Raw genomic sequence first — 72,089 nt, 5'->3', positions numbered from 1 at the left:
TATATATATATATATATATATATATATATATGTTCTTTTTGTAAGTTTGACTTTTCATAGCTAAGCATTATATATATAGACAAACTTGTTTAATATGTCTATTATAACGTAGGCTTTGTAGCATAACAAGTGTCAAGTGATGCACCTTCTTATATATATATATATATATATATATATATATATATATATATATATATATATATATATATATATATATATATATATATATATATATATATATATATAGGTGTAAGTGTGAATACCAGACTATCTAAATTATTTTGAAACCTTGTATTTCTTGTGTCATGAAAATGATATATTTTGTATTATTTTATGTAATTATTGCATATAAATCAACAAATGTCATTTGAAATCAAGAAAATAACGTGTGAAGTCGACACATATTTAATATTTTAGCATTCGAAACTTGAATTAAAAACCCTCAGTCCTTTAGCAAGCATAGATATGTCATTGTCATCAATTTTTGTAACAAAATATACGAGATACGTGGAATGTTTTGGGCAAGAAACAAAAAGAAGCTGAATAGATAAACTATTGAGAATGACATGAAAACTGTATACATATATGATGGCTTATTTGTCGACATCACAATTTATTTTCTTTATGTAGCATCTTTGTTCGGTTTTATGTTAACGCGTTTGTTATTTGAAATGAATGTTTTTTATTATAAAAGAAAGCATGTTCTTTTATTTATTTATTTATTTTTATTTTTTTTCCAAATTAAGAAGAATATATCTTAGAATTAGTGTTTTTTATTTATTATCATAAAAGGAAAATAAAAATAAAAATAAAAAAGTAAATAGTGAAACTTTTTAAAACATCTCCAATCCACTCTTATTTTTCATTCTCATTTTTCATTAGTTGTTTCATTTCTTCCTCTATTACTCTCAATTCTACTTCATTTATTCTTCAATTTTGGGGAAAATAAATACTATAACACCATATTTGATGTTATACTATTCATATTCTTCCAAATTTGGGATAAACTTTGGTTTGTCGGATTTAGTTCCTATTTTTATATATTTATATATTTCTAGATTATTTTTATCTACTAATAATAATTAAATGTAATATTTAATATTTAGAATATTGTGTTATATATTAAATAATATTAATTAATTATAAGTATAAAATTTGTTCTTTGTTTATCAAATTCATATAAAAATTTAAATACATATTGAAATTTTAAAACAGGATAACGTATTTTATAAAAGCATATAATTAAGTATTATAAATATAGTCTTATTTATTTAATACTATTGTAATGAAAAAAAATATAGATAATGTATTTGTTAAAACCAATTTAATATAAGGGGTATGTATGATAATTTATATAAGTTGGAAGATTGAAATATACTATGTATATACTTTTTGGAAGTAAAAATTGGGTAAAAATGAAATAGGGTTGGAGATGAAACACGATTTACTGTATTTTTTACTCTATTTTTTGGTAGAAAAATAAAAATAGGCTGGAAATAGTCTTTTATATATATATATATATATATATATATATATATATATATATATATATATATATATATATATATATATATATATATATATATATATATATGATTTTATAATGTTTATGTTGTATACAATGATAACCTTATGTAAAAAGAAACCTATGTTCTTTACATTTTTTTTTCAGTTCAAATATTTATTTTCTGCTCAACTATATATTGATATGGTCATAAATGATAATGAAAGTTTTTCCATTTTAAGAAGGTAAAGACAACATATCAAGGTTGAGAAAACAATATTATGTGGAGCAATGCAAAATTGACTAATTTATTTTAAAGATCACTTAGAATACCAATTTTGATGGGTTTCTCGCATGTGATTGGTTCATATAAATTCAAAGTAATGGTAAATATAAAGAGATTGACAAAACCACTTTGCATATAATGAGACGGGTATTGGTCGTGAACACGGTGGCTTCTAGATGATCTTTGGCGGCTGGCAACAATGGTGAACAGAAGACAACAACATCGTACAATGCTGGGTAAAAAATATAATGAGTGAAGCAGCCGAAATACTATAAGAAACCCTAAATGACCATGCTTATACCATGTTTGATATTGTGGAAAATCTTTTAAGGTTGGTATTATATTGATATACATAGATGCATAAATTGATCGTATACTATACTAAATAGACAAATTAAATATCCTCTTATCTTTCCTCCATATATATAAATATTATTAATTATATCAAAATATGAAAATTGTTATTATTTTATATGGACAGAAAAATAATAAGAAAGAAAATACTATATGGTAAAGTTGTTGGTTATCCTCACTAGTGGTTTATATGTGAAATGAAGGCCACACATTTTTTACCATTTCACAACCAGCCCACCAGGTTGTGGAAATGGTGTTCACCGATGGATTGGTGGTGAAGAGACGAAAAGAAGAGAGAGATAAAGAGAGACCGATGTTGCTCCTATTTTCCTATTGGGTGTCTTCCTCCGTCTCCATAGAGACGCCACAGCCAAACCACCAGGGCTGAGGCGGTTTTCACGCGTCCTTATCCCCTCCAACATAGTCTTTCACGCGTGGAATGCTATCCACCCGAATAGCCTAATAATATGTGTTGGAACTTTATATATAAAGGAATTGCAAGTTGGCAATTTTCTTTGTATCCCACATTGGTGGGGGGAAGAAACTTTTGTGGGTTTATAAGCCTATTCCCAGCTTTAGTGGATCAAAGGAATGTGCCAAGCCCACGCGCGCGCCTAGCCTAGCCAAGCACTAGCCGACGCCGCGAGTGCGCTATTTAGGTGCACTTCGCACGACGCATCGGTCGCTGGGAGCAGAGGAGCTTTTATTTTTGACGAGTTCGGGTCAAGCCGGTTTGTCCGATCCGGCCTATGGGGGGCCGTTTGATGCCTTCTAGGGTTACGATACCTATAAATACAGCTCCCTAGGAGCCATATGATTCTCACGAAAATCTGAAAGCTCTCCCTCTCTCTGCGGTTTTTTCTTCTAGTTTCCGAGTAGTCGCTTTGTGTTTGTCGATTTCCAGTGCTGTTGGAATATCGATCTAGCTACATTAAATCCTGGGGTTTTACTCTGTTGGTTACAATCAATACAAGCGAAGTAAAAACCTTTAAGGACATGAATCTGATCCGTGCAGTTGCTTCAAGATCAAGTCAACAATCAACAGGTCAGTTTTACTTTTCTGTCTTGTGTTTAATTCGTCCAATAACAGGACAGTCTTCTTCTACCTTTCTTATAATCAGATCTAATCGAGAATGATAGATCTGGTTTCGGACGAAACTTGGTAAATTTAATAATAATAATTGAATTTATTATTCGCAACTAATCGACATATAATTCACCATATTATTTGTTGATTTCATTGCGTGTCTTTTAGTTTGGTTAACAACAATCTTAAAGGTTTTTTTTTTTACTTTGTGATCAATCAACAGACTAATGGACTCTACTGCTAGCCTCCATTTCATGAACAAAGAGTTTGCCAAACTTGACCAATTCGATGGTCAGAACTACACTCGTTGGGCCGAAAAGGTCAAGTTCATGCTTCATGTCTTGAAGCTCTCCTTTTTGTTGGACCCAAAACTGGCACCAATTCCTGATGATCCAATTCCAAAGGAAGGGGAATCTGTGGACCCAGCGATCATTACAGAACTGGAAAAACAAAGGATTCTGCGTAGAGAATCCGAGGAATTGTGTGTGGGTCACATCAAGAATTCTCTATCTGATCGGCTCTATGATCTTTACTCGCCGGTCAAAGATCCTAAAGAGCTATGGAGTGCGTTGGAACTCAAGTATAAGGCACATGAAGAAGGTACTAATAAGTACCTTGTGTCCAAGTATCTTGAGATTCAAATGGTTGATGACAAACCAATTATGGAGCAAGTGCATGAACTCCAAGTCATGGTCAACAAGTTGAACGCACTCACCATCTCTCTTCCAGAACTCTTTCAGGTTGGTGCGATAATCGCAAAACTGCCACCCTCGTGGAAAGATTTCTCTAAGAGAATGATGCACAAATCTGAGGACTACTCCTTGGATGATCTGATTAGGGATGTCAACGGGACCAAACGGGAGCGGGAATAGCTGCCCCCGCTCCCGCCCCCGAAATCAATTGTTGCCCCCGCTCCCGGTCCCGCCCCGTCTCCCCCGTTTACATAGCCCCCGGTCCCGCTCCCGGTTACCTCCATCACCCCGATCCCGCCCCCGTTCCCCCGGTTCCCCCGCTTAAAATTCGTTTTTTTTGCTAAACGACTATTTTGTGTTAGGCTAAAAAGCTTGTTTTTAATAACTTTAAAAGTTTAAAACATAATCTTTTAGAAACTAAACAATTAAAAATTCAACATTACGAATTCAATATTACAAAATGACAATTCCATCAATCTTAAAAATATAAAATATGACAAATCCAATATTACAAATATAAAATACTTACATATCCAAAAGTATATGATCAATTCACTACCTCTTCAATATCTATTAATTGAAAACGGGAAAGTGAAACATAACCTACACTTAAAATTAGAAAATCTATTTTGTATATGTATTTTATATTAAATATATATTTTTTACATAAATGTACAACCGGGGCCCCGCGGGAGTACGAGACAGGAATACCAACTCCCGCTCCCGGTCCCGAAAATAAGCGGGGTTTAATTTTGCCCCCGCTCCCGCTCCCGCTCCCGGTTTTTTTAAAAATTTAGTCCCATACGGGATCGGGGTTCCACGGGGGGTTTTTGACATCCCTAGATCTTATGAAACACCTCCGCATTGAGGAGGAAACTCGCATCAGGGACAAGCGAGGTAAAGTTGGACAAAGTGTGCATCATGTGTCAGGTGGGAGTTCTAGCCACAAAGGCAAATTTGGGGGCCATAACAAGAAGAATTTTGGTCCCAAGAAACAAAGCTTCAAGAAACCGGGTCATCAAAATCCTAACTCAAAGCCAAAAAGGGACGGTTCTTGCCACGTCTGCGGAGAGATTGGGCATTATACGAGAGAATGCAAAGATCGCAAATCCATACCGGTTGCACATGCAATCGAGAAGGTAACTGACATGGTGGCTAGTGTGAACCTTGGAGAGATTTTCATGATCTCCTCTCTTACTCGAGCAATATGTGCTTGAGGTTGGTTCGTGGACACTGGAGCCACTGTGCATGTTTGTGGGCAACGAGAGAGCTTTCGCACCTACCAACCCATGCCTCATGGGACGGTTGTTGTCGGTGCTGATGGCCATAGAGCTGAAGTTCTAGGAAGGGGTGATGTTCGGTTGAAGTTCACACGTGGTGAATGGGTGACTCTTCGAGATGTTCTTCATGTTCCTACTATCTCGAAGGGTTTGGTTTCTACGGACAAGTTTGACAAGGGTGGGTTCAAGATGGTGCTTGAAAGAGGCAAAATTGTGATCACTAAAGGCAGAAGATATGTTGGGAGGGCTAACAACACTTCGGGAATGTATCGTTTATGTCTTAGTGATGAGGGTAATATGAGTGGTCCTAGTGTTGAGAGTGGTGTTTCTAGTGTGTCGAGTGTTGGAAATGATGTAATTGATGGATTGGTTGCTAATGTGAATGAAGTGAACTTTTCTTGTTATATTGTTTGTTCAATTTCTTTATGGCATAAACGTTTAGCTCACGCTAATGTTAAAAACATTGAAAAAATGCAAACTAAAGGTATGTTAAAATATGACTCAAAAGATTTTGAAAAATGTGAAACATGTGTAAAATCAAAGTTCACTAAGAAACCATTTCCATCAGTTAAGAGAAACACATCTTTACTTGAGTTGATTCATTCTGATATATGTGAGTTAAATGGAATCCTTACTTGAGGAGGAAAAAGGTATTTCATCACATTTTGTGATGACTTCAGTAGATATCTACATGTTTATTTGCTGAGATCAAACGATGAAGCTTTTGATGCATTTAAACGATATAAGGTTGAGGTCGAAAATCAACTTGAAAGACACATCAAAATTCTTCGCTCGGACAGAGGCGGAGAATATTTCAACCAAGAGTTTGACACATTCTGCGAAGAGAATGGAATCAAACATGAGAGAACATCACCATACACCCCTCAACAGAATGGTTTGGCTGAAAGGAAGAACCAAACTCTTTGTGAGATGGTCAACTGTATGTTGAACCAATCGGGTCAACCAAACAATCTGTGGGGGGAAGCACTATTAACTGCTTGTTATGTTCATAACAGGATCACTAGTTGTGTGATTCCTACAAGCCCTTATGAGTTGTGGAAAGGTAGAAAGCCTAACCTAGACTATTTGAAAGTGTGGGGGTGTGTTGCTTATTATCGGACTCCCGATCCTAAGTGAACCAAATTGGGAGCACGAGCTAATAAGAGTATATTTATTGGATATGCTCATAATAGCAAGGCTTACCGATTACTAGATATTGATTCTGGTGTTGTTGTGGATTCCAGAGATGTGGAATTCTTTGAGGACAAGTTTTCTAAGGATGAAGAAAACTCTAGTCAAACGACACCTACAAGTACCTCTCGAGAAATACTCCCACCTCCTCCCATTGTGGAGGAACCAAGGAGAAGTACTAGGGCTAGAATTGAGAAAACCTTTGGAGATGATTTCTATTCTTATTTGGTCGAAGGAACACAAAAGAAAGTGACGAGAGAGGTCATCTTTTCAATTAATTTGGATGATGATCCTAAGACCTTTACTGAAGCCATGACGTCTCGGGATGCTCCTCTGTGGAAGGAAGCAATCAATGACGAAATGGATTCAATTATGGGTAATGGAACTTGGGAGTTAGCTGATCTACCCAAGGGGAGAAGACCCATAGGATCCAAATGGATATTCAAGAAGAAATATCATCCTGATGGATCCATACCTGCTTATAAAGCAAGGTTGGTTACAAAGGGCTATAGGCAGCGAGAAGGGATCGATTATTTTGATACCTATGCCCCAGTTGCTAGAATTAGTTCAATTAGAACTCTCATAGCAATATCAGCTTTGAAGGGATTGTACATTCATCAAATGGATGTGAAGACAGCCTTTCTGAATGGTTATCTCAAAGAGGAGATTTATCTGGAGCAACCTGAAGGTTTCTTAATACCTGGACAAGAAAACAAAGTATGTAGACTTGTTAAGTCTTTGTACGGGTTGAAACAAGCTCCTAAACAGTGGCATGGGAGATTTGACACCACTGTGACTGCCTTTGGTTTTCAGCACAATAGTGCTGACAGATGTATTTACTCTAAACATACATCTGATTACATAGTAGTTATATGTCTTTATGTTGATGATATGTTGATCATTGGCACTCACCTAGAAGGTATTCTTGAGACGAAGAAATACCTATCCTCGAACTTTAAGATGAAAGATCTTGGAGAAGTAGATACTATTCTTGGTATCAAGGTGAAGAGGACAGGTGGTCAGATTTCTCTGAGTCAATCTCATTACATAGAGAAAATTCTAACAAAGTTTCAACATTTGAACATTAAGGAATTTAACACTCCTTTTAATTCAAGTGTGAAACTTAAGGTGAATTCTGGTCGAGCTGTGGCCCAACTAGAATATGCTAGTGCAGTTGGGAGCATGATGTATGCTACTCACTGCACGCGACCTGACATCGCATTCGCTGTAAGCAAGTTGAGTCAGTATACAGTTAATCCAAGGATGGAGCACTGGAAAGCAGTGGGTAGAGTACTAGGATACCTGAAAAGGACAAGTACTTTTGAATTGACATATTCATCATCTAATGGAATACTTGAAGGTTATTCTGATGCCAGTTGGATTGATCACACCAGTGATTCAAAATCCACAAGTGGTTGGATTTATACTCTAGCTGGTGGTGCTATTTCTTGGGCGAGCAAGAAACAGACATGCATAGCTCATTTAATGATGGAAGCTGAGCTAATTGCCTTAGCAGCAACAGGCAAAGAGGCAGAGTGGATTCGAGATCTACTTATGGATATACGTTTGTGGGATATTCCGATGCCTTCAATACCCATGTACTGTGACAGTGAGGCCACACTGTCTAAAGTATATAATGCGGTATATAATGGGAAGTCAAGACATGTAGGTCTGCGTCACAATTTTGTGAGACAACTAATTGAAAGTGGTACCGTCAAGGTTTTCTATGTCAAGACAAGTAGGAACTTGGCAGATCCGTTTACCAAACCTCTGACGAGAGATTTGGTTACATCTACCACGAGAGTCATAGGTCTAAAACCACAATAGAATCATTTAGTGATGGAAACCCAACTTGACATTAGTGCTCCTAATTTTCAAGTTTAAAGGGTAACAACGAAATCACTAACGATAGAAGGTACTATCATTCATGATAGATCCATGTGAGGTAGGATAGTGCGTCGTTGCCGAGAATGAGGTTGAGTTACGACTCTTAACGTAGTTTTGGAGACATCTAAGCAACGAAGATGTTGTAAAACTATGCATATATGATCTAGAGGTGGTGCCGCTTCAAGTGAAGATTAGTAGTTTATCTTCTAAAGGGTCATGAAAAGGATTTATAGCGCATGGCCATAATAGCGCTCAGGGAGAACACAAATATGACTTGTGGTGTGTGGGGATAAACTGGAGAGGTCATTGAGGTTCATGGTTTAAACCTATAAGGATATCATTGAATCGGTCTCTTCTTGTTTGTTCTCATTAATCTAGGGTTTAATCTTCGTGACACCCAAGTGACATCATCTGTCTGAGTGAAAGGAAACTTACCAACTTGGTGGGGGATTGTTGGAACTTTATATATAAAGGAATTGCAAGTTGGCAATTTCCTTTGTATCCCACATTGGTGGGGGGAAAAAACTTTTATGGGTTTATAAGCCTATTCCCTTGGTAAGCCTTCAAAAGCTTTAGTGGATCAAAGGAATGGGCCAAGCCCACGCGCGCGCCTAGCCTAGCCTAGCACTAGCCGACGCCGCGAGTTCGCGATTTAGGCGCACTTTGCACTTCGCACGACGCATCGGTCGTTGAGGAGCTTTTATTTTTGACCGATCCGGTCAAATGGTTGACTGCCGTTGACTTCGTGGAGGCCAAGTCAGGGTATTCTAGAAGGATCAGGAAACGGCTTGCTTGGAGAGCAAGCTGTCACCCTAGGAGCCATATGATTCTCACGAAAATCTGAAAGCTCTCCCTCTCTGCGGTTTTTTCTTCTAGTTTCCGAGTAGTCGCTTTGTGTTTGTCGATTTTCAGTGCTGTTGGAATATCGATCTAGCTGCATTAAATCCTGGGGTTTTACTCTGTTGTTTACAGCCAATACAAGCGAAGTAAAAACCTTTAAGGACAAGAATCTGATCCGTGCAGTTGCTTCAAGATCAAGTCAGCAATCAACAGGTCGGTTTTACTTTTCTGTCTTGTGTTTAATTCGTCCAATAACAGGATAGTCTTCTTCTACCTTTCTTATAATCAGATTTAATCGAGAAGGATAGATCTGGTTTCGAACGAAACTTGGTAAATTTAATAATAATAATTGAATTTATTATTCGCAACTAATCGACATATAATTCACAATATTATTTGTTGATTTCCTTGCGTGTCTTTTAGTTTGGTTAACAACAATATGTTCCTTAAAATCTCGTAAGAGTCGCATCCCCACTAATCTTACCTCAAAGACAAAATCTATATAGCATGTGGGGATTTCCACTAGCATGAATCATGACATACACAAAGTGAGCTACCTAACTGGATCGCTATGTTGGATTAGGCATGTTAAATAAATACACTAGCTTTCATCGTGCCCCCTAACCAAGACCATACATTGACGATGGACACTTTTCATGGTATGACTTTCTAGTATGTTCAATGACTTGAAGCCAATAAAATGTGGCCCAAATCTATCACCCATTATTTTCAAGGTGATTCACGAAATCCATAAAATTGTTAAGTATTTAAATCCGATGCACACTAAATCACGTAAGATCTTGCACATTAAATCACAAACAATTTACAAAACCTAAACTTGTTAAATGATTGATTAGCATATTAAAATATAAATTCATGATCTATACCATTTTCATGCTAAGTTATTTGTATTTAATTCCCATAAACACATTATCATAAAAACAAATAGTGACATGTATCTAACTATCATAAAAATACCTAAACTCACATCCTTGTAAATGGAAATTTATAAAGCTCCGATTTTACAATATTTACATTACACTAGTAAATATAAAATTCACGATATTCTTACATTTCTTTTGGAACCCTATATCAACCCATTTAGGTGTACAATATTTCAGCAAAAACATTTTCATGTTTTCTTCATGCAAATATTTTCCCAAAATATGTTTTTTTTTGGTTATTTTCACACACTTAATCTATCAATTATCAACTTATCACTATAGACAATCAAGAAAAAAGCACTGAATAACCTAACAACAACATTTTTTTTAAATGAGCTCCTAAACATATATGTAATTCAGATGCATTATTGTATCAAAATGTTAACAAAAACCTTAGAAACATTCCTAATAAATGCTTAACATATAAATTAAACATTATTCATTCAAACCTATACTGTTGTATTGCAAAATGTTTTAAGCCTATTTTCATCTATCATTGATTTAATTATCATTCCGTGACACCAAAATCATCAAATCTAAGTTTTTTCTTTCTATAATTGTTCATCTCTAAAATCGACATGTAAGAGAATAAATGATTGGAAAAAGAATCCAAAAGTTGGGTTTTTGATGAATTTAGTCATGTCTATGGTTCTTAAAATTAGAAGAAAATTAAACCAAATTGTATGAGTAGAAATTATACGTCAATAACTCATAAACAAGAATTTTCATGATGTAAAATACTGGTTTAAGTGTTTTCCAAGATTTTAATACAAGGTTACTCCGGATAATTCTATTCGAACTAAATTGAAATTGAAATCATGGGGGATATTGAGGAAGGGCAAAGTGCATGCCTGCATAAGATCCAATTTTTTTAATTATATATTTTTATTTAAAAATAAAAAAACTTATAATAACGAGAAGAACCTATTTTTTGTGGCTGGTGTTAAGTATTTGAAGATATTTAATTTTTTAGGACCGATCCTGATTGAAATGATCATTTACAAATTACTCCAAAATTGGATAACAATGTATATTTATACTAAGTGACATTTATATCCTTTTTCTTAACACTGATGATCAAACACACGTGGCCTTGTGGTATAAAGAGCTAAACATTCTACAATATCTTGAAACAAGGAAAAGAAACAAATGGAAGAAAGAGTATGAAGCAAATATTCTTTAGGGACTATTTTGTAACTATCACAAAACTTAGAGGAAATTACACGCATGGTTGGTTTGGGTAATTTATATGCTTGATCTCTAATTTATTTTTTTAATATGAAAGTCCCTAACATTTGTTTTTGTTATGCGTTTGATTCATACTGTTTGTTTTTGTTACGCACTTCATCAATGTTTTACCTAAAAAACTATTATTTAAATAGGAAAAAATGATGGGATAGGTAAGATAATGTGAAGATGTGAGGTTGGGTGTGTTTATTTATATAAATTAAAAAATCAATGGCAAAATAGTTTTTTTAGATAAGACAGAGACTAATCGCGTAACAAAAACAAACAGTAGAAACCTTCCGAGTTAAAAAAGTAAGTTAAAAACCAGACGCGCAAATTATCCTAAACCATAGAGACTAATCGAATAATTTACTCCAAAACTTAAAGAATAGTTTGTAAACGTCGCCAAATATACTAAACGACGCCGCTAACTCGAGGACAACAAATCATAGATTCGTTAAAGAATGCTATCATTCTTGGGAAGTCTTTAGCTCTTCGCCATTCGAATCAACCGGAATTTCTCCGAATCCTAGTACATTAATGCCTCAGAACTTCTGAAATTTCTATGTAATAATCAATTGAATGTGGACATTTAGATGTGCTACATAGATTAATGTTTGAAATTTGTGACATCTCTAGGTAAATCCTAATTATCTATATAAGTTATATTTGCCCAAATTCATCACGCCTGAAACTACATAGCAAATAAAAGCAACGAATGAATAAGCTAATATTTGTAGATGACAACGAGTTTAAAGATTTTGAACACGATCAAGGTGATATCTTATCTATGACTTAAACATAAATTTCGTCGCTCCTTTTGTGTTATAAAAATCCGTTAGTCGAATTCATCGTTCCAATGAAATTTTACTAATTCAATTTTGAACATTAATGGTATCAACATAAGTCCTACAAACTGGACAAACAGCAGTCTTAATGAGCCATGAATCAATACAATTAGCATGAAAAGTATGCCTACAATTTGGCAACAATCTACACTTATCACCTGGCTTAAAACCCTCCAAACATACAGCACACTCAACTCCTTTTTCCACATCTTCTTGATAATCATACCATGGCAAATTCTTTACATCATCTTCTGACATGTTACTACTTCTTTGTATCAAAGTAGTTCTTTCGGCGCTTTCTTGAGTGTTCCCTGATCCTCTCTCAACTAAACATACAAGAACTATGACCAAAAAAGCAATACCCACAAGCATTAAAATCACACAAGTCACGATTTCTGACACCATGTTGGATCTTAATTCTCAATTTAAATCAGAGAGAGCAATTGGAGTTGATTTTGAGATGTAGATCAATGAACACCAGTTTCTTGTCAAATAAAGAACATAACTATTGATAATTTAGGTCCACCTTTTTCTGTTTTTTTTAATATAATCATTATACTCGTGAAAGTATTAATAAATATTAAGAAGATTTTTTTTGTTATCTAAGTGAACTATAGAAATAGTCCCAGTGGTGTTAATTTTTCTTTGCTTTTGGCCAAATAGGAACTTTTTATTGGCTCTTATTTAGGGGTTTTAGTGTTGTTGGCCCATGAGGTTAAGTTTAAATACATTAGATCCTTGTCAAATGACTAATTATATTTATAGCCCTTAAGTTTGAATTTTGGTTGAGGAAAATTTGTGGGTTTAGTTCAAGTTTTCATTTTGTTACAAAATAGCCCTTAAGTTTGAATTTTGTTAAGATTTTTGTATGTAGTCATGCAAAATGACTAGAATGCCATTATCTTGTTATTTTAAACAACATGCCACCTAAAGTAACAACTTAATTTTGGAGTGGTTAATCCCTAGTGATCCAATCGCCACTTGTAAATAATTATAAGTAGTTGTAAAGAATTGAATATTGGTTTTTGTATATAAACTGTTAATAAAGACACATTCTCAGATTTATCATCTCTCATGCATGAGAAATAATTGATATAAGGAGGTGTTTGGTATAGAGAAATAAGAGAAGAGAAATGAAACTGATTCCATTTCACAAATAATTATAAGTAGTTGTAAAGAATTGAATATTGGTTTTCGTATATAAACTGTTAATAAAGACACATTCTCAGATTTATGGTCTCTCATGCATGAGAAATAATTGATATAAGGAGGTGTTTGGTACGGGGAAATAAGAGAAGAGAAATGAAACTGATTCCATTTCTTTTGTTTGTTTTGCACTAAAATATAGAGAAAAGAGAAAAAATTGAATTCCACTTCCATTCTATCATTTTTTTTATAAAGAAATGGGGAGAATAGCCTATTAGAGAAAAAAAAAACTGGAGAATTGATTCCCAGCTTCAAGTCATGACTTCGAACCTGACTAGGACGTGCTACTTAGATAATTGCTAGAAGTTTTGTTTTTAAGGTCAATATTTTTTGTTTATATTAAATAATATATAAAGCGTTAATTGACAAATGTAAACAATAATTAATAATAATTCATTAGGAAAATAAAATAATACAAATACAAAATTGGAATGTGATAAATTAATATACAAATTCTCAAAAATATATTTCTAGTGGATTCTCAGTTCTACCAACCAGTGTAATCAATTCTATTTCTCTGCATTTCCATTATGTGCTGCAATTGTATTTCTTTGTACCAAACGCACCCTAAAGATAAATATATAGGATGCGTATGCTTGCAAGGAAATGAATGGAATTCGAGGGAAAATGATTCCAATTCCTTTGAATTCATGCGTTTGGTTGGATTTAGAGAGGGGAAAAGGATTCTTAAATGAAATAAACTTCCCACCATAATGGATGAAAGTGAATTCCTTTCAAAATTGGATGAAAAACATTCATTCTCATCAAGGAAAGTAACAAATTACAAAAATATCCATTGTACTTATCAGAAAACACACCACCACTACCACCAACTATCACTGACCACTACCACCATCGCCGCTACCACCACCACCACTACCACCACCGCTACAACCGCTACCACTATCACCGCCGCCACTAGAGCTGACAATTCTTGACACGAACCGAGACACGATATGAAATAAATGGGTTTGGGTTGAGTTTTTTAACCCGCCAACCCATTTATTAAATGGGTCATATATGAGTTTCTCAAAAAATAAATGGGTTAGCCCGCCAATCCGTTTATATTCTTAATAAAAAAATTATTTTATTTTTAAATGTATTTATGTACCAAGTATTAATATTTAACAAGTATTATATAATATATATATACCATTGATTCATAGACCATTTGACTATTTTGATATTTTGACTCGTGGTGGATGGTCTAAGGTCGTAAGTCGTAACCTATAAGGCTAAGTCTGTAACATGTATCTATGAATGTTTTTAATTTTCATTTCTAAAATTCGGACCCACGAACCTGCTAACTTGTGAACTCGTATAAATAAATAGGTTGGCGGGTCATATATGGGTGTATATTCCAAATCCGTCAACCCGTGACCCGCCAAACCGTGACCTGTATATTTAAATTGGTCGTGTTTGGGTTGACATATTTTGACCTGCCAACCCGAATACGATACGATTGTCAAGCCTAGCAGCCACTACAACCGCCACCATCACCACCACCGCTGCCGCCCTACTGACCACCACCACCACCACCGCTACCGCTACAACCACTATCACCGTCGTTATTCTCGCCACCGCCATCGCCTCCCCTGCCACTGACCACCACTACCACCGCCATGACCACCACTCACCACCATCGTTGCCGTCACCACCACTATCGCCGCCACCCACTGTCAATGCTTGCGATGCCACTACCAACTACCATCATCGTTGTTACCATCGTTGTCGTCGCCACCACTATCGCCAACATTGCCGCCACCACCACCACGACCATTCCCCACCACCACCGCCACCATTGCCGCCACCACCACCATGACCATTACCCACCACCACTACCAATGCCATCACCACCACCGCTGCCACCACAACCACTACTAATAACACTACCCGCCACCACTATCGCTGTTACCACCATCCCCACCAGCTGCCGCTGCTACCACCAACACCATCACCACCGTCGTAGCCACCATCACCGTCATCCATCACTGTCGCTGCCACCACCGCTACTACCCACCACCACTGCCACCAACGCCGAAATTCTCCGAAATTCTAATGTTTTTATAATTTTCATAATATATTTTTATATATAAGTTAGAAAACAATGTAAAATCAAGCAAAATAGACAAAAAGAAATAAGTTATAATTGTCATTTTATCTGTCGATAATATTGCAAATATCGTGATGAAATCTCTCTCCGAGCTTGTACACAAAGGTTATGTGCGTAGCACAGGAATCAATTTTCTATTTGTGTGGGAGTAGTATAGTAGTAGGTTAATAATATACGAATTGTAACATGAACAATGTGAAACTTGTTTTGATTTTAAAGTGTTAAAAGCAAGTACAATCTTCATTCTAGTTAATATTCTCGTTTTTATGTCTAAGTATCTTTGAATGAATTGTGATCACTTTAATTGTTCATAGCAATTCTTTGTCATGAGAATGTTATTATGAAATATATGGTTGTTATACATTAAGTGTAGGACAAACCCTCTCAACGAAATTACTTTATTTATAAAATAATATGAAAAAGTTATTATCTACGAGTTATATCATATTTCGGCCATTGACAAGGTGAAATGTGACCATCATATAATAAGTACTTGGACATGATGCACATATATTAGTTGTGATGCTCACATTGATTTAACTATTTTTGAATTCTTTTCTTTCCAATTTTGGACACACAGATTTGTGTAATTGATACATGCGAGATCTTTTTCAAGCTTGAACTAGCTTCCTTTACAACCACATTAAACATATCATACTCAACATACTTTTAAAGGTAGCTCATGAACCATGATCATGTGACAAATAACCACTCTCAACGTAGTATTTTCGCTAAGGGGTTTGACCCACTTCATTTCTAAGTCAACTCTAAAGAAACATCACCAATAAATTTATTCAATTTTTTCCTCCACAATTTCCCCCCAAATCAACACAAGTCCTACAAACTGGACAAGCAGCAGTCTTAATGAGCCATGAATCAATACAATTTGCATGAAAAGTATGCCTACAATTTGGCAACAATCTACACTTATCACCACCCTTAAAACCCTCCAAACACACAACACACTCAACTCCTTTTTCTACATCTTCTTGACATTCATACCATGACAGATTCTTTATATCATCTTTTGACATGATACTACTCCTTTGCACCAAAGTAGTACTCCCAATGCTTTCTTGATTCATCCCTGATCTCCTCCCAGCTAAACATACATGAATTATGACCAAAACAGCAATACCCACAAACAATAACACCATAGAAGTCACAATTTCTAGCACCATATTGAATCTTGATTGTAGTTTATGAGGGAAAAAAAAGAGTTTGGGGGCATGGATGTGAAGAAGGGGAAGATCGACTGAAGAGAAGTTTGGTGAGCAATACAATTTTTTTTTGATAAATTTACATGTATTATATGAAAGCAATTATAGTTGATGTTGAGATGCTGACCAATGAACACCAATTTCTTGTTAAGTAAAGAAGATAATCATTGATAATTTAGATCTATTTTTTAAGTAATCAATGCACTCATGAAAGTATTAATAAGCTTTGATCATGGAGTGTTTTTTTTTTCGTTGTCTATTATTGGTGACTTAACAACTGATTAGTTAACTATAAACCAAATTTACTGAGTAATTTCTATAAATAGTATGATGTGGTACTTAATTTTAAATAAATTATTTTGGGAGAAAATGATGTGGAAGAGTGAAGTTTACTCAAGAATTGAAGTTAGATGGATCGGTATATAATTTCATATTTGAAGGTGACTTCTTGCCTAATTTTATTATCACATGTCACTTCGGTTAATTTAAATTTAATTACATTCAAATTTTGAAAATGGAAAACAAACACCACATTTTATTTAACATCATCTACCAATTACGTGCAATTATGTTTAAATGTTTTCATTCACCTAAGGATGTTGGTGTATAGTATTATATGTAGCCCAAGATAGGCCCATTTTATGTAGCCCACTGTGCTCTCTCTAATCAATAAGAATATTCATTGGGAGTTCTTTTAACAGATTTCGCATTCTAAACATCTAAACTTTCTTTCTTAGTTTAGCAACAACACAATTTAATCATATTCTTGTATCTTTTAATCCCATATTCCCGGATATATATCTTACTCTGTCAATTCAGAAATACGAGGTTGACCAAAATTGACATGCCAAAAATAGATACATTTATGGACAAAAATTGCATTCATCCCATCCATACAAACACACAACACATTCTTTTAAGTATCCCAATTTCAAGAATGCGCCTACACTAACACATAAGGGGATTCAAGACCCTGTAAATCGCCTCTTATTATATAGATTTCATCTCTTAAAGGCTCAATCCAATTTTTTCAATCCCAAAGCCTTCATCTCCATTTTAGTAATTTGTTTTGTTTGAAATTTATTTATGTATATATAAACATATAAAAAATATATATATACATTTATTTGATTTATCATCGCCACTTCTGGTTTTGCTACATCGATAACAACAAATGGACAACAAAACCATAAGATTCATCGTTGGGATCGTCGGTTTGTACATCTTCTCTCTCATGAAAATTACAATTTTTTTTTTATATATTTAATGCAAATCAAAACTTTTCTACTTTAGACGTTCGTATGATCTTTTTTATTGGCAAAAGTTTATGTTAGAATCTTCATAGTTTTTTATTTATTTATTTATTTATTTATTTATTTATTTCAATATCTTCTGATGTTAAACAATTTTATTCACCATACTTCGGAAATTTCAATAGTAGTATAAATGCTCAGAATCTAACAGAATAATTTATTGAGTACTCGTGTACATTTATCCTTTTATTGGCGTAACTTTAAAATACCATTTTTATTAAAAATGACGCGACACTAAATGAATAGATTCATCTTTCGAGAATAATAATAAAGATATACAATTTTAGAATTACGTCAAAAATGCACATGAATCTATTTAGTCAATGGTTCTGCTATATGAATAATATAATGTCATTTAAAAGAAACGGCGAAATAACTAAATCATTTAAGATTAAAAATAGTAAAGTTATTAAAATCACATAATGACAATGACATAAATACGACTTTTTTTCTTTATTCATTTTACATGCATCTCTAATTATTACTATTTTTTTTTAAAAAAAAAAAATTTATGCAGGAAATGTCATTTCACTATATCTATATCTTTCTCCAACGTAAGTACTTAAATTGAGTGAAAATTAAAGTATATTCTAGATTCAATCATGCACACGGCACACCATGGGTTTTCCATTTTTTCCCCCAAATTTCATAAATGCTCTACTTTAGTCCTTATACTTTAACACATCTAAAATTTTGCACAAAATAATTTCTTTTTTCATTGCAGACCAACGTTTGTAAAAATTGTGAAATTTAAATCTGTAAAAGCATTCAAGCCAGATCCATATCTTGCGACTCTTTTAAGTTGTGTAATGTGGATCTTCTATGGCCTCCCCGTTGTTCATCCACATAGTCTTCTCATTGTCACAGTTAACAGTGCTGGTGTATTAATTAACGTCACCTTCTGCTCCATCTTTTTCCGTTATTCAGCATGGCCTATTCGTGTATGTAAATGTAATTCTTTCTATTGGTGTATTTTCAATTTTCATAAAAGTCACAAAAAAAAAAAAAAAAAAAAAACATACTACTTCTGACGTTAAATTCGATCTGTGTAAATATAATGCAGAAAAAGATGATTATTGTTTTCATTTTGGAGGCGATTTTTATAGCAGGAATGGTAACTGTTGCTTTGACATTAGAACACACACACCCTGCGAGATCTATGCTTGTAGGCATATTGTGTGTCATCATGAATATTGTTATGTATGCATCTCCACTAACAGTTGTGGTAAGTAATTATGATTATAGTTAATGTAATATTCGTGTGATATGTTATTTATGTTTTGGGACTTTATGTATAGTTTACAATTATTTAATTTTGTATTAAACGAAATTTTCTTTTATTTTTTCCATAAGTGATAAAAACAAAAATTGGTTAAACAGAAAACCGTGATCAAGACAAAGAGTGTCAAGTACATGCCGATTTTTTTGTCGATTGGCAATCTTTTAAACGGGTCTATTTGGATCGTTTACGCTGCCCTTGATTTCGATCCTTACATCATGGTAAAAAATTATAACTAAACGTTACTTGTGAATATATTTTCACTTTTTACCCTTTTGATGATCTTGTTTTTCATTTTTGTACAAATTAATTATAGGTTCCTAATGTTTTGGGGGCAATTTCGGGAATGATTCAAGTTGGATTATATGTAAAGTACAACAAAACAACCAATTGGGATGAGGAAGAAGAACCACCTAATGAGGTTGAAATGCCTCCATCTGCTTCCAATGCATAATAGAAGAATTAGCAATCTTGTAATCAGACACCATTCTTTTAGTTGTTGCTATACCAGATAGTGTATATACACGTAAATGAGGTATTACAGTATCAGCCTCAGTATCAGATTCGGAACGAAAAAGTTGACATCGACATCATTGTTGTCGAGAGAAATATATCCAATGTTACCTTTCCATGAAAGAAAAGAAGAGTCATTGTACAAAATGTACATCTTTTATTTCTTTTTGTTAGAAAAAATTGTAAATAGATCGATTAGGTTACATGTAAATATGATTTGTAAGGATACTCATGTAAAAAGTTTTTTTAGGCATGGAAAAGGTTTTCTGTGTTGAAGACATTTGTTATTGAAAAATTATGTTTTTCCTTTTTTGTCGGTGTGTTTGCTGCACATATCAAGTTAAATGTCATATTTTTCTAAAAGCATAAAGTAAAGTATGTATGGCCTAAACTTAACAATCTTTCCAAATAATGTGCTTAAAAAAAACAAAATAAGAAATGCTTATACTTGTCAAATAGACTTGTTGGATAATAAGTTGCATGTGAGCTAGTCTCAGTTTAGGAAAAAAACGAGACTAGAGCATTTTAGGACAACAAATGCCTTCTACCTATCGGTATCCGTTGTTGCTCTCCCTCTTTGAGGTCAAGGGTTCATGTTTCATTGTGGACACATATGAATAGTTTAGGAGTAGTTTAATATTATAATTGTCTAGGACAATTCAATCTTAGTTTGATCTAGATCGGTCTCAGGTTGATTCCTATATTTTGGTATACGTCGGCCTTTTGTTGATCTTGAATGGTTCTTGTTTGAGTCTAGAATTGGTCTTAAAAAAGCAATTTGAACCGATCTTATAATAAAAACCTATTTTGTTTAAATATTTAATTTTTATAAAAAGTTTGAAACCCCTTTTTAAAAGTTTAAGAAAATATCACTTTTTGGTTTTTTAGTAAATCCCTTTAAGATGCTTTTCGTCCTTTTTACGTGGATGACATGATTTTCTTGGGCAAGTGAGATGGTAATAACGTAAAAGATCTAGTTCGGATTATTGGTTGTTTTGTATTGGGATTTTGTGTTGAAGATCAACATACAAAAGTTGAATTTATTTGGTGTTGTAGCTCTCATTCTTTTCTCTTTACATATCTTGGTCTTGAGGTTGGATCCGATATGTGTCGGGTGAAAAGTTGGAAGATGGCCATAGATCGTTTTAGAAAAGGATTCGCCAAATGGAAACTAAAAAAATATTTTCATTGGGGTCATCTTACGTTGTATAATATATTTTAGCTAGCTTAGGCATATATTTTATGTCAATTGTCTAAAATAGTTTATTGTAGTTTGGAAGCTATTAGATCTCATTTTTTTTAGCAACTGAGATAATAAAAAGAAAATTGAGTTCGGTTAACTAGGACGTATCACCTCCAAAGGAAAAGGGGTGGTCTAGGGGTGGGTGGTTTGTTCGCTTTTAACGATGTGCTATAGTAAAAATGACGATGACGTTTGATAATGACTTTAATTCATTATGGGTTCAAGTTATTAAAAATATTCATGGTTACGGAGAGACTGAGTTTTCTATACTATATGGCGAAAAGTTATTGGAGTGTGATTGTTTATTGTGAGGCTGTAACACTTCTTTTTCGTCTTATAGTATAAACGATTAGTCGCGTAAATAAACGTTTTTATAGAAGACTATGTAAGGATAAAGGGTCGTGATGAAAATCGTGGTAATCACAAAACCGAGAGCATGTATATAGGGAACGTCAAAATCAAACTTCATAAATGGAAATTATGATTTTTAGAAGTTGCAGTGTAGCAGTGTGTGACACATAAACTTAAATTAGGATCGGTCGATTGTTGAGAAAAACAATCTAAACGAGAATTGAATATCTCGTCAATACCTATCCATCAATATAAAGATAGTCGAGAACGGATATTGCATGAGAGAGTTATGATTTTTATACGAGCTTTAACAATTTAAGTCTAATAAATATAAAGCTTTAAAATAAAGTGAGAATTAGCCACCGGAGTCTAAACAAAAGTTAGAGATCTCGTCGATAGCTGCGTATAGATATAAAGAACGTTAAAATTGGAGCTCATATGATGAAGTTACGAAATTTTCAAAAATTAGAAAACCGCACGCTTACACAAGCACTGTGCCGCGCACAACGACAGCCCGACGCAACCCACCAAGTTTTTGTCACGTGTCACCCTCTGACTAAAGCCACGTCATCAGCCCCGAAAAGATGCACGATGTTCATCTGTGGTGCACGACATACACCCTTACTATAAATAGAAGTGTTCGGTCTCTTTCATTTCTCACACCACCCTCACTACAAACTCTCTCATCTCTCCCAAATCCGACCTTTGGGGTATTTTTGGGAGTTTGAGAAACTCCTCTTTAGCGAAGCTCTGAGGTAGTAAAGTCGGGCAAATAGAAGTGCTCGATATCGAAGATTTGCCTGCGATCTTCATAGTTTTCGTTAGGATCCCTATAAGTTAAGCTATACTTTAAGTGTAACTTATATTTATATTCATAGTCGTAGTTATGGATATATATAAATAGAATTTATCAGTAATTACAGTTGTAATACCAATTGATCTACTTATGTGAGAGGTGTTTAAAATGATAATGTTGGCTTGATTGTTGGATTTCAGAAAGATCTAGCTTTCATTACCAAATTGTCATAGGAATTACTAGTTCATAGTATTATAGGTTAATACTAGATAGACACATCACCTGCCAGTTAGATTGTCATTATGATCACCCAGATAGCTACCAATCGTCAGAGTAATTGTCCATATGAGTTATCTCACTATACCATATATGACAACATATATATATATATATATATATATATATATATATATATATATATATATATATATATGTATGTATGTATGTATGTATGTATGTATGTATGTGTATGTTTGTGTATGTATGTATGTATAGAGAACTAATAGAGTAGAGCTGGTAGTATAATCTCTATGTGCTTAAGTGTAAACTAGTAAGGTAGAAAATATAAATGTGCCTGTATAATTTAAAGTGCATTCTCTTTGTGCGTAATTGTTGTGATGTATGTGGGAGCTTATTTTAGGATAGATTCTCTTTGTGCGTAATTGTTGTGATGTATGTGGAAGCTTATGTTAGAATATAGAACTAATAGAATAGAGTTGGTAGTATAATCTCTATGTGCTTAAGTGTAAACTAGTAAGGTAGAAAATATAAATGTGCCTGTATAATTTAAAGTGCATTCTCTTTGTGCGTAATTGTTGTGATGTATGTGGGAGCTAGACGTTCGTAAGTCCGTTTTGTTAGCTCAACACAACCATCATATTAATGATGTTTTTCTTGATGTCGTTAATAGTCTTACACAGTGGAATAAATTTATGCCTAACAAGATTAAAATTATGGTGTGGAGGAATATGCTTTATAGAATTTATTATATTATAAAATCTAGTGAATACAGGTGAATATATAGACTTAAATTTATTGTAACATCATCTTATGGGGCCTAGAATTCTATCAATTTTAGTGAAAAATAAATTTTTAGAAAAATAATTAAAATAAATTAAAAGATTAAAATAATGATTTTGAATATATAATATTTATTTATTTAATTATTAAAAATAACTTATTATCTCGTTGAGTTAAAATATTAAACTAGGGCTAAACTGAAAATTTAGATAAAAATCTAGTGTTACCAAGATTTGATTTGATTAACTTGAAATATGACTTATTTATTATTGCTAAGGAAGGGCTTATATTGTAAATATACAAATTACTAGATAAATTTCTACTAAATGGTGGTCAGCAACGGAGAACTTTCCCCATTGCGATTTTTTCTCATCTCTTGGTAAATGAAGATGAAGATCTAAAGTATAATTGGCAAAGATCAAGTCAAGTTCTTTAGCCCCATATGGTATAATTCTTCTCTTATCTCTTCATTTCATAAGCTAGAATAAGGTCTGAGGTAATCCTCTAAGTCTAAAATTCTCCATGTTAACCATATAATTAGTTGAGTTTATAGCATTCATCACCTTCCTTGATCATTCTCCAAGCAACAATTTCCGTCATAGATGTTTGTTTGGAGTTTTGATGATGGTTTTGGGGGTTCAACCCTAATATTTCTCATATATGATTTTAAGTATCATAAGTATTTATTTATTTATTGGTTAATAACTTTAAAAGGTAATATATTTTTCGATTTGTACACATTTGGTAATGAGTTTTTTTTTCATCCACATTTACCCTTTCAACATTTTAAACTATACACATTCAATCCTTATGATTCGCTACTCCAGACTAGTCGGTAAAAATGACTTAACAGGGTAATATATTTCTCACTTTGTACACATTTAGTCCTTAATATTTTTATACACATTTAGTCCATAATATTTTTTTTGTTGCAAAATAAGTCATTTTTATTTTTGTACTGTACTTATAAATGATTCTTTTAGGTTTTTATCACGACATCTTACGTAAGACATTCATTAATGAGGTGTTTGGGTCTTTTCATGTTTATGTCCATCATGATCTCGACTATTTTGTTGTTTAGATCATGCATTTTGAACGTCATAACTTCTTCATACGATATCAGATTCTAACGATCTTTATATTCATGCGTTCGTATTTTAGTCTATTACAACATTCAATTAGATTACCCCCGTTAAAAAACAATATATTTTTACTTACGATTTTTATATCCATTCATTTTATGAATGCATGTATGCATGTTGTTTTTTTTTTATATAAAATTATAAGTAAAAATATATTACATTTTAACGAGAATGATCTTAACGAAAGTTGTAGTAGACTCAAAAAACGAACACATGAATATAAAGATCGTTAAAATATGATATCGTATGAAGAAGGTACGACATTCAGAACACAAGACCTACGCCAAACCACAAGGCCTATGCAACCAAGCAGTCGAGATCGCGATAGACATAAACATAAACAGCCTAAAGAAATCATTCATAAGTACTGAATGAGTACAAAAACAAAGAAGACTTGTTTTAAAACAAAAAAACAAAGTATTAAGGATTAACTGTATACAAAAAATATTAAAAACTAAATGTAACGACGAGATTTTCAAAATAAAATTTTCATTTTTCAACAACCATATTTTAAATATAAAACATTCTCAAAAGTATTTCACAATAGTTATTAAATCAAACATGTCCTAAGATCACAAATCAAATTTCCTCTCGGTGTGTACGGTTCATGCCGGCGCCTTCCCACGGTCCTCGCTAGTACCTGAAACACATAACACAACAACTGTAAGCATAAGTGCTTAGTGAGTTCCCCAAAATACCACATACAACACATATGCCACTCGAGGCTGCTGTACGACCCTCCGGCCGATGTGTCTCAGTGGGACCCTCTGGTCCCGTAGCTCGTTGGACCCTCTGGTCCGGTCATAGCTCGTTGGGCCCTCTGGCCCGGTCTGAATCGTTGGACCCTCCGTTCCGGTCTATACAATTATATATCCTACATACATCACATAACACATAATCTCATACATGGCACACAATCTCATACATAGCACATAAGACCTTCCGGTCAACTGATAATACCACTATAGGTAACATATAGTGAGAAGACTCACCTCGTGTAACTCAGTAACTCGGAAATCTCGGTCTCCGTGAAATAGGATCTAGCCTCTGCCTAATCATATGAAAATAAACACTCAACATCAACACATTTCCCAAGGCTAGATCATTCCCTCTCTTAGCACTCTCAGGAGGGTAAAAGACCATTTTACCCCTCTTAAGGCTCAAATACTCTAAAGTTAACCAAACCCTAAAAGTCAACGGTCAACCCTTTGACCAGACTCATCGAGTGCACTATTGTGGCTCGGCGAGTTAAGTCATGAACTCACGTCCTCAAAATCCCAAGTGACTCACTGAGTCACTTCCCCAACTCAGCGAGTTACCATCTGTGTGTTTTATGGGGAAAGCCCATCCTACTCGCCGAGTCTGTTCTTGGACTCGGTGAGTTCAAGCCATGCTCAAACTCAATTGACCTTCTGAGGTCAGATCTGCTCCTCTAATCCAAAGATCTAACCTCCCCAAGCTCAATAAACACGTAAAGGTTCGAACTTGATACTCATGCAACGTCCAACTGATACTACTTAATGAATTAGTCCCAAATACAAAACTTCTAAGTTCATTTCTTCCATAACCCAACATAAAGCAAGATGGATAACCTCCTCTGGACCACTATGGGTCCAGATCTGAAGTCTAAACATGATAAGGGACCTTATTCTCAACAGATCAACCCAATAAAGGGCATAGGAAACCCTAGATCCATGGATGCTTTAACAAAACAGAAAGAGGGTCGATATGCTACCTCAAAAATGATGCCCTCTGCTTGAAATCCACAAATATGCAACCTCATTGGCCTCCTCCAAGCTGGAATCAACTTCTTCTTGCAAAACAAACCCACAAAGGTCCAATAATGGCTTCTTCTCTCTCACAAACGCTCAAGCACTATAAGGGTTTCTCTCAAGGGTCTGGTAGCCGCAAATGGTGGCTACAAGCCCCTTTAAATAGGTCTCAAACCCCGAAGATTAGGGTTTCATTAAACAACGTGGACTTGCCGAGTCCACGAATGGACTCGCTGAGTCCGCCATTCAATCAGTCCGACCATCCGCGATCCTACTCGGCGAGTCTGAGCGCCTACTCACCGAGTCTCCCTCTAAAACTCAATATAAATGCATAACATAAGATACCTGGGAGTCCGTATGTTACACTAAATGTGTATAAAATGAAAAATATATTATCCAATTAAGTTATTTTTCCCGGCTAACCTGGAGTAACCAGTCATAATGACTGAATGTGTACAATTTAACAAGTTGAATGAGTAAGATGAACGGAAAAAACTCAATGACCAAATGTGTACAAATCCAAAAATATATTACATTTTTAAGTCACTATACTTTATTTATTCTTATGTTTCTAATGCTCTATAGTCCTTCTTGAACTTGTTATCTAATTAGTGGATGGTTAAATTCCATCTCTAATAATCATTTCAACAAACTAGTGGTAAAAGTATTGAATTAGTATAAATTCATAAAAGAAACAATACAAATGCATATGCAATTAACCCAAACCAAGTCCACTACTCTATAGAGAGTCCCTTACAATTTTGGGTTCAATGGTCTGGCAGATTTCAAATAAGCCACCCGCTTATACCGTTGTCGATGGCTACCCACTATCCTCTTTACAAAATTTAAGATAGACACATGACCACTAAACATGTCTTCTATGGAATGGGTTGTAAAGCCTATCACAAAGCTTTTGCTTCAAACCAGAATATTGGATCCGTATAACGGGAATTTCACCATTTACTTGTAATATAAGTCAGTCATGAGGACTTTCAACACCCATCCTATATGCAATACACTAGTAAAGATACTTCAAAATCATATTTCCAAATCATACAACATTTTTCATACTAAAATATATCCCAGACATCATTTTCATGCCATGAACATATATGCCATATAGTAGGGGTGGTAAATCGGATCATCGTGTCATGTTTTTGTCTGACACGACACGACACGATATCGTGTTTTTTTAACTAACACGAAAAAGAACCGATTAAAAAACGACAAACACGACATCACACGGCAAAAACAACATAATAAAAAAATAGTATATTTAATTAATATTTAAGAGAAATTAAATATCCCCCTACTTTTTTTTCTAATTATCTTCCTATCTAGTTGAAATGTTGACAAGTGTTCAAAAATATAATTAAGTTTATCAAAATATAACACATATCATCATTTCATATTGGTAGGAAGATATGTAGGAAGAAAATGTACGAGGATATTTAATTTCTCAATATTTAATTATACATAACAAGAAAAACACAATAAATACGAAAACACAACAAATAAATGTTAAATCGTGTAATTTCGTGTCAAAATTTAAACACGAACACGACACGGCACGACATCGTGTTTTTTACACTTAACATGAACACGAATTCGAATTTCAATTTCGTCTCAATTTCGTTTCTTGTCGTGCATTTTTATCGTATCGTATCAACAATTGTCACCCTTACCATAAAGCAAACAAACCATATAGCTAATACTTTCAAAACATTTCAAATAAGTGAGAGGGGACAAGTAACAAATCAACTAATTTGAAGCAAAGAAACATACATGATTTTTAGAGATATCAACACTTTAATTTGGGTCCCTATAATTAGTCCTATAAGTTTTATGTAAATCTCTATTCCACACCAATTGCATTTTCTTCCTACCTAATCCTAATAATTAATGAAAACAACTAAATTACATCAATCCTTCATTCCTGTGGACGCAAATGGAACATGGGGTACATATGAATGTGTTAAAATAAAGATCAAGTTTAGTGGATGAAAGTGGATACAATGTACCACTTGTTTAGCATGCGTGACCACAAAAGGACAACTCTAAATCATTTTTATCCTGCCGATGTATGCTTCTTTCCCAGCACGCAATCGCACCCATCATTTCATTTCTCATAGCTTCTAATGTCCTACTTCAAGCACGCATAAATGAGAATTGTAACAAAAGGTAGAATCAAAAAGCATACGACAGAAGGTAAGATTTTGGGACACTTTGTATACACATGTGAATCATAAAATCAAAGCAAAAAAGAGTTGGGCAAACAAAAAATCAAATGTAATTTATAAATAAATGTTGATTACTGATCAATTATATGTAAACATGCTAAAAATACCAAAATGAAAAAGCTAAAAAAATTAGGTAGAAATCTGAGAAGCGAGTTCTATAGGGCCACATAGATGAGATGGGATATAAAGGTAGCACCTGTTGAGAGTGATTATACTTCTATTCCTTCATCTTTCTTTCTACATCAAATTTTCCCCTCTTTCCACTCCATCTTCGGTCATCCTACAACTATACAAATGATTACTTTTATACATCGACATGTAAAAATTAAAATTGAATTGGATATTCTCAACTATGGGTCAAAACTCAAAAAGGAACAGATCTTATTTCTTTAATGAATTATATATTAAATTTAATTATAAGCGACTTTCAACTCATATCACTCGTTTTATTTAGCTTATTTTGTTTTATTTTATTTATTTTGTGTACTATCTATATAATATAATCTTAATTAACATATCCTCTATGACTTTAAAGTGTTCTCTCTATATTTTGATTTCATATCTATATTTTGATTTCATATCACGTGTTAGTCCATGTTATCAGTACATTTACATTTCATCACATTTGTTAGTCATTAAAATAAAATATTCTTTACAATAAAGTATGGGTGTTCATTATTTTATTTATGGACATCTATCTAACGAACAATATCTGTTTTATAAATATTTCAAAACCATTACAATAACACCAGGTTACACAACAATCAAAATTTCTAAAATCTCATGACAACAACATTACTATGACTTTATGAATGATAAAGCAAACACACGTGTTCATCTTCAATCCAATGTGGTCCACGTCATGTCATTCTCAAATATCCAATGGCAGACTTCAATGAGACCCGGACCCGACCCAAGTGCCACAAATGCTCCATGACCCGGGCTCCATGCTGACGTATCAATATGACATATTGCAACACCAGTATTAATTTTTACCTTATTGTACACGTCAAGTATATCAGCCACATAGACTCTCACTTTCGGGACAGAGTGACAATAATAGAGAAGGTATGGATACAAGCTTTGATGGCATGACACTGACTTAGTGAGCCTCCCACCGTTGACCCCTTTGACTTCTCCAATCATCACCTCTTTTTTTGACCCTCTAACATTCTCTGTCGTCCTTGCCACAACATCATGACCCAAAACCGAAACCGCGAAATCGATCATGTCTTCAATCGATCCAACACATTGTTTGGTCTCACCCTGGCTCGGGGCCCGCTCACATTCTGACAGCGTATTGGTTAAAACACGCTCCAGAATAGAACTGTCCCGAGCCTGGAAAACTTCCTTCACACCAGATAGTTTGTCAGTAGCAAACGGTAATTTCGACGTGATGGCACGGGGCAAAAACGACCGTTTAGGCATTTTGTCAACAATGTCGGGCATTGTCATAACAGTCCCTTTCTTTAACATTTTCTCCCGAAAGAATTTAACTGGCTCCGGCCATTTATTTACCGAACTGCCACTGACCTTGGTAGTACCCGTTTTCAACCCGGGTTTTGTGTATTGACCAAATGTGACACCAGTTTTGGTATAGTCTTTGAATGTGGTATTCAAAGCATAGATACTAAAACCCGTAGATTGACCCGTGGATCCTTTACCGTATTCTCTAAACGAATCGACACCCGGGTTGAATGATTTTCCATAATTTACAAAATTTGTTTTGCCCGAATTTGATTTTCTACTGTATGACAGAAATGTGTCTGTACCCGAGTTCGCTCCATCTCGGTAACTCACAAAAGAATCCGACCCGGCATTTCCACTATTACCACCATATGCTTTAAAATCGTTTTTTGGGTTATTTGCATTTGATGAATACGCCTTGAAAGTATCATTCGCACCGTTTGCCAGATCAGCATAGTGCGAAAAAGTGGACCCGATTACATTCGACGTGTCACCATATCCGGTGAACCCCACCGGAACTCCGTTCCCATTTTTACCGTAGTTCATGAACTGCTGGTTCCCGGAGTTTGTGTCGTCGACGTAGCTCTTGAACGACATAGCATGGTTGTTTCCGTTGGCTGAGTAGGATGCAAACCGGAGATCAGGCACATTGACACGTGGCATATAAGAGGTGAAATCGCCATTACCTCCGGTGGCATCGGTGGCGTAGCTGGTGAAGTTTGAGTTAGCGACGTTGGCGTCAGTCGCGTAGGAGGTGAATCCTTCATGGTGGCCGGTGGATATGCCGCTGTATCTGGCGAAACCACTGGATGCAAAATTAATGTTTTCCGAGTAGTTTTTGAAAGTGTCGGCGCCGCCAATTTGGGAGGAGCCGTAGGTGGAGAAACGTTTGGAGTTGTAAACAGCAAAGTTGGTGTCTTTTAGACGACTGGAATTAATGGAGGTGGGATCGGAGAAACAGAATAAGTCGGCGGAGGAGCAGAAGGAAGAAAGATGAGATGAAAGAGAGTGGTTGGAAGCTAATTTTGTGAATAATGAGAATTCGAAAGGTGAGAGTGGTGAAGCTTTGGAAAGGAGAAAAGAAGGGATCGGAAAACGATTGGAGATCTGGGTTTTCCAGTAACGAGTTATAGAAGATTTAGGGGAAAAAGGATTTGATTTACTCAAGTTCGCAACAGGAGGGGTTGCCTCGACTATGGAAACCTGCATGCATGAATTAAATGAGTAAGAGCAAACAAATTAAGGTAAAAGACAAGTTAATCGAAGAAGAAGTAGAAGAAGAAGAAGCCAAATGTGAAGAACTTACGAAGATGGATGATAGTAATACGAACAAGAAGCAGCAGATATTAAATTTGACTCTTTTGTCCATCTTCATTTGTCTGTGTGTGTGTAGAAGGTGGGTTACTGTGTGCGTGGGGTGGATGATGGTGAGATTTTATGGAGGGGAATGGGATTTTATAAATAAAAAATAACTTGTAATTTGTTTTTTCTTTCATTTTACCTTTTGTTTGAAGTAACTCAACGAACCATTTGGATTTATCTATAATCTTTTCAAATAAACTAAGATTGTATTGGTTTGTTTATAATTTACTTGATAAATAAATGTTTTACACATCTTGACTCTTTTATAAATTTGGTCTCGTTTATTTATACTACACTTATTTACTTTTAATTATTGTGAATTATTGTGAATTATTGTGATGGTACGATATGGGCATTAGGTGGTATGACGACTAGTGACTATTTGTCCGGACTTGACTATAAGATTTCGATATAAAAGCTTGAAATGAAAAGACAAGATCGGTGGCTTCTTTCGGACATTTTCACTTTCCTTTTTCTTTAGGGTGTTCTTTACAGAAATGTTGAAAAAGACACTCTCAAAGACCATGCTTTTAATTTTAGCAAAGGACCATAAAATTGGTTGAGAGGTTCGTATAATTATATAAAGTTGAGAGAAGTAGGGTTTGAATTGTATTTCGCATTCTTACACACACACACACATATATATATATATATATATATATATATATATATATATATATATATATATATATATATATATATATATATATATATATATATATATATATATATATATATATTAAAGGAGAACATTTTTTAGGAATAGTAAATTTACGTGATTTTTGGTAAAAATGATCATCTGTTTATGTGTTTGTGTTCAAATCCGTCTTTAGGTCGTTTTATGTCAGTACCCATATTTTTTGTGGATATGTGCTGAGAATAGTTTCAGTTTCCCGGTCATTTTGTGTTCAAATCCGTCTTAAAGTGCAATTTTTATTTTTTAAAACAAATATATATAAAAAAGAACAAACGTTTTACATTCTATAGTGAAAATGAATATGTAAAAAATAGGAATTTAATTTTTTTTAAAATTCATTCTTAAAATGTAAAGTTATTTTGTTCATATTTCAATTTTGCTGAAAGATCTGTCGCATCCAACCCCCGTAACGCGGGGGTTCCCCACCTAGTTTATAGTAAACAAAACACAAAAATGTCTAAAAGGAATCAAAATAATAGTTTTTTTTATCCATATTAAATGGTGACAAATGGATTAAAATATTATTAATTTCATTAAATGTGTCATTAAATATGATACAAGTCAACATTTGATAGGGTAGGAAGATAAATAGTAATAAAATGTAGGAGGATATTTAATTTCTCTTGTATTTTTAGACCTATATGTGCACGAATATACAATTTTGAAAAATAACATTTATTTTTAAAAGGCTGCATGAATATACCATTGTATTTCGCATTTATAGTAAACAAAACACGAAAGGAAAAATGTCCAAAGGAATCAAAATCATGGTTTCCTAATCATAGTAATTAGCATATTATGGGTTGACTAGTAATTAAATACTATGTAAGGTGGTGTTTGGTTTTGTAGACCTTTTGACCATTGTATCTGCATGAATATATAATTTTGAAAAATAACATTTATTTTTAAAAGACTGCACACATAAAAAAATTGTTTAACCTCTTTTTTCACACACACATAAGAAGAAGCTTTTATTTCTTTCCGACGTGAATATATAATTTTGAAAAATACCATTTTTAGATAGAAGGGTAAAATGGTCATTTAAGAATAAAGAGTAGCACCTGTACAAATTGGGAGCATCAAGTGAAGATGACTGCTCTCCAAAGATCCAAACATTGCCAACTACAAACCATACAACAAAGAATCAATCCACAGCCATCTTGAAATGGTCCACTAGCATATTAACCCTGCAAGGGGAAAATCATTTTAAAAGACAGACTAATAACCATATAGCAGTTGACAGAAAAGTTGTAAATTACCTGGCATTTGAACCCACAACATTTAAACAATTCCAAACATCTGAAGATGTTGTAGTAGTAGTAGTACTCTGACGAGTTTGCTCTTCTGAATAGGGAGCAAATGAGATTGTTATGTAAGAATTTGGTTCTGGTGGAGTGTTCCTTTCTAAATGTGGCTGCCCAACCTGAGGTTACTGCTGCCCAGAAGCTTGATTCCCATGAAGATACCGCCAGTATAGTAGGGGCAGACATGCAGCACACCCGGCGGCATAACCAATAACCCAAGCAAACAAAGGGTTTCATGGGTTTTCATGTTGTGAAATAGATAAGACAACAATGACAACAATAATTTGTCCTAATGTGAATAATAACTCAATTGAACTCCATAACAATGTGTTGAATGGATTCCACCTTTCGCCCCTCCTGTAAGAAGAGATCTATGGAAAAATAAAAATGAATATAATAAAGTTGAATTATTTTTTATAAAAAAAGAAAGAAGAAATTGAGTGGTTGTTTGTGTTTGCAAAAGGGGAAATCTGTAACATCCAAAATTTCAAACAAATTTAAACTTTTAAAAACATATCAAGTTCATCAAATATTACAACTTTGTTTTCAAAACATTGTTTATCAGAGTCTTGTCCCCAAAAATAACATAATAGGAGGAGCTGTACGATCACGCCTTGGCCTTCCCGCGATCCCCTGATTTACCTGAAACAATAAACTGAAACTGTAAGCCCGAAAGCTTAGTGAGTTACCCCAAAATACCGATACACATACAGTTCCCATAACGATATCAACATTAGCATATCATACCAATCAAAACAGAACAGCATGAACTGGGTCCACAGCTTTACAAGCTGGACTACCCCTAGGCCCTTAGTATGAGTCTGGAATGCCTACCGGGCCCTCAACTCGTATCTGGAATGCCATCGAGCCCTCAGTATGAGTCTGGAATGCCTACTGGGCCCTCAGCTCGTATTTAGAATGCTCTCGAGTCCTCAGTATGAGTATGGAATACCTATCGGGCCCTCAGCTCATATCTGGAATACTCTCGGGTTTGTTGGCTACCGCACGGAGCAACACAACCTCAACCCACCCCACATAACATGTCGAGATGTAACAGATAAATGCACATACAAGTAATCAATCAGTATCACATGCAGTCCTACAGATCTACACGACTAGCATATCAACTGGCATACATTACTAACTCAACTCAACATATCAATGGCTACTAGGATATCAAATCTGATGGGCCGACCTTGGTGCCTTCGACCCCTTAGTATAGTGAGGATAACTCACCTTGTAGATGTCAGCTCGGTAAGTAATCACAGCTCTCTGATCACTTGTCAAAGACTCCACCACTTATTACCATAATTCGATTATGCTCATAAGTCTTTGTTGTAACAGCCCGGAATCTCAAGTATTGTTGAAATTATATTTATGGGGTGTTTTAAGGGGGGACTCGGCGAGTTGGAGCTAGACTCGCCGAGTAGGATCGCAGACCTGGTCGCGGGTTCGCGACTGGACTCGACGAGTCAGATAGGGACTTGGCGAGTCTGCGCTGTTTAGCAAAAACCCTAGCCGTTTAGGTTTGGGACGTATAAAGGGGACTTATTGGCCTTCATTGTTCGTTTTAGCCTTCTGAGAAGAACCCTAAATCAATTGTGTGCATCTAGATCAAGATTAAAGGCCATTGGTGATTTTGAAGGAGTTGTTGTGCAAAGAAGAGAAGGGTTTGGCTAAGGAACAGCAAGGGGGTCACATTCTGAGGATTGGGGACACAGAGAACACATTATCCAGGTAAGAATTCGTGTATACTCTGCTATGGTGATGTATTTTGAGGATTAGGGTTTATGGAACCCTTTTATGGATAGATTGAATGTTACCCTTGTTCCCCAAACGATTGTAACCCTGTATTAGGACCCTTGGAGGTCCAGAATACCCCCATGTCTGTGCATCTCGGGAATTGGTGAAGGTTTTGGATTGAAATCCTTATGCCTTAGGTCAACATGTGAATTATAAGACTTGGGGTGTAGCATGAGCACCGAAATGAGGACCATACATAATGGATCAGTCTAGGAAGGCCAAACCTATGAATGGTCGGGACAATACTGATCTCAGGAAGCAGTTTGATCGACTGCATGGCATGGACTCGCCGAGTCAAATGAGCAGACTCGGCGAGTAGCTTGAAGAATAAATGGGACTCGTCGAGTTGTTCCTCAGACTCGGCGAGTGGAGTCGGGGTGGCCCCGTAATTCTTCCAGGAGTAACTCGTCGGGTCAAGGAGGATACTCGACGAGTAGAAGGGAAAACTTAGAGGATTGGAGGACGACTAGACTCGCCGAGTCGCCAGGGTACTCGCCGAGTCCGGTCGAGTTGACCGTGGACTGTTGACCAGAGTTGACCTGTGTGTGATTTCTTAGGGTCAGTTAACGTGGAAGATAAAAGTATTAACAAGAGATATATGATGTTATAGGGAGCTTGTAGCTCGGCGAATCAAGTACGAGGGATTTCAGGAGTTGCTAACTTTCAGTATCCGCGAGGTGAGTCTTCTCACTATACTGTACCCGGAAGGGTTTGACTGTGTGACCGGAAGGTCGGATATGATATGTGTTATACGTGCTATAAATGGTAAGGTATTTGCTATGCGTGCTATGTATGTTTGTATGAGCCGGAAGGCAATATGTTATGTGACCGGAAGGTCAGATTTGTTATATGATATATGTGCTATATGTGGCAAGTTAAACGTATTATGTGTTGTGTATGTTTCATGGGCCGGAAGGCAATATGTTATGGGCCGGAAGGCGATTATCTCATGGGCCGGAAGGCGTTGTGTTGTGGACCGGAAGGTCAGGGCCTGGAAAGGCATATATGCGTAAGTTGTATATTGGGTAACTCACTAAGCTTCGTGCTTACAGTGTTTTGTGTTATGTTGTTTTCAGGTCCATTCAGTAACACGGGACGGCACCGGCTCGATTGTACACACCAGAGAAAGAGTTATGTTTTGGAGGATCCTGGTTTTCTATTCAAGTGAAAATGAACTATGTTTTGTAATTCAATTATGAATGAGATTTTAAACAAGTGTTCTAATAAAATGATTATTTTAAATGAAAAATTTTGCCTTGAATTTACGGTGTTACAAATTGGTATCAGAGCCTTGGTTTGAGGGATTCGGATGCGCCTTCGGGTAAATCTGGACTCAAACTGAGGAAGTAAGAAAAAGTTTTCAAATAAATAGTTTTCTAAAAGTGAATAAGAGTTCAAAGAGAAAGCAAGAAAGAGCAGTGTGTACAATCAGCCAGAGCCCGGACGGTGATTCCCCAAAATACCCTTATTTTTGTGTTATGAGATATGTATGATGCACTTTATGAGATATTATTGCATGCTAGAGAAAGGCTAGGTATTTCATATGTTAGGACTAGAGTGGCCTGATTTGTGATGCCTTAGCCTAGGACTCGTTGTTATATGTGTTATGTTTCGAGTATGTGATGAGTGAGAGTATCCAGTTAGAACCCATGAGGGGTAGAGTTACAGAGTTCGGTGGTACTTTCGAGGATGAGCTGAGAAGTTGGAGTTATCACAGGGAGGGAGTCCTATGTATTCTTCGATGCTCGAATGCTGCTTGCTTTGTGCTTTGTGGAACTCTCGATGATGGGAGTCAGCTACCAAGTGAATATGACGATATTCAGGAGGTAGATGGCTGGCATCATTAGGAGCTCTTCAGCAGCTGATATCAAAGAAGTGGGAGGACGACGGAAGAGCCTAGGGTATAACCCTATCCAGATGAGTGCGCTGGTAGAGTAGAGGATTTCGCTGGGGTGCAAGCACGTGCGATGGGATTGGTGAAAGAGCAGGTCGTGCAGCTACTTAGGAGCTCTGGGATGGTCCGTGTGGAAGGTATGGGTAGATGTGGCAGGTAGTATGGGCCCGTACTACTGAAAGTAGAGGACCCATACTTGATACAGGGAACATTCTGAAGGTCCTAAGGAACGGATTGAGAAGTGATGCTATGGTTCGAGTACCATACATCGGAGCAGATTGAGAAGTGATGCTATGGTTCGAGTACCATACATCGGAGCAGATTGAGGAGTGATGTTATGGTTCGAGTACCATACATCAGAGCAGATTGAGAAGTGATGCTATGGTTCGAGTACCATACATCAGAGCAGATTGAGAAGTGATGCTATGGTTCGAGTACCATACATCGGAGCAGATTGAGGAGTGATGTTATGGTTCGAGTACCATACATCGGAACAGATTGAGGAGTGATGTTATGGTTCGAGTACCATACATTGGAACAGATTGAGGAGTGATGTTATGGTTCGAGTACCATACATCGGAGCAGATTGAGGAGTGATGCTATGGTTCGGGTACCATACACCGGAGCAGATTGAGAAGGGATGTCATGGGGTGAGTACCATGGTTCGTAGTGAATGATGCTTGTGATTATCTTATTATCCGGTCATGATCGATGAGGTAGAGATCGGACGCTATGGGTTTTAGGCCTGTATACCATGATTGAGTATGGAGAGGCGTCCCTCGAGAGGAAAGGCGAGTGCCTATCAGAGTATTTTGGTAAGGAGTTAAAGGAAGAGGAAAAATTTCGGTCTGAGTTGAGCAATCAGTCGATAGAGGAGAGGTCATCTTCTAGGTGGGTGGTGTTATTTTTGTCCGTGTGCAAGACACGGGAGGCCCGATGTTTCAGTTTTGGGTTTGGGGGTACACCCTACAGGTCGTATCGGTGATGATTTTCCCCAGAGTATGAGGTGGCATGTGTGCCGCGAGGCAGTGACTTATCGGGAGCAGACAGTCAGTTGGGACTGAGGTAGTCGAGGACCACACCACACCTAATTGAGAATAGTAGGTTGTGTTATAGTGGTAGTAGTGGGGAGTTCAGTTGAGTTTTGCAGTGCAGAGAGTTTTCATCTATGTTGGGAGTGGGTCCCTGTCCTTGGGACAATTCCGGTGTTGGAACATTGGTTGATGAGTTGAGGTGAGAGGAACGATGATTTTGCGGTGCAGTCTATGAGACAGGGATGTTATTGAGCAGTTGAGATGCTTAGTGTTGGATTGGTATGAGATTTGGAACGATTAGAGGCAGTCGTGATGAGAAGTTCTTGAGGAGTTCATCAGAGGTTCAGAGTATAGGGGGTTGATTGATTTCCTTAAGGGGGAATTATCGGGCGTTGCGTAGCACTTTCCGGGGGCGGGTGCGAGTTCGCTGGTGAAAAATAGTCGTGGGTTGGTGGTGTGATAATTGGTGATGGTTCGAACCCTAAGTGGGGGAGAACCGGGTGCAGCATGTAAGAAAGCAAAGATTTGTCAAGAGTAGTTATAAGTGGAGTATAGGGATATGCTGTAAGAAATCATGAGACCAGAGATGTCGGTGATCGAGGAAAGGGGTTAGAGTGAGTTAATGCGGGAAGTACTTGAGGAGGAGGACGAATGTATCCATGACAGGTGATTGGTGTTGTTGCAAGTAGATAGAGAATGATTGGGCGGCCAACTCCCGGGGTCGGTATGCGTATCCTCGTTTGGATTTTGAGCGTCGGGAAAAAGGGGTTTCGGAGGATTATCAGCATATTTCGTAGCGTCAGCGTTTTCTCGTATTCCAATCGAGAAATTATATGCACCGAAGTTGTAATGTGGGAAAAATGTAGATCTAATTATGGGGTTCAGAGGAAACGTATCATTGTGTTTATATGGTGCTTGGGGCAGGAGATCAGTGGTTGTGGCAGGATCCTGTGGTGTTCTGTTGGAGTACTCTGTGATATCCGGGTATGATATTCTTATTTCGGAGTTACTTGTGAATCCTGAATTGAATCGATGTATGGCATATCAAGTATCTATGAATCTAGTGGGAGCCCTTCGAGTATAGACATCTAGGGAGATTATTTGAGAGAGTGGATTTTCGCAAAGATGGGCATTTGTTACGTTGATTGCCTCCAGAGTCTGTGATGGATATTCGAGCCGTAGTACTCCCTACTCAGAGGGTGTTGTGATGCTGCGTGGAGTTGCAGTACTCACTAGATGGCAAGAGAATTTCGATGTTGGAATGTTTTTCGAGCAGTGCATGATGTGGAAGAGTTGGGTTTGAGTAGCCCTGGTATTGAGTCCTTGGAGCTTGGATGTTGAGACGGGGGTCTCCGTCTCCGTCAGGAGATGCGGGGAGATACGCAAGGAATATGCGCAGCAGGAACCAGAGATTAGAGTTGAGACGATCCTCGGTTGGATTGTATTTTTCTCGCATGAGAAAAAGAGGATTTCGTGACTTGCGTGTTACTGGGCCGGGATAGTGGTCACGGGGAGGAAGTTAGTGGGGTATTTGGATCATGTTATGGGTGACGTTGGGGACTCAGCTGTGGAGCCAAAAGCTGATCTGGTACTCAGTCTTGAAGAGGAATATGAGAAAGGAGATTATCCTGATGACATCTAAGGACACTTAGAGAGAGTGAACGATTCAGACGCTCGAAGACATGCTTCGGGCATGTGCATTAGATTTCGGAGGAAGCCGCGGTACGTATTTATCCTTGGTTGAGTTGTCCCATATCAACAGCCATCATTAGTGCATTGGTATACCGCCCTTTGAGCTGTTGCATAGGAGGTGATGTCGGACCCTCATTTGCTGAGGAGAGGTAACGCATGGACCCGAGAGTCCTTGCGAGCAGATCCAGAGCATGTGCGATACATGGAGTAGTGGCAAGGTCGTCAAGCAGATTTCCCTAGGCAAGGGAAGAGAAAGGTATGTTGGGGCTAGTGCAGTAGGTGTATGCGAATACAAGAAGGGAACTCGTGAGAGTTGCTCTGAGAGTGCGAATGGGTCTCTCAGTCGTTCCGAAATGGATAAAGTGGGTTTTGGATCGGGGATCCGGTGATTCATGGTTTCCTAACCCTTATGGGTCGAGTGATCGTTGAGATTTGGAGCAGAATTGCATCGTGGGTGATTCTCGGTTACAGGGAGTAGTGGGCAGTACAGAGATCGTGCTTCAGTCGACAGAGCAGATTCAGTAGGTTAAACAGAGGTTATTGATCGCCTAGAGCTGACAGAAAAGTTATGCAGACAGACGCCAGTACGAGCTTGAGTTTCAGGTCGGCGACTTCGTACTCCTGAAGGTCTTTCCTTGGATAGGGGTGATTCGACTCAGGAAGAGGGGCAAGTTGGGGCCCCGGTATATTGGACCTTTTCGTGAGATTGTGAGGGGAGGACGGGTGGCCTACCATTTGGAGTTGCCAACGAAATTGAGATAGATCCACGACACTTTTCATGTGTCGCAATTGAAGAAGAGTATAGCCGATGAGTCAGCAGTGGTTCCACTGGAGAACATTTAGGTGGATGCGAGCCTGAGTTATGCTGAGAGCCCAGTGGCCATCAGGGATCGGAAGATCAAGGTTCTGAGGAACAAGGAGGTACCTCTGGTATCGGTTCAGCGGCAACCCTGGAAGGGATCGGAAATGACTTGGGAGCCGGAACGTGAGATGCGGGAGCAGCATCCGGAACTATTTTCAGAGTAAGACTTCGAGGGCGAAGTCTGATTCTAGTGGGGGAGAATTGTAATTGCCCGGAATCTCAAGTATTGTTGAAATTATATTTATGGGGTGTTTTAAGGGGGGACTCGGTGAGTTGGAGCTAGACTCGCCGAGTAGGATCGCAGACCTGGTCGCGGGTTCGCGACTGGACTCGACGAGTCAGATAGGGACTTGGCGAGTCTGCGCTGTTTAGCGAAAACCCTAGCCGTTTAGGTTTGGGACGTATAAAGGGGACTTATTGGCCTTCATTGTTCGTTTTAGCCTTCTGAGAAGAACCCTAAATCGATTGTGTGCATCTAGATCAAGATTAAAGGCCATTGGTGATTTTGAAGGAGTTGTTGTGCAAAGAAGAGAAGGGTTTGGCTAAGGAACAGCAAGGGGGTCACATTCTGAGGATTGGGGACACAGAGAACACATTATCCAGGTAAGAATTCGTGTATACTCTGCTATGGTGATGTATTTTGAGGATTAGGGTTTATGGAACCCTTTTATGGATAGATTGAATGTTACCCTTGTTCCCCAAACGATTGTAACCCTGTATTAGGACCCTTGGAGGTCCAGAATACCCCCATGTCTGTGCATCTCGGGAATTGGTGAAGGTTTTGGATTGAAATCCTTATGCCTTAGGTCAACATGTGAATTATAAGACTTGGGGTGTAGCATGAGCACCGAAATGAGGACCATACATAATGGATCAGTCTAGGAAGGCCAAACCTATGAATGGTCGGGACAATACTGATCTCAGGAAGCAGTTTAATCGACTGCATGGCATGGACTCGCTGAGTCAGATGAGCAGACTCGGCGAGTAGCTTGAAGAATAACTGGGACTCGTCGAGTTGTTCCTCAGACTCGGCGAGTGGAATCGGGGTGGCCCCGCGATTCTTCCAGGAGTAACTCGTCGGGTCAAGGAGGATACTCGACGAGTAGAAGGGAAAACTTAGAGGATTGGAGGACGACTAGACTCGCCGAGTCCGGTCGAGTTGACCGTGGACTGTTGACCAGAGTTGACCTGTGTGTGATTTCTTAGGTTCAGTTAACGTGGAAGATAAAAGTATTAACAAGAGATATATGATGTTATAGGGAGCTTGTAGCTCGGCGGATCAAGTACGAGGGATTTCAGGAGTTGCTAACTTTCAGTATCCGCGAGGTAAGTCTTCTCACTATACTGTACCCGGAAGGGTTTGACTGTGTGACCAGAAGGTCGGATATGATATGTGTTATACGTGCAATAAATGGTAAGGTATTTGCTATGCGTGCTATGTATGTTTGTATGAGCTAGAAGGCAATATGTTATGTGACCGGAAGGTCAGATTTGTTATATGATATATGTGCTATATGTGGCAAGTTAAACGTATTATGTGTTGTGTATGTTTCATGGGCCGGAAGGCAATATGTTATGGGCCGGAAGGCGATTATCTCATGGGCCGGAAGGCGTTGTGTTGTGGACCGGAAGGTCAGGGCCTGGAAAGGCGTATATGCGTAAGTTGTATATTGGGGAACTCACTAAGCTTTGTGCTTACAGTGTTTTGTGTTATGTTGTTTTCAGGTCCATTCAGTAACACGGGACGGCACCGGCTCGATTGTACACACCAGAGAAAGAGTTATGTTTTGGAGGATCCTGGTTTTCTATTCAAGTGAAAATGAACTATGTTTTGTAATTCAATTATGAATGAGATTTTAAACAAGTGTTCTAATAAAATGATTATTTTAAATGAAAAATTTTGCCTTGAATTTACGGTGTTACATTTGTCCTCATAGAGTACTCCATAACTCAACTAGTTAACCATGATCAAGGTCAAACTCCTTAGTCAAGCTCAAAAGTCCATGTTGACCTTAACTCGTCGAGTACCCCCGGCTACTCGCTGAGTTCCTCGAAACTTTTACCTACTCGTCGAGTCACCAGCGTGACTCGCCGAGTTCCCACGATTCTCGATTGAGGCCCTAGAGCCACTCGCCGAGTTTCTCTTCTAGTAATACGTTGATACACACGCATTCCTAATTTGGAGGAAACTCATCCGACTCACCGAGTCGTTCTTGCGACTCGTCGAGTCTAAGGCAACCTTCATCGGACTCGCCGAGTTGTTCTCCAACTCGTCGAGTTCACGACTATATTCATCCGACTCGCCGAGTTCCTTTAGTCCTTAAGCCATACAGATCCATTTTAAGCCATGCAACGACTCTAAACCTCAGATCCAAGCTTCCAGGGCATGCCTTTCACGTAAAGTTGCAAACTTTACGTGTATGCATGGCTAAAAAGGTCCTTAATGTCCAAAACTAAGCTCTTAATGGGTTTCATGCACAAGGAAAGCCTCATTCACGTCTAAGACAGGAAATTTATTGATCTAGAACTCGGGAATGGTCCAGATCTGAAGTTACAACTTCATATCTAGCTTATGTTTTGCAATATCACCTTACTTACACCTCAAAAACCCTAAATTCCCACTATATGAGATCTAGAAGGGAAAATGGATAAAGGTGTCGACTTGGTACCTTCTATGAGTGTTAGCTGAGGTAGATTTCGGGTTCCACTCCTCCCTAGCTTCTAGTCCTTTGCTTCTCCAAGTTCTTCCTTCCACAAGTTCTCCTTTCAAGCTTTCAAAGCACTAATGGCACAAATACTCGGTTAGGGTTTTCCTTTGAGTTCTATATGACTGTAAGGAGGCCAAATGGAGCTTAAGCCTCCTTAAATGGAGTGCAGAACCTGAGACTTAGGGTTTCTTTCGCCAGCTCCTACTCGTCGAATCCCACTCGTGGACTCGCTGAGTCAGTAACTTAAGTTGCAATTCAATCTCACTGCCACTCGACGAGTAGGGCAACCAACTCGTCGAGTAGGGCCAAACCAAGAAACTACAATCGGAAAATACCTGAGAATCGGGGCATTACTACTTTCCTCTACGTGAACTAGACTTCGTCCTTGAAGTCCGCTGGGATGAACAATGTCGGATAGTGCTCGCGCATCTCCGCCTCCGGCTCCCATGTCCACTCGGATCCCTTATGATGTTCCCACTGTACCTTTACCAAAGGTATCCCCTTTTTCCACAGAATCTTCGTCTTTCTTTCCAAAATGGCCACATGCCTTTCCACATAGTTCAGGCGCTCGTTGATCTGAACATCATCCAATGATACCACAGCCTCTTGGTCTGTAATGTACTTTCGTAATTGCGATACGTGAAAAGTATTATGGATCCGACTGAGCTCTTCTGGAAGCTCTAGTCTATAAGCCACCTTGCCAACCCTTGGAATGATCCTGAATGGCCCAATGTATCGAGGGCCTAATTTTCCCGTTTTCCTGAAGCGGATCACACCCTTCCAGGGTGAGACCTTCAGAAGTACCATGTCGCCTATCTAAAATTCCAATTCGGATCGGTGCCTGTCTGCGTAACTTTTCTACCAACTCTGAGCTATCTGCAACCTCTGTCTCATCTGCTGAATCTTCTCGATCATCTGGAAAACCACCTCCATCCGGCCCATTACCCTATGAACCACCTCGCCCCAACTAATCGGGGTGCGACATCTCCACCCGTACAACAGGTCGAATGGCGGGGCGCCAAGGCTAGAATGATAGTTGTTGTTGTAGGTGAATTTTGCAAGCGGTAGGTGAGAATCCCAGCTCCCACCAAAGTCAATGGCACACGCCCTCAGCATGTCCTCGAGGGTCTGAATAGTCTGCTTACTCTAGCCGTCTGTCTGAGGGTGGAATGTTGTGCTGAAGTGCAACCGCGTGCCCAACTCCTCATGAAACTTCTGCCAGAAATGGGAGGTAAACCTGACATCCCGATCTGAGACAATGGGAACGGGAATCCCATGGCGAGACACGATTTCACGAACGTACACCTCGGCCAACTTTTCAGCTGAGGAACTCTCCCGTATGACCAAGAAATGGGCACTCTTTGTCAATCGGTCCACGATGACCCAAATGGCGTCGAACCCCTTTTCCGTCCTTGGCAGCTTGGTGATAAAGTCCATCGTGACCTGCTCCCACTTCCACATGGTAACCTCCAGGGGCTGCAGTTTTCCATGCGGCCTCTGGTGTTTGGCCTTGACCATCCTGCAGGTCAAGCACCTCTCGACGTACCAAGCGATCTCGCGTTTCATACCCGGCCACCAATAGCTCAAGCTCAAATCCCGGTAAATCTTGGTGGCTCCCGGGTGCATGGAAAAGTGAGACTTATGAGCCTCTTCCATAACCATCTGTCTGATCCCACCAGTCATCGGAACCCAAACCTGACTATATCTGGTAAGTAATCCCCGACTATCCTGCACAAACCTGGTGTTTTCACCCTTGATCCTTTCTCTCTTCAAATTCTCCAGTCGCATGCCCTCCATCTGGGCATCCCTGATTAAGCTCACAAGCGGAGAGTCCACAGCTATTTTCATACATATTGTAGGAGTAGAAGACACCGCTGACTTGCGGCTCAAAGCATCCGCAACCACATTCGCTTTACCAGGGTGGTAAAGGATCTCGCAATCGTAGTCCTTGACTACATCGAGCCACCTGCGCTGCCTTATATTGAGGTTCGGCTGATCCATGATGTGTCTCAAGCTCTTGTGATCCGTGAATGGTATAGCGGACCCCGTAAAGGTAATATCTCCATATCTTGAGGGCGAACACCACTGCCCCAACTCCAAATCGTGCGTAGGGTATCGAGTCTCATGCGGTTTCAGCTATCGCGATGCATAGGCTACCACTCGTCCTCTCTGCATGAGAACCGCCCCTAACCCTGTGATGGAGGCATCACAGAACACCACAAAATCCTCAACCCCCTCCGGGAGTGTCAGGACTGGCTCTTCACACAAACGCTGACGGAGGGTCTCGAACGCTCCTTGTTGTTCGGGACTCCACCGAAAATCCACCCCTTTTCTTGTGAGACGAGTGAGGGGTACTGCAATCTTAGAGAAATCCCGTATAAATCTCCGATAGTATCCTGCCAATCCCAAAAAGCTCCTAATATTTGAGGGGGATTTCGGAACCTCCCACTGCATAACCGCCTCGATCTTGGCCGGATCGACCAAGATCCATTCGTGGTTAACGAGATGTCAAAGGAACTGGACCTCTCGTAACCAAAATTCACACTTCGAGAACTTGGCGTATAGTCGTTCCCACCTCAGGACCCCCAACAGCTCTTGCAGACGTTCCTCATACTGCTCTCGGGTCTTGGAATATACCAAGATATCATCTATAAACACTATGACTGAGCGGTCGAGCATCGGTCTGCAGACCCGATTCATCAGGTCCATAAATATCGTTGGCGCGTTGGTGAGCCCAAACGGCATCACCATGAACTCGTAATATCCATAACGAGTTCGGAATGTGGTCTTTTCCACTTCCTCCTCCCTGACCCAGACCTGGTGGTATCCGGACCTCAAATCGATCTTGGAAAACCAAGATGCACCCTGCAGCTGATCAAAGATGTCGTCTATCCTCAGGAGTGGATAATGGTTCTTTACCGTTAGCTTTTTTAACTCCCGTTAATCAATGCACATCCGGTGTGATCCGTCCTTTTTCCGGACAAAAAGAATCGACGCTCCCCACGGAGAACTGCTTGCCCAATAGTTCCTGTAGCTGCGATGATAGTTCCTGCATCTCGGGCGGCGCCAGTCGGTACGGCGCCTTAGCGATAGGGGCCGCACCTAGCACCAGGTCGATTCTGAACTCAACCTGCCTATCCGGAGGTATCCCTGGCAACTCCTCCGGAAACACATCTACGAACTCCCTGACCACTGGTACATCGGAGACCGAAATCTGGTCCCGAACTCGCGTATCTACCACGTATGCTAGATAACTCATACACTTGTGCTGAATGTACTGCCGAGCCCTGTCAATTGAGCAAAAACCTGAACCTACTCTGGTGCCCTCACCGTATATAATCAGCTCTCCCCTACTTGGGGTTCTAACCACCACTCGCTGACCCTCGCAATCAATCATAGCACCGAACCTACTGAGCCAATCCATGCCCACAATCACGCACACCTCCCCCATGGGAATCCGAATCAAGTCTATCGGAAAAGAAACCCAAAGATCTCCAAGTCACATCCTCTATAAACTGAAGAAGCAGAAACCTCGTGTTCGTTAGCAATGGACAATCGCAACGGACACTCTAACTCGCCCATAGGCGTACTGAACTCCCCACTAAAAGACTGAGATACGAAAGACCGACTCGCCCCCGAGTCAAATAAGACCAAAGCAGGCAACGAATTCACTAAAAACATACCTAATTACAAGTACAACAGATAAGATATAACAGATAAATAAAACAAGGTGAGGATAGAAACATACCAACAACCACATCTGGTGTTGCTCTGGCCTCCTCTGCTGTAAGCTGGAAAGCACGACCCTGAGCCTTCGGAGGCTCTGACCTGTCTGATCTCCTGTCTGTGATCCTCAAAGTAGCCGGTGCTGCAGCCTGCACCGGCTTGGCAGCAAGTAATGGACAGTTGGCCCTCATGTGCCGACCTGGTTGCAGTGGTAACATAACCTCATACCAGGAACTGCGACAGTCCTTCGCGTAATGTCCCTCCTTGCCACATTTGTGGCACCCACTACCAGCCAAACATACCCCAGAATGACCATTGCCACACTTCCCACAAGTGCGGCCCTGTTGACCCCCGATCCTAGCATCTGCGGTCTTAGGCCGCTTTGGCGCCGGCTGTGACAGTACTGGGGCCGACCGCTGCTCCCTCAGTTGCAGCTCAATCTCTAACTCCCTCCGCCTGGCGGCCTCGTGTAACTCTAGAAGAGTATCACATCGTTGGGTGGACACGAACTGTCAGATATTAGTCTTGAGCATACTCAGATAACGGGTCATCTGAGACTGTTCGGAGGTAAACTCTGGGCAGAACATCGCCCTCTCGGTGAACATACGGGTGATATCCGTCACCGACTCTCCATCTTGTCTCAGACTCAGAAACAACTGTTCCAAACGTTCCCACTCAACCCTCGGAATGTAACGAGCGCGGAACATATCCCTGAACTGCTCCCAAGTAACAACAACTCTCTAATCATCAGTATAAGCCCAGTCGCAAGTCTCCACCAATCCTTGGCTCCGAACCTAAGCAGGTTAAGAGAACACCTGACCTTTTGGTCAGTAGAACACGAGGAGGTGAAGAAACACCCCTCTACATCTGAAATCCATCTCATAGCCTTGATGGGATCCTGTATCCCATCAAAAGTAGGGGGCTTCGTGTTGTCGAAGTCCCGGTACTAAAAACCCCTACCTGCTCCTCCCCCTGCCGTAGTTACAGCTGATGCAGCTGCTACGGCGGCTGTCTCTGCGAGGGCTGCGTAACGCTCATCGAAATACTCCACCATGGCGGTCTTAATTGACCCGAACATCTCCGACAATTCGGCCTGGAACAACGCAACAACCTCGTCATGCAGGATTGCTCGAATTCTATTGTCCATCTCCTCCGGCCTCATCTGGCCGATCGTCTCGGGTGCTGTCAGCTCCCCCGGTCCGCCCTCTCCTGATCCTGACCCGGATCCAGTCACAAAGCACCTAGTCATCACCATTCAGAAACACAACACAAGGCATTAGATAACATTTACAACAACTAGGGACCAACCCCCAACAAAACCCTGGGAGTTGTGACTTCCTTGTCACGCGTATGGGTCCTGTGCTTTCAGTAGTACGGGCCCATACTACCTTCCACACCTACCCATATTTGTTCCAAGTATTACCACAACGCCCTAACAATACATATAATTACATCGAGCACTAAAGTCCGATTCCTAAAGAATATTAGACGACTCGAAATCGGCGGACTTATCCCAACACCTACCTACTCACGAAACTTCCACCAACCCTGCAGCACTAGTGCATGCTAGCCATACATAATACTGGACCCGATAGACTTTTGAATATTCAATCCTACCCTAAGCTCCCAATCAAACACGAACAGAACATAAGGCTAAATCAGACATTCTCAGGCTATAAGGTCTTAGTTATGTACAACTGTGGTGCATACACTAAATCACTACAGTAATGATGTCAATTTCATGTAAAGGAAACCCTAGGCTAGCAGGCACCACGCAATCAGACAATTCTTTCATGCAATTCCTGAAGATCCCTAGCCTAGTACTAGCATGTTGTTCTAATATGTCACATAATCAAATAACTGTATGGTATTTTGGGGTTTGCTTACTGGCTCCGGCTAATCGTACATCCTGCAATTCACACGCATGTTCCTCCAATTCACTCAAACTGAGGCTCTGATACCAACTTGTAACATCCAAAATTTCAAACAAATTTAAACTTTTAAAAACATATCAAGTTCATCAAATATTACAACTTTGTTTTCAAAACATTGTTTATCAGAGTCTTGTCCCCAAAAATAACATAATAGGAGGAGCTGTACGATCACGCCTTGGCCTTGCCGCGATCCCCTGATTTACCTGAAACAATAAACTGAAACTGTAAGCCCGAAAGCTTAGTGAGTTACCCCAAAATACCGATACACATATAGTTCCCATAACGATATCAACATTAGCATATCATACCAATCAAAACAGAACAGCATGAACTGGGTCCATAGCTTTACAAGCTGGACTACCCCTGGGCCCTTAGTATGAGTCTGGAATGCCTACCGGGCCCTCAACTCGTATCTGGAATGCCATCAAGCCCTCAGTATTAGTCTGGAATGCCTACTGGGCCCTCAGCTCGTATTTGGAATGCTCTCGAGTCCTCAGTATGAGTATGGAATACCTATCGGGCCCTCAGCTCATATCTGGAATACTCTCGGGTTTGTTGGCTACTGCACGGAGCAACACAACCTCAACCCACCCCACATAACATGTCGACATGTAACAGATAAATACACATACAAGTAATCAATCAGTATCACATGCAGTCCTACAGATCTACCCGACTAGCATATCAACTGGCATACATTACTAACTCAACTCAACATATCAATGGCTACTAGGATATCAAATCTGATGGGCCGACCTTGGTGCCATCGACCCCTTAGTATAGTGAGGATAACTCACCTTGTAGATGTCAGCTCGGTAAGTAATCACAGCTCTCTAATCACTTGTCAAAGACTCCACCACCTATTACCATAATTCGATTATGCTCATAAGTCTCTGTCCTCATAGAGTACTCCATAACCCAACTAGTTAACCATGATCAAGGTCAAAGTCCTTAGTCAAGCTCAACAGTCCATGTTGACCTTAACTCGTCGAGTACCCCCGGCTACTCGCCGAGTTCCTTGAAACTTTTACCTACTCGTCGAGTCACCGGCGTGACTCGCCGAGTTCCCATGATTCTCGATTGAGGCCCTAGAGCCACTCGCCGAGTTTCTCTTCTAGTAATACGTTGATACACATGCATTCCTAATTTCGAGGAAACTCATCCGACTCACCGAGTCGTTCTTGCGACTCGTCGAGTCTAAGGCAACCTTCATCGGACTCGCCGAGTTGTTCTCCAACTCGTCGAGTTCACGACTATATTCATCCGACTCGCCGAGTTCCTTTAGTCCTTAAGCCATACAGATCCATTTTAAGCCATGCAACGACTCCAAACCTCAGATCCAAGCTTCCAGGGCATGCCTTTCACGTAAAGTTGCAAACTTTACGTGTGTGCATGGCTAAAAAGGTCCTTAATGTCCAAAACTAAGCTCTTAATGGGTTTCATGCACAAGGAAAGCCTCATTCACGTCCAAGACAGGAACTTTATGGATCTAGAACTCGGGAATGGTCCAGATCTGAAGTTACAACTTCAGATCTAGCTTATGTTTTGCAATATCACCTTACTTACACCTCAAAAACCCTAGATTCCCACTATATGAGATCTAGTAGGGAAAACGGATAAAGGTGTCGACTTGGTACCTTCTATGAGTGCTAGCTGAGGTAGATTTCGGGTTCCACTCCTCCCTTGCTTCTAGTCCTTTGCTTCTCCAAGTTCTTCCTTCCACAAGTTCTCCTTTCAAGCTTTCAAGGCACTAATGGCACAAATAATCGGTTAGGGTTTTCCTTTGAGTTCTATCTGACTGTAAGGAGGCCAAATGGGGCTTAAGCCTCCTTAAATAGAGTGCAGAACCCGAGACTTAGGGTTTCTTTTGCCAGCTCCTACTCGCCGAATCCCACTCGTGGACTCGTCGAGTCAGTAACTTAAGTTGCAATTCAATCTCACTACCACTCGACGAGTAGGGCAACCAACTCGTCGAGTAGGGCCAAACCAAGAAACTACAATCGGACAATACCTGAGAATCGGGGCGTTACAACATCCTTGACTAAAGATGTAATCAAAAAGAAAAATCATGAATCTTTGAACATAATTGTAAGTTAATTATAACATCATATATGTATTATGAATCTATGATCTATGATACCTTGGTAACCATCAACTGCCATAGATGTGCAGGTCTTGAAGCTAGATCTTCCAACCATGGTCGATTATCCATCAATACATTAAAGGTCTTACTATCAGAGGTTAAGAAGAGGGTAGGATCGGAAAAATAAGACTTCAGATCCCTGTGAGGAATAAGAATTTGCAACAAAGACTTTATCAATTTGTTCCCCTTATTTGAAGTCTTAAAGTTGGGTTTCTTAGTTCGTTTCCCCTTTTAAAACATGAAGCTAATAATCTAGATTTTCAATATTTATATGTATGAATATGTATATTTTGAAAAAAATAATAATAATAAACGAAATTGATGTGAATGACATCTACTTCAAAATTGGATACCTTTGAAAGTTTTATGGTTGGTTGCTTGGTTAGTCATTTTCCTAAATGCCGACTACTAATCTAGATCTTTAAAGTGTTAGTGGATGATTATGTATACTTTTGGAAAACAAACGGAATTGATGTAAATGACTTAAGTTGCAAATTTGGTTCTTTTTTGAATGGTTGGATTGTTTAATTAGTCGTTTACCCTTTAAATGTGAGACTAATAATCTAGATCTAGATATTTCAATATGTTTGTGTTTGAATTTATATACGAAAAATAAAGGTGGCCATTTAAATTGTTGACATATTTTTAACAGTCAAATATTCTAATTGACTATGGCACGGATTATTTGAACACCAAATGATTAGCATTTATTATTACTCCATTTTAGTTTCTCTCACCTTGATCCATAACATTCACTGACATGGTTGCTCACCTAGACCCTGACTTTTATAAACAAATATTCCCCGTATAGCAGCTTGAAATTGTAGGCAATAGATCTAACGATAATAACACAAAAAGACAAGCATAGTGGGGACTGGGGATGTGCAACAAATCCCACTCCACTCTAAACTTTAATTTTATAACACTAAATTCAAAGGGTTGTTTGGTAAATTGCTCCAAACATGAACTAAATAATTTTAAATTCTTTGTAGTTAAGAGAATGTAAAATTGTTTAAATGTTCACAGTGAGTTCCAAAACTTTTGATTCGTTCACATATTGCATTGATGCTGACCAGTTTAGAGGTTATCTCATTTCATTCAGAGATTACCAAACAGCCGTAACTTACAATCTTCAAAATATTATTAATCTTTTTACATAAGAATTGGGTAAAAACTAAGGTCGACATATAATAAATATCACCTTTTGACATCTATTAAAGGTAATAAGATGCAGAATACTTATAGCTAGATAATGTTTAATTAATTGTAAACCAGTATCTAAGTGATGCGCAGAAAGCAATGAATGAACAATGAAGAGTAGTTTAATATAATATGGAGGGACCAATAGTGGAATAGATTCCTCCTGCAACAGGCACCACTTTCGAAGACCAAAAACAATGAGACAAAACATGACAGGAATCTTAATGAAATTTTGCAGTTCCACAAACACACCACTGTCACTATATAATATACTTCTTGCCTAACTCTATTTAGTATTTAATTCGGTAAATGATAAATAAATAGTAATAAAAAGGTTTAGACAAAGTTTACCATTTTAATTCCAAGTTAACTTCACTTGCTATTTATCTTTAATGGTACTGATGTGATGTTTGTATTTGTGACAATTATATACTACTTTAATGTGAATCTATACACTTAGCTTTATATATAAAATATGACTAATTATATAAATATCCCCAAATTGTTTTGTGTATTCCTAAAATAATTATCTTTGTATGTGTGCTCGTAATATTGCTTGTAAAATAAGTGACTTCATTTTTACTATATTGGATCTATATATAATTTCATAAAAGCTTTGAAATTGTAATGAATGAGTAGAAGATGGAATTGTAAGATATATCTATTAGAGTATTAGAGAGAGATATCCAACATATATCGAGACATAAAAAACAATGTTGCAACAATATAGGATATTGCGTACACAAGCTTGTGAAAAGTATTTTAAAAACATTCGGTAGAAGGAAAAAAAAACACTTGAATCCAATATAAACAACGAAACTCGCATACAAATCAAAAACCATGTTGTCACCTAGCCTTGTATTCAATGTGATGTCGTTCTCAATTAAATCATGACTATGCTGTGTGAATAAATGATAAATGAAAGTATATCTTCATGAGAAAAAGAGGCAATGCTTAAAGCAACACTTTAATCTTTGAATTACTTTATCTCATAAAAGGGTGTAGATATGTAATAGCTTTATCTCAAAAATCAAGAATCAAATACATTTGGGAACAGGCATCACCAAGTAGAACCTTTAACATAGATCTTCACATCTATTTGTGGTACGGACGATATCAAAGACACCTTGGAAAAAAGGAAATCAAAGAACATCATTTTGGGAATGCAAATTTGATAAAAGCTTCTTGGTCTATGTGCTCAATGCCAATTTGTATACGATAAAGACTTCATCAAAGAATAGAAATGGTATACAGGGTGCTGTTGAAAGAACATTACTTCTATGGGAAAATCATCAAATTAAAAAAAAAATCAAATAAAGACACAAACAAACTATAAGTCTATTATAAACTTGCACACTACTCATCCTTTTGATGATTCATTATTACACCACAAATAGGAAGGGCCTAGGCATGTGGAGAGTGTGACACCGCACATGGCCACTCTTGTTTAGGGGGTCGAACTTTTTTACGCATATTAGTATTATCGACAGATTGCTGACATATCAATGATTATTTTTGTTTTGATTAATTTTATAACAGTTATTGACTTATCAATTATTTTTGTTTATATAACAAAACAATATTTAGGACTCATTTTTATTTTTCGAATATGGCTATGAAAATGTATGGACTGCCCTACAAATACAAATTAATTTGTCAAGTTTTTAAAAATACAATTTTAAATATAAATCAATTGTACAAGATGATAGGTGAAACACTATAAACAACTCAACCTTAAAATTATAGTCATATGTTGATAAAAATAGGAATTTGGAAATATAAATATAATAAAATAATAAATATTATAGTTAGATAGGTTAGAGAGTCGAAATGATAACATTTTAACCTAAATTAATTATCTAATTAATCAAATACAAAATTTTAACTCTAACTCAACTTATTAATTAAACGGGCTTACTCACGGTATAATATCAACCCATCCCAATGTATATTACATCGGATCACTTTTTGTCATCCTTACTAAAAAATAAAAATACAAATCCAAAATTCAATCAAGTTCACACAATATTATGAGTATCAAGAGGTGCACCAAAAAACTGATTTATAAATAATCTGAAATTGGTTTTCAAACCGAAATCAATACGATTTAGAATATGCTTTGGCTGAAACCGGTCCAATTTGAAACAGGTATGGCGGGTTTGTACTAGTTTGAGAATTTTACAATTGAAAACCGATTTGAGTGAAACCGGTTTTCAAACCTATAAAAAATTGATTTCCATATAGTACAATTTGATATTTGAAACCGATTATAAAATTTTCAAAACCGGTTTTCACCCTGTACAGCTGTACGCCTGTACAGTACGCAAAAGACTTTTCTAAAATTAAAAGTTGAAAAGAGCGTTTTGAACTCCTTAAACAATCCCAAATGCCTCGAGTTTTACTTATTGTAGCAACTCTATTGTTGAACCAGGCCGATCCAATTTCCAGAAAAGAAAAAACAAAAAAAGAAAAAACGATTTGTGCACCTCTACCCGTATCTCACAATCACACAACACCGATTTTGACTTTTATCATTTTTCACTGTTGGGCCGTCCGGCCCACTAACAACTCAAACATATATGAACTTCAATCATAATCCTGATACAATATTATATTTACTTGTGATTGATCTATTTTATAACTGATTATTATAAAGCTAATCTTCAACTATTTATTAGATGTAAAATATTATATAAACCAACCAAATATCCAGGTAAATCAGTCAACTTTAGTCTCAGTTCATAAGAGGAAGAAACAAAAGTTTTGCTGAGGGATCATCTATGTAATAGGTAAAAAAGGAGGGGCTAAAATGTATCATTCTGAAAAACAGTTGATATTTTTCTGCTTCATACCAGACCAAACCGATGATTCAATCCACCGTCGCCAGTGGTTCAGTTTCGCCGGTGAAAATGTTGGTAACAACATTTGCCTCAAATAAAACCCCGCCACCTTATCCAACCACCGTTTCCGCCGCCACAAACCACCCCGAAACCCCAAAAGTTCACCTTAAATCCATCGATCGCCGTCGCATTCTCGCTTCACTCGCCGCTTCTATCACCCCATTCTTGGCTCCTAACCCTCACCTCAACCACGACGAATCTCCTCTTCCTCCCCTGTTTTTATTTCCCTCCGCCGATGCTCGCGGCCTCTTCCAAATGCCCCCTGTTCGTCTCTCCAATCGGTAATTATGCCAACATTTTTATGTCAATTTTTGCATAATTTCTTAACTCAGCTTCCTTGATTACTCAGGTACTTTCTAGTAAGAGCAGGGGAGTCTGAATTTGAGAGTTTAGGAATAATCAACACAAACCCTGTTGCGAAAACATCTGTAGATAACGGTTTATCGAAGATCGGGAAGAAACAAGCAGTGAAAGCAGCTTTGAGATTGAAGGAAATCGGGGCTTGTGATAATGGGTGCTGGATTTGGCCTTCAATTACTCAGAGAGCTTACCAGGCTGCTGAGATCATTGCTGCCATTAACGGGGTCAATAGAAGGTAGGTAAAAAAAAATCTTGACTCATTTCCATGGATTCACCATATGTTTCTTTTGAAAAAAAAGTTCTTTTTGAATATAGTAATATAGTTCCGGAGTACAGTTTCTTAGATGCCCGTGGATTAGGAGCATATGAAGGAAAGGCGTTACAATCCGTTTCCGAAGTAAGATTTATCTCTATTCTCTAGTAGTTTTATGTAACTACTAATGTGAGATGAAAAGTTATGTGTTGTATGTAATAGATATATGCATCAGATAGTGTTTCCACGAACATTAAGCCACCCCCAATCAACGATGGGACACCTAACGAGAGTGTTGCGGATGTGTTTGTTCGTGTGACACAACTAATGTCGATTCTTGAAACTCAGTATTCTGAGGACACTGTTATCATTGTCTCCCCCGACTCGGATAATTTGACGATCCTACAAGCGGGTCTTGTCGGACTCGATCTTCGAAGGTGGGAATTCCTTTACCCTTTTGCAAACATAGAATATTATTCATAAAAATATCAAAACATTCTACTTATATTTTTTGATAAGAAGCATGGTTGATGATTTTTATTTTTTACAGGCATAGTGAGCTTTCGTTTGAGCCTGGGGAAGTTCGGTTTTTCGACCCGAGTAGCATTCCTACTTACAAGCAACCTGCATCTGCTTTGTATAAATGTTTGAACCCTCCTAATTGTACACGAGTTTAATATTTGTAGTTATTGGAGTAAATATATGTTTTGGAAAATTTTCTAGTTAAATTTGTTTTCGTAAAAAGTATAAAAAGTTATACGTTAATTAAGTTATTACATTTATTAATAAAAAAATCAGGACGTTGTCTTACTTTACATTTGAGAATATTGTGAATGTTGACTTTCCTTATTTGACGTTTTTATTATCGAGATGACTTGTTTGAAATCTTTTGTTTTAGGTTATGGAATATGGGGAGAAGGTAAGACCAAAAAAGAAGAGTAGGAAAAGTAGATAACATGTGCAATATTCTTTGCATTTTGTGGTGTGGAAAGAAATAACCTAGATTACCTGATAAATAAAAATAGATGTACCTATAATGTTACCAAAAAAAAATTATACGGTTTTTTTAATAGGCCTAAACGACGTATATGGAGTTGTGAATAAATAGATCCTAAGCTGCAGCCCCTTATCCACATTTTGGGAAGCCTATCATTTCTAGTGGAACAACAAAAAGTGTCGAAAACAGATAGGTCAAGCACACAACAACAACACAGAAATGACGACTTTTTAAGCATTTTGGAGAACGTATCATAACAATCAAGAAAAAATGAAATTGCAAAACGATGGAAGAAGGGATAGAAGCGGAAAGCATTGTACACATTGCCACAAATCGGGACATGCCATTGATGGTTGTTTTGAACTATGTTGTGGGTACTTTGGAGGCTTAGAAGTTCATAGATTTTTCGAGATTAAACAAAGAAAAGATAGTATTTTAGACACTGTTAAAGACTAATCTTTTTTTATGGTTTGGAAGTTGAAACAAGAGAATTTCTATTAGTTAGGTTAATTGGTTAAAAACCCAATCAACAACGTGTCATTGTTTTTTTCGGGAATATGACTTATCAAGGTAATTAACTTTTCGGTATGTTCACATCTGGGTAATTATCTATTTTTTGTACATATCTAAGTAACAAACTTTTTGCAAGTGTTCACATATGACAATTATGACCTGCTATAGCAGGTTAAATCCTATATGTGAACGTTTTTAACAAGTTTGTTACCTAGATGTGTACAAAAAAAAAATAGTTACCCAAATATGAACAAAACAAAAAGTAAAAATTAAATAACATGAATGGTCCCTATGGTTTGGGGGAATTTGTGGTTTTGGTCGCTAACTTATTTTTTTAACTTAAATGGTCCCCACTGTTTATTTTTGTTGCGCGTTTGGTCCCCGTCTTACCTAAAAATACTATTGTGCCCTTATTAATTAATTTTTTAATTAATTTTCTTATCTATGTATTTATTTTTTTCATATTTAAAAAAATTAATAGACCACACATATTTGTATCTCTTCGGATGATCCATACTATTTATTTTTTAATTAATTTAATTTTTTAACTCAGTTGGTCTCTACTATTTAATTTTGTTACGAACTTGGTCTTTGTCTTATTTAAAAAGACTATTGTGCCCTTCTTAATTTTTTTAATTAATTTTCTTGTTTATGTACTTATGCTTTATATGTTTAAGAAAAATTAGTAGAACCCACATATCTGTATTTCCTCACCATCCCATCTTTCATCATTCTCAACTTCTATTTATTTTTCATCTTTAGTGATATCGACGTCTTCATCATCACTTCTTTTTTCGGTCCTTCAACTCCGTTGAATCAACACCACAACCCACTAAAGATGAAGAGACAGTAGGTTATGGTATTGATTCGCTAGAGTTGAAGTACAAAAAAAAAAAAGGACGGTGAAAACGTCGATGTTACTAAAGATGGAAAAGAAATAGAAGATGGGGAGGATCAGAGATGAGATGATGAATGGTAAGACTTAAATTAAATTTCTCAAATGTGGTTTCAAGTTTACGGTGATGAGATAAATATATGTGGCGTATATTAATTTTTTTATAAAAAATAAATACATAAATAAGAAAATTAATTAAAAAAATTAATAAGGGAAAAATAGTACTTTTAGATAAGACATAGACCAAACGTGTAACAAAAATAAACAGTAGGGATCATCCGAGTTAAAAAAATAAATTAATTAAAAATAAACAGTAGGGATCATCCGAGAAGATACAAATATGTATGGTCTATTAATTTTTTTAAATATGTAAAAAATAAATACATAGATAAGAAAATTAGTTAAAAAAGTAAATTAATAAGGGTACAATAGTATTTTTAGGTAAGATGGGGACCAAACGTTCAACAAAAATAAACAGTATGGACCATTTAAGTTAAAAAAATAAGTTAGCGACCAAAACCACAAATTCCCCCAAACCACAGGGACCATTCATGTAATTTAATTTTTAATTTTCGTTTTGTTCATATTTGGGTAACTATTTTATTTGTACACATCTAGGTAACAAATTTGTTGAAAACGTTTACATTTAGGATTTAACTTGCTATAGCAGGTCATAATGGTCATATGTGAACACTTCCAAAAAGTTTGTTACCTAGATATGTACAAAAAAAAGATAGTTACCCAGATGTGAATATACCGAAAAGTTAATTACCTTGATAAGTCATATTCCCTGTTTTTTCCTAGCAATTTGCTAGTTTTGAATATATGAATCTTTTAGCTGTTAAAGAAAAAAGCGATCCTCAGTAACAATTTCTAATGGGGTGAATTGGTACAAGTGAAAGGCATCGATAATGTTTTTTTTTTTTTTTTAAGTCCAATGCGTGGTAAAAAACAAAAAATAAAATAAAAACTAAAGTAAATTTAATAGAAAGTAGGATTTTGTATGTCACTGTGTATGTGGTTGTGTGTTTGTGTGAGTGTTGTTTTGTGTGTAGGTGTTATATAAAATGCAAAAACGTCAGTGTTAGATATGAAAATCATTTCTGAGATGTTTGGTCTAAAATCCGTTTCTAAGATATTTGAACTTAAAATATGGGTTCTTGAGTTTTGAACAAAGAAGATGATAGAAAAACTTAATTTTAGCTGTAGAGGAGAACAAGAGAAGAAAATCGAAGATGCAAGGATTGCTGAAAATCAGCTAAACCTATGAAACCCGATCATATTTGTATTTTTGATAAAGAATTTAATGGTAAATCCTTTACAAAATAACTTTAATGACTAAATGTATATACAAGCAAAGTAAATTCCTCTTACAATAAAAAAAAAAAACCGAAACAGAAACAGACACGATAACAAGAAATAAACTTCACGGCAATAAGGAATAGGGAGCATAGAGGGAAGAATGTGTTTGTGTTTGCTTTTACCTCTCTCGATTCTTAATAACTATATCTTTAAAAAAGGAAAAAAAAATCCGTTTTTTGTTTAAGTGATTGTGTTCAATAATTTTACAAGTACATAATACTTATTACATTGACATGTATATGGTGTGATGACTGATGACTATAGAAAGTAGATTATACAATGGATGAATCATTGAATCCTTGAGTGACAAGTGAGTAGCATGAGTCTTGCCTACAAGTTCCACCTCATTTTGTTTATTTGTTTATTTTTTCCTTTTTTTGCAAGATATTGGCCGTGTCTTCTGTATTCCGGCATGTAAAACTAAAAACCTCATGGTTTACGTACATCATCACAAGTATAGACATAGTGGACCTCACTTCCACCTAAAAGATCGGTTTTCTTTTGTCACTTTATTTTTTTTTAATGATATAATTTATTTTCTGTAAATTAAAACCTACCTACTTTATAAAATCAATATTCACTTATATAATCAAAATACAAAATATGAGGCAGATTACCACGGAATAATATGCAAAATGACATTTGTGAAATGATTTTATTTCTACCTATTTTCTTATCCTTTTTTTTTTTTTTTTTGTAACTTAGAGTAACTTCAATTTCACAAAGCTTTTTGTGAAATTCTTGTAACATTGTGTAGTACCCAAATGAAATACACCCAACTAATAAAAATGGAACCTATAGATGTTGCATACATAAAATATTTTTTCATAAACCTTTTTGGATCTTGTGAAAATTGTGAAACCAAATCAAAAAAATCTGTTACACCAAAAATCTATCAAATTTGCTTATTTTTGAACATTGTATATTGGCATATTGGCACACTTAAGCAACTTGCCTTATATGAAGATCAACCAAATCAAAGTTTGGCATAAAATCGCTAAAATACGAAGTATTGTCCATATAAAAAGAAGAGCCGAATCCCTAATTAGTTCCCCGGTCTCATCAAAATCCCCAAAACAATAAACATACTTGATGAACGATTAAAACACCTTGTTAACTTATCGCATAAAACATGTTTACCTTGAAGATCTTGAGAAACATAAATGTTAGCACACATACATGAAACTTTTAGATTTTGCTAATTTCCCTCAACATCTATAAAAGTAGCATCATGACTAATTTTTTTATTTAGGAAAAAACAAAGAGTCCCATATGAAAATGATACACCCGACCCACCGAAGGTTGCATTAACTACAAAATCAAATGTTGCATTCCTTTACATACCACATAACATGAAAATGTCCATTCTCTCTATTGAACCCCCAAGAAATGAAACTTATTAATTTTACATAAAATCCAAATGCAAAGTATTTTCTCTACTTCTTCACTACCATGAATATTTATATTTAAAATATTTTCTATTACCTTTTTAACACACACCCCTTTGACACCCTTTTCTAGTCCACATGGAGAATTACTAAGTTCGAAACCCACAAGTCGACCTCATGAATTATTCTTTGATGTTCCTCATAACATACACTAAATATACGTTAAATTTCATAATTTTTAACTACAGAAGGAACCCGAAGATAAGGAAGATTGTTGTTGCTTAACACACCTCCAGCTACACCTTTTGGGGCAATGTTAAAACCAACAAAAGTCATCATTTATCTTTTAGACGCATCCATACTTGAAAGTGGTACCCTCATTGTTGTTAATAGTTTGCTTCTAATCCACAACACTTGTTTCCTTATTATATTCACTAATTTACCTTTTTTCTTTCTTTCGAATATGAGGTTTAGTATGGTGTTGAGCTTAGCTAAAGAAACAAACAAGTGGAATGGTTGAATATATATATTTCATTCCATGTCCTAACAAAACACCTCATCACGAACTTGACGAAATACAAATTAAACCAAAACTCTTCCCTTGTTTATCCTTCTTAAAAGCAATATAGATACATGTAACTTTACGTTAACAAACAACGATATATCATCTCACCTATTGAAATAACTTTTGGAAAGTTCATAAAGAAAAAAAAGAGGTAGTCAGTCAATCCTGATACACGATCACCACTATCTCTTCTTGAATCCAAACAACGATATATCATCTGATCTATTGAAATACCTTTTGGAAAGTTCATAAAGAAAAAAAAGAGGTAGTCAGTCAATCCTGATACAAGATCACCACTATCTCTTCTTGAATCCACCGCATTGATGATCATCAATCTAGGCCGATATGTTTACTGTTGATAAAATACTATAACTTTTTTTATTATTATTTATTTATTGATATATTATTTATTCTTTTTAAGATTTGACAAACCTCAAACAATGTTGAAGCAATGGGCGGTTGATTTTCAAGATCCCTAATTTTTGGGGATTTATATTTAGCATGTTGCTTAAACATGGATTGATATGGATTTCCAACCAATTTATAAAAGAAAAATAACGTTTTAATTTCTTATTGAATATTTTTCAAACGATAAACCCTACAACTATCAAATAATTAACATCACTATTTCAGTGGACCCCGCAAAAGATCATCACTCCAAATTGCAATTCTTTCACTCTCTTCCTCATTCGTCAATTCTCATTTCAGCTCACCAGTTCTTGTTTTCCCTTTTTCTCTCTGCAAGAGCCTTTTCCCTATTCCCCCTTAATATCAAATCAGATATTATCATTACCCATCTCCCATTTCCACGATTTCCCGATCTCCTTTACCTATATCCAGTATCCACCACTCATTCTGATTCAAACCTTTAACCACAATTCAATCGCTGCTTTTAGGGATTTTCAACCTCTTGGCTTCCTTCTATAATCTTATATGGCAGTGAGGGGCGTCGATTTTAAATGGTTAGTTTTCATTGTTTACACGGTTTGTAATCGCTTTCGTTTGATATGAAAATTAATTTCATTTTTACGAGTTTTGTAACCGCCGATTCTATATCTTCTGCAGGTATGATGGGTTTTTCCTGTCAATGCTTGCCACTAGTATGTATCCTTTTCGGGAAGATACTTTCACTTTCACTTTAACATATATATAGTATATGATTTCTTTCTTTTGTATGCATTTTAATTTTACCAAAAATTTGCTAATTCTTGACGATTGCTACGAATAGAATTATAGTTGCAATCAACTGGAAGCGTTACCATTTATGCACAAACCCACTACATATATGGATCGTGGTAGGTAATCAGTAAATAACTCTGGATCTTACCCTTTTTGAAAGCGATCACCTTTTCACAATAAATAATCAGAAATTGTTCAATCACTGAAAACCGATAGACAGAATCATCTCAATTGCTCATCGAAACTCCGCTTACTCGAATTATAACGTCTGATTACCCGATTTTTTTTACTTGTTTTGCTGTTATTGCTTGTTTATTAGGTTGATTATACCACAGTCTTCATATTTCGTCTGTTGATGTTTGTGGACAATGGGCTTGCTGCTGGAATGGGATTGTAAGTCATTCATATATACTCCTTTCTGGATTCTTGTTTATGAAGATTACATACAAATTTCATTCTCACAATCGCTAATCCAAAACAACGTAGGGATTTTGGTCGTCAGCAGAGACATGCTCGATTTTGTGGAAGAGTGGTGGTGTTATCAATTCTCTCTGTGTTTCTCTACCCCTTTCTCTGGGCATGGACTGTAATCGGTTCTCTATGGTTCAGTAGTTCAAAAGACTGTGTACGCCTCCTATTTTACTTCAATTTTTAGCACATAATCGCAAGAGGTAACTTGTTTTGTATATTTGATTTCAGCTCCCTGAAGAAGGTCAGAAATGGGGTTTTTTGATATGGTTGCTTTTCAGCTACAGTGGCCTCGTTTGCATTGCTGCCTTGTGTATGAAAAAGGTAACAAACCGAAAGTCAACTGCTCATTCAAGATTTCATTATATCGAGATTAAAACGTTTTTTGTGCAGTGGTTAACAAGAAGGAAAGCTCATTCACTACGCGCTCAACAAGGAATTCCAATTTCAGAATACGGGGTACCCTTTATAATTTACACTTTACACCCCTTGAAAAACATCATTCTTACTTTTTTTTTTTTTTTTTTTTTTAAACTATATTCATCTACACAAATTTTATTAAAACTAAAAATCCTTGATCAAGGTGTTTGTTGATATGGTTCGTGTACCGGATTGGGCATTTGAAACTGCTGCAGGCCAAGAGATGAGAGGCATGGCTCAAGATGCTACTTCATATCATCCCGGGCTTTACTTAACTGAACCCCAGGTACACATGACATAACAGGTTGTACTGTTTTTGCTTTTGGACTCTGACTGAGACTGTAACTGAAACTGATATTATCGTATTTCTAAATTTGACATTTAGAGAGAAGCGGTAGAGGCACTAATCCAAGAACTTCCAAAGTTCATGCTCAAAGCGGTTCCAACCGATTGTAGCGAATGTCCGATTTGTTTGGAAGAGTTTCATGTCGGGAACGAGGTATTAATTTTTTTTTTTTTTTTAATTTTCGGGTGAAAATGTAAATAATGATTTTTTTTTTTTGAAAATGAAATTTTCAGGTGCGGGGTCTACCATGCGCGCATAACTTTCATGTAGCATGCATTGATGAATGGCTACGATTGAATGTGAAATGCCCACGATGCCGATGTTCGGTCTTCCCTAATCTTGACCTTACGGCTCTTTCCACCATTCCGGTTGACCATGACCGGTTGACCGTTTCAACAACTCGTTACATGAGGAGTCAACCAGGTAGTCAGAGTTATCTGTTGAGAATGCAAGGTTTCCTTCGACCTGTTCGCACTGGAAACGCCGATTCCGATTCCGCCACTAGTTCCGATTCCGATTGTGCTTTGGAAAGGGCGGAAAATGGTGGTCAACAGCCTGAACAATGATTGGTTTGACCTCCCGCCTCATGAGTGAATGAGGTGTAAGTTTTGATCCTTGTTTACAGATTTATGTATAATGTATTTGATCATTTGATTGATTAAGTAAATTATGATAATGGGGTTGTTTCATGTTTGTAAGTTTTGAGTACGCCATAGTAGTCCACATGTTTATATATTAGATGGGTTTTGGTAATAGAATTCGTACATCTTCACGCTATTTGTTTGCATTGATATGAATTATTATAGTATGTCACTTTTTGATGTCCCTATCGGAAAAAAGAGAGGGAAAGAAAAGAAAAATCAGAAAAATACAAACCGAAAGAAAATAAAAAAGCATAAAGATGCTATATGCTGTAAATAGAATAAGGAAAAAACAAATTGCCTTTCGGTAGTCCTTTTGAGTTAGTAGAAAGTTTACGTAAGTATTTTTGTTTCCTGTTTTTGATTTTGTTCATTTTGTCTAAAAAAATCTTAGGGACTTATCCCGAATATCTCATACCTTTACAACTAAAATTGGTAAAATACAACTTTGATTCATGAACCCATAATTTTTTGTATTGTAATTTGCAATTGTTGCACCTCCTACCGAGAAAGAGAACATCACTTTCATAAATTATGGGCTAAAATTGAATTCATCTTATAAATCACAGGTGTGTTTGCGTGTGTAATGATGTTTTGGATAATAATTGAAAAAAAATGATGTCCCACTCGGTGTTTTGTTTTTGTATTACAAAATTACATTTGTTTTTTTGCTTTGTTTTTATGAATAGGGTATTACACATTCATTTTTTTTTTTTGAAATATTGCCAAATCAGCTATAATGCCATAGTAGTATGTCCTATTTTATTTATAACTTATAAATTTTTTAAGTTTGGACTAAATGCTAAAAGTGGCAACATACTTTGCTATCTAAAAAACATACCTCTAGATGAAAAGTGGGATGAATGTGTGTAATCCAACCATTGACAATGAGGCACTTTCAAAGTTTTTCTTATTAAGAGATTGTAGTTTGAAAAACCTGCCGAATTTTTATTAGGGATAGACTTGGACTTTTTGACATTGGCTTTTTTTTTTCACAACATATTAGACATTGATATTTTTTTTATTGCAAGGAAGAAAGGGACAAGATGATCATTTGGATTTAACAAGGGTTTGTTTGTAAAATATGGCTTATTTTGAAAGGGGGTCTTATTCATTTTATTTTTCCAATTTTTAGTTAAAAGGACAATTAGTGTTATTTTCTTTCCAGGGTATTCTTATATTTCTTTTGTTATGTTTGGATTATACAAAAAAATCAATGTAGAAAGCCCGTTGTGTCTATGTTTGTGCAAATTGTGTCAAAGATACTAAAATTACAGAGAATACTGACTAATATGGTGAATAGCGGGATAGACATGATTGTGGTTTGACGTGTCAATCATGAGGTGTATGTAAGCATGAGTAATTCTAAATGCACGAATTCACTTCCAAATACACGAATGAATTGATTGAATGATATATGACAGTTACCAAATTTGACCATTCTAAATATATTTATATTAAATTTGTATCATAAACCGCTGTTATACAAATTCACGGAGAGGTTCCTTTCCAAGTTACATTAAATGCCCTTACACTTTTAATAATTCTAAAATCAAACCTTATATTATTTTACAACTTTAATATATATATATATATATATATATATATATATACACACACACACACACACACACAACTAGTTTATAACCCGTGGGAACCATGGTTATAAAATTAATTAAATTTTATAGTAAAAATTTAAAATTATTAATCCGTTATTTTAAATAAATTATAAATTTAAGAGATAGTTTTTTAGTTATGCGAAATTATAATTGTTGATTCAAATAAATATGTAAAATTAATTTTTAATATATATATTAGAGATTTTTTATTTGTTAACTAATGCAAACATTAATATAAAACTTAAATTTTATAATAGAGAATAAATACATTGATAAATAACATCACATTAATGAGGAGTCTAAAAAATTTAAAATGGAGAACTAATATATTGACAAGTGGCAACACATAATTAAGATGTCTAATATGATAAGACATGACAAAAAAATTACTCTTTTATTAGTATATATATATATATATATATATATATATATATATTCTGTTGAAATTAAAAATAAAATAAAGATCTTGAGATTCAACCTCAACTATGTATTTCACATCTGCCGCTCTAACCTCAACTACCCCTGCTACCACCAGTGTTACCGCTATCCTTGCCATCACCATCATCGTTGTCACTACCACCGCCACCACATCCGTCACCTTGTCCACCACCGCTACCACCACAACCATCGCCACCACTACTACCCCATGCTATGATTAAGAAAGGTAATTTTGGTATTTCTTAGAAACCAGGTCATTTTTATTTAATTAAATGGTGGGTAGATGGTAATTCAGTAAAATTACATAAGTTTTTTCTGGAACATCATATGGCCATATGAGAAAATAGATAGAGATAATTTTATAAAGATAACAATTGAAACATTCTCCTTTGTTTTCGCTTAATTTTTATATTTTTTTATATTTATAATGTCATGATATGAACACAAATTCAAATTTTCTCTTTCATAGTGTCTATTATTTTGGACACAATTACGGTAATTTTTTACTTTAAAAATATTATTTATAAAATGTTGTTAAAAATATATTATTAATATATTATTATAAATAACTAACTTTAGCAATAAAGGCTTGAAAGTAAGAATTAAAAAGTTGGAGGTTTAATATAGATTATTATTATAAGTTGTGGGATGTTGAATAAAAAAAATTATACCATAGATTGAAGAATGGGTCCTACTAATTGGATCCAGATTTTCTTAAAGGACCCCTCATTAATAATCTTTTAGGCATAAAATTCCGTGCATTTATGATATCAATAGCTTTTATGATTACTAAAAGTTAATTTTTTTTTGAAACTCGTACTTATCATTTAATTACTATAAACTTTTTATTTATTATATATTTTACTTTTATAATTAAATAATAATGCAAACATATCAATGTTTTCTATATATTTTAATATTTATATAAACCAAAAAATAAAAATAAAATGATATTAAATATTTAAATGAAAACTAAGTATTATTATTATATCGTATTTGAAGTCACTTATTATTATGCTTACGTATAAAAATGATTTTAATAAATTGCATTAAAAAACCAAAAATAAATTAAATTTTTTTTTTGTTTAAAATATTTTATTTTATATATTTGAAAAAAAAATATATGGTTAAAAATATATATGCTTAAAATGATTAACTTATTTTAAGAAAAAAGTTAAAGTAATTATTAAAATAATTAATAAGGATCCTTTAAAAAAGTAATAAGGATCCAAATAGCTGAACACTTGAAGAATAGGTGATGTGATAACACAAAATTCCATGCAATACACGAATCCATTAGTGTAGTTAGGAGTACCAGTTTTCAAATTAGATGAACAGAAAATAAAATATATCTTTTCCTTGAAGGATTTTTTTTTTTTTTTTGGAAACTGTTGGAGGCTAAATAGAAAACTGTCATTTGTCAGAGTTCCTCTACAATCATTAATAATGATAAAATAAAGTGATTTGAATTTTGAACTAATATAACATATTATTAATTTTATATTGTAACAATTAAAAAAAACAATTAGCTTATACTTAAAAACCGCAAATCGAATGAATTTAAATGTTCGATAGAATTGTAAGAAGAAAATAGCAAAATGATTAACCTCATTTTTATATTACAATTGGTTTAAGGCAAAAAATGATCTAAATTTAAGACGAATTAAGTAATCTAATCACATTTAAAAAAAAAAAAAACTTATTTTAAGCAAAAATAATCATTTGATCCGGAATGGACATTTCAAACTAAGAAAAAACATTTTTTTCAGACAAAAAAGTACATTTCGGACAAAATTCCTAACCAACATTCCGGATTCTAAACTGAAATTTCGGATTTCAAAAAAAACTTAAAAATTTCAAGATCAAGTCCGAAATACGACGAGTAATTCCAGATTTCGATAAAAAAATTCATTTGTTTATCTAAATCTAACAAAACTTAAAAAAAACATAATTATGTTAACTACATAAAATATTAGTTCATAAAATAAACTATTTTATTGAAAAATAATGACAGTAAACACGTCGAAATGTAGCATTCGGAATCCCAAAAAAATATTAAAAAAGATTCATTTGAAAGAAATTTAAAATAAAACTCTCGAATATTAACATCACTTCGGAACTAAGACATTCCGAAAGAATGATTATTTTTAAAAACTGAAAAAATATGGTTTTTTTTTTTTTTTTTGAAAAGTTCATGTATAATGATTAAACTACTTAATTTTCCTCGATTTAAATGTTTGGTTAGAAATACTAAGTTCACTACAATAATAATACAAAGAGGAGTCTTTTATTTTAGATTAAGATCATATTAATAATAATACAAAGAGGAGTCTTTTATTTTAGATTAAGATCATATTTGTTCGTTGTTTAAATGTTTTGCTTTATGTTTATTTAGTCATTTAACTTATTTTAAGTATTAAAATATCACTAGATAATTTAAATTTTTTAATATATGCCACTTGGTTATTGAACTTTTTTTTATTGTGTTAGGTCATTGAACAATTTTGGGCTACAATGAGTTACTAAATTGTTAAAATTATATTATTTGATATATATACTAGTTTGTGAGACTATATATTACATGAGTTAATTTAAAACAAAATTAAATATAAACATCATAATATATGAAAACTTTGAATTTATAAGAAAAAAAATAATGAATTATTATAATTAAAATATTTTTTATCTTCAAAATTTAAACAAATAAACATATAAATATAATGAGTTTTAATTTGAAAATTTTGAGATTAAAAGGTAAGTTTATTAATAAAATTGATATCAATTTATTACTATATTTATTGCAATTATTACATTAAAATATTATGTAAAATTTAATAAAATAGATGAACTCATAAAATGATATGTGGAAAAAAATTTAATTCAAAATAATCAAAAAATAACATTTGACAATTTGAATGAGAGTATGAAATTTAGCATATTCTTTCATTTTTGCATGTTTTTTCACAATTTATTTTTAAATCTTAATTTTTAACTTTGTTTTTACCTTTTTTTGGAATAGTTCTTTTTATAACTTTATTTTCAATTAGTTTTTTCAATCTATTTTTAGCATCATATATATTTACTTTGTTTTTCATTTTTTTTTAAATCGGTTTTTACAACTTCACTTTTCTTCACTTCTATATGCTTTTTTTTACAATCTGTTTTTATAACTTCATACATTTACTTTATTTTTATATTTTTTTCTGGATTCGGTTTCGTACTTATTTTATACAAAAGGAATGAATTCGTTTAAAAACTAGTTTTTTATTATAACATTTTATTTTGTGCACCGATGAATTAGAAAAGATCCAAGTATAGAAAATATGAAGTCATCAAGTGAGCCGACCATATATAAATGGGCTTGAGTAATGATGTAAATCCGTTGGCCCAAATATTCCCACCGGTTATTCATTCGCTACCTTTACAGAAATCATCTGTTCACAGAAATAACTTTTTCCCAAGAAAAGAAGAAAATGATTTCACCAAATTGACCTTCGCCATTTTCGTCGCTATCTCCCCTCTCTCTCTCTCTCTCTCTCTCTCACACACACTACTGTGTGCGTTACTCCCCTTCCCTCCCTCTCTCAGTCGGTGGGTTTTTTTCGAATTTTGTATCTCAGTCTTCTCAATTTCAATCCTATATAATCTGGAAGCAGTTTAATTCCTTACTTCATTTCTTAAACAACTCAAGCCTAGGGTTTTCTCCAAGTAGCTCCTTCATTCTTCAATGGCGATCACAGGCGCAGGTTTTAAGTGGTTAGTTCATTCGATACGCAATTCTGCATTTTTCCGTTCGAAATTCGACCCCCTTTTGAGTTCTTGTTGATCGCGATTGTTTGGTTTTTTGAATTCCTGATTTTTTTACAGGTACGATGGATTCTTTCTATCAATGCTTGCGTTTAGCATGTATCCTTTTTTGTAATTGAGATCAAATCGCGATATATATAATATTACTTCGTATAATCATTATCCATCTTGTTTTTCTTGACGATTGCCACTTAATAGAATAATGGTCGGCTTGAGTTGGGACCATTACCACCTTTGTAAATTACCATTGCACCTATGGATATCGGTTTGTGAACTAAATCTTTCGTCAAATCTTTAATCTCACCTGAATTTCTCATCTATAGACACTAATTTGCGCTTTCGATTCTTCAAACAAGGTTGATTATGCCGCGGTCTTTGTTTTCCGCCTCTTGATGTTCGTAGACAATGCGATTGCAGCTGAAGTGCGATTGTAAGTCCACCTCGCCCCTAAATCATACAAATCACTAACAATCGAAACTTGATAAACGATACCCTAATGTAGGTTTCCATTAAGTAGATCATTTTAGATCATTTTGAATCATCAAAAGGGGAAAAGAAAGATTTGCATGCGGAAAGATACAATATTTTTGATTTTAGGGTTTATATTGTGTAAATTATGCAGGGATTTTGGCAGACAACTAAGAGGGCGTCATTTTTTTGGAAGAATTGTAGTTCTATCTATTCTGTACGCAGTGCTCTACCCCTTTCTTTGGGCATGGAGTGTTGTTGGGGCTGTTTGGTTTGCTGGAGCAAGAAACTGTGTATGTGTGCATCATTTTGATTTCTTTAATTGATTCATCAAAATAAATCAAAATGTAAACTCTATATTTGATATTATTTCATATTTGTCACAGTTACCTGAAAAAAACCAGAAATGGGGATTTCTTGTATGGTTACTTTTTAGCTTCTGTGGACTCATTTGCCTTGCGGGTAATTTCGGTAAAAAGGTAACCGTTGTAGTTTGTTTCTAAAATTTTGCTATTTTGGAAATATAATCTCACAATATATTTTTCTTTCTTTTTTTATGTAGTGGTTAACAAGAAGGCAAGCTCATTTGCGACGCGCTCCACATGGGACCCGTATATCAGAATATAGGGTAACCTCAACAGACTGACATGACCTGACCTGACATGACATGAATTTACAGTACAGAACAGAACAGGTTGTACTGTGTTTTGCATGCAGATATGACTGACTAATTTTTTTTCTCTCAGGTTTTGCTTAATATGATTCGTCAACCCGATTGGGTATTTGAAACTGCCGGTCAAGAAATGAGAGGCGTTGACCAAGATGGCGCCCCGTATAGTCCTGGACAAGATTTATCTGAATCACAGGTATATAAATTTAGCAAGTTTGATTATAAAAATTAAAAAAAAAAAAAAAGTTGAAAAGTATTGTATGACTTTCTAATTATGGAAATGTAGAGGACAGCGGTGGAAACATCGATTCAACGGCTTCCAGTTTTTATCTTAAAAGCCGTCCCGACCGACTGCAGTGACTGCCCGATCTGTTTGGAAGAGTTTCATGTCGGGCAAGGGGTAAAACCGTAAATCCGTAGTATAAATATTATTTCCTTATTGTATTGTGAAAACCATTTAATGAAAAGCGGTTAAAATTTAATTTTTTTTAGGTACGTGGGCTTCCTTGTGCGCATAATTTCCATGTTGCATGCATCGATAAATGGCTTAGAGTAAATATGAAGTGCCCTAGATGCCGGTGTTACGTGTTTCCTAATCTTAACCTAAGTAATCCGTTGACTATCCC

The 72,089-nt window shown here is 36.2% G+C and overlaps 5 protein-coding genes across 6 annotated transcripts in view; 4 read left to right on the top strand and 1 right to left on the bottom strand.

Annotated features, from left to right (window-relative positions):
- Positions 1-17,644: 17,644 nt before the first annotated feature.
- Positions 17,645-20,055, top strand: LOC145048822 (bidirectional sugar transporter SWEET5-like). Its single transcript, XM_078997439.1, has 6 exons — positions 17,645-17,893; positions 18,510-18,546; positions 18,717-18,933; positions 19,056-19,217; positions 19,373-19,492; positions 19,588-20,055. The coding sequence occupies exons 1-6, from the start codon at positions 17,854-17,856 to the stop codon at positions 19,723-19,725; spliced, it is 714 nt and encodes a 237-aa protein (XP_078853565.1). The 5' UTR covers positions 17,645-17,853; the 3' UTR covers positions 19,726-20,055.
- An 8,992-nt stretch (positions 20,056-29,047) lies between these two features.
- LOC145048821 (polygalacturonase 1 beta-like protein 1) lies at positions 29,048-31,350 on the bottom strand. Its single transcript, XM_078997438.1, has 2 exons — positions 31,122-31,350; positions 29,048-31,018 (listed from the first exon to the last, which is right to left on the bottom strand). The coding sequence occupies exons 1-2, from the start codon at positions 31,188-31,190 to the stop codon at positions 29,189-29,191; spliced, it is 1,899 nt and encodes a 632-aa protein (XP_078853564.1). The 5' UTR covers positions 31,191-31,350; the 3' UTR covers positions 29,048-29,188.
- A 23,567-nt stretch (positions 31,351-54,917) lies between these two features.
- On the top strand, positions 54,918-56,497 carry LOC145044941 (Phosphoglycerate mutase family protein). The gene is made up of 5 exons (XM_078993296.1): positions 54,918-55,355; positions 55,424-55,669; positions 55,750-55,831; positions 55,910-56,124; positions 56,238-56,497. The coding sequence occupies exons 1-5, from the start codon at positions 55,039-55,041 to the stop codon at positions 56,362-56,364; spliced, it is 987 nt and encodes a 328-aa protein (XP_078849422.1). The 5' UTR covers positions 54,918-55,038; the 3' UTR covers positions 56,365-56,497.
- Positions 56,498-62,085: 5,588 nt separating this feature from the next.
- Positions 62,086-64,518, top strand: LOC144997823 (E3 ubiquitin-protein ligase SIS3-like). Of its 2 annotated transcripts, XM_078957689.1 has the most exons (10): positions 62,086-62,369; positions 62,473-62,511; positions 62,636-62,702; positions 62,906-62,979; positions 63,073-63,211; positions 63,286-63,378; positions 63,448-63,513; positions 63,638-63,760; positions 63,860-63,973; positions 64,054-64,518. In XM_078957689.1, the coding sequence occupies exons 1-10, from the start codon at positions 62,341-62,343 to the stop codon at positions 64,384-64,386; spliced, it is 1,077 nt and encodes a 358-aa protein (XP_078813815.1). In that variant the 5' UTR covers positions 62,086-62,340; the 3' UTR covers positions 64,387-64,518. The 2 variants fall into 2 exon arrangements, with proteins under 2 accessions (XP_078813815.1, XP_078813816.1); XM_078957690.1 differs by lacking the exon at positions 62,086-62,369 and having other exon boundaries at positions 62,636-62,706.
- A 5,465-nt stretch (positions 64,519-69,983) lies between these two features.
- LOC145044888 (E3 ubiquitin-protein ligase SIS3-like) overlaps positions 69,984-72,089 on the top strand; it is a 2,516-nt gene continuing 410 nt past the window's right edge. Inside the window, exons 1-10 of the mRNA XM_078993234.1 lie at positions 69,984-70,274; positions 70,386-70,424; positions 70,524-70,590; positions 70,682-70,755; positions 70,948-71,086; positions 71,180-71,272; positions 71,356-71,421; positions 71,540-71,659; positions 71,750-71,863; positions 71,956-72,089. The exon at positions 71,956-72,089 is cut by the window's right edge and continues 410 nt beyond it. Of these exons, the coding sequence (XP_078849360.1) occupies positions 70,246-70,274; positions 70,386-70,424; positions 70,524-70,590; positions 70,682-70,755; positions 70,948-71,086; positions 71,180-71,272; positions 71,356-71,421; positions 71,540-71,659; positions 71,750-71,863; positions 71,956-72,089 (875 nt within the window). The 5' untranslated portion in view covers positions 69,984-70,245. The remainder of the gene's footprint in view (positions 70,275-70,385; positions 70,425-70,523; positions 70,591-70,681; positions 70,756-70,947; positions 71,087-71,179; positions 71,273-71,355; positions 71,422-71,539; positions 71,660-71,749; positions 71,864-71,955) is intronic.

The sequence above is a fragment of the Lactuca saligna genome, chromosome 5 (genome assembly GCF_052625555.1).
Source record: "Lactuca saligna cultivar CGN05327 chromosome 5, ASM5262555v1, whole genome shotgun sequence".
Lineage (NCBI taxonomy): Eukaryota > Viridiplantae > Streptophyta > Magnoliopsida > Asterales > Asteraceae > Lactuca > Lactuca saligna.
Note: the sequence above shows the minus strand (reverse complement) of the source record. Positions and strands in the feature narration are given on the sequence as shown.

Bases quoted from the DNA above. Each gene is read 5' to 3' on its own strand.
- LOC145048822 (XM_078997439.1), top strand. From the start codon at position 17,854: ATGGACAACAAAACCATAAGATTCATCGTTGGGATCGTCG. The intron at 18,934-19,055 runs GTATGTAAATGT...AATATAATGCAG, and splicing joins ATTCAGCATGGCCTATTCGT to AAAAAGATGATTATTGTTTT. The intron at 19,493-19,587 runs GTAAAAAATTAT...AATTAATTATAG, and splicing joins ATTTCGATCCTTACATCATG to GTTCCTAATGTTTTGGGGGC.
- LOC145048821 (XM_078997438.1), bottom strand. From the start codon at position 31,190: ATGAAGATGGACAAAAGAGTCAAATTTAATATCTGCTGCTTCTTGTTC. The intron at 31,019-31,121 runs GTAAGTTCTTCA...TCATGCATGCAG, and splicing joins TATTACTATCATCCATCTTC to GTTTCCATAGTCGAGGCAAC.
- LOC145044941 (XM_078993296.1), top strand. From the start codon at position 55,039: ATGATTCAATCCACCGTCGCCAGTGGTTCAGTTTCGCCGGTGAAAATG. The intron at 55,670-55,749 runs GTAGGTAAAAAA...TTTTGAATATAG, and splicing joins ATTAACGGGGTCAATAGAAG to TAATATAGTTCCGGAGTACA. The intron at 55,832-55,909 runs GTAAGATTTATC...TGTATGTAATAG, and splicing joins CGTTACAATCCGTTTCCGAA to ATATATGCATCAGATAGTGT.
- LOC144997823 (XM_078957689.1), top strand. From the start codon at position 62,341: ATGGCAGTGAGGGGCGTCGATTTTAAATG. The intron at 62,980-63,072 runs GTAAGTCATTCA...AAAACAACGTAG, and splicing joins CTTGCTGCTGGAATGGGATT to GGATTTTGGTCGTCAGCAGA. The intron at 63,974-64,053 runs GTATTAATTTTT...TGAAATTTTCAG, and splicing joins AGTTTCATGTCGGGAACGAG to GTGCGGGGTCTACCATGCGC.